At 38.2% G+C, this 72,089-nt stretch overlaps 1 protein-coding gene across 2 annotated transcripts; it reads left to right on the forward strand.

Moving 5' to 3' along the window:
- The first annotated feature begins 24,400 nt into the window (after nucleotides 1-24,400).
- Nucleotides 24,401-54,923, forward strand: LOC105049713 (DEK domain-containing chromatin-associated protein 1). Of its 2 annotated transcripts, none has more exons than XM_019852449.3 (11): nucleotides 24,401-24,892; nucleotides 25,026-25,059; nucleotides 30,293-30,372; nucleotides 30,471-30,530; nucleotides 44,468-44,578; nucleotides 44,655-44,732; nucleotides 44,835-44,915; nucleotides 52,936-53,557; nucleotides 54,165-54,262; nucleotides 54,342-54,372; nucleotides 54,514-54,638. In XM_019852449.3, the coding sequence occupies exons 1-11, from the start codon at nucleotides 24,539-24,541 to the stop codon at nucleotides 54,573-54,575; spliced, it is 1,611 nt and encodes a 536-aa protein (XP_019708008.1). In that variant the 5' UTR covers nucleotides 24,401-24,538; the 3' UTR covers nucleotides 54,576-54,638. The 2 variants fall into 2 exon arrangements, with proteins under 2 accessions (XP_019708008.1, XP_019708007.1); XM_019852448.3 differs by having other exon boundaries at nucleotides 24,403-24,892; nucleotides 54,576-54,923.
- The last annotated feature ends 17,166 nt before the right edge of the window (nucleotides 54,924-72,089 follow it).

Raw genomic sequence — 72,089 nt, forward strand, 5'->3', positions numbered from 1 at the left:
AAGCAACTCACTGTACTTAGGCACTGGACTACCTGAATTTCTAATTCAGTGACGAAAGGTTGCTGGGTGTAGTCAAGTACTTGACTTGTCGTGCGTATGTCAAGATGGGATTGACCACTCCAGTTCAGGAGCTGTGTACAGTCATGTTTCAATTTAGCAAACCTTGGCCAGGGTAGTCCTAATGAGGAGTCACAGGACTGTTTGAGTTGAGCACGATTCGGATGATCTAATCAGAGTTGACAGTTTAACCCTGAGTCGTCCTATACACAGGGGTCAAAAGGGATGAATTATACAGTAACCATATTCACGTAGGTTCTGAATATTGCGATTGCGACTATTTGACCTATCCGGATGTCAGATATTGCTCCTAGATTGATTTTGATGATTACAAAGCAGATTGAAGGGATACAAATAATTTTAAATTGAAAAAGTCCTTATGCTCTTCAAGGGCAAAATCGTAATTTCACTAAAATCCTGATTTGATAGTATCACTTGGTAGAACAAAAGATTTGTAAACTATTGGTGAAAATTTCATTGTATTTGGACTTATATTTTTGAAGTTATGAAGGTTTGAAGTGCATGAGTCGACTCATGAGTCCACTCATGGCACTATGAGCTGACTGGCACGCAAAAAATTCCCATGGCACGCTGAATTTTTGACTTGGCACACCTGTGAGTCGACTCATGAGTCGACCTCTGCTGATTTGAGCCAAAAAATCCAAAAATCAAGACTGTCTGGTTGTGCAACAGAAGTCGACTCATGAGTCGACTCCTGTAGCATGAGTCGACTCATGAGTCGACCCCTGCGACGGAAAATATCAGCAATGGCTATTTTTTTGCCCGTTTTAATTGCCTTTTATGCTTCCTAAAATTGCTCTAACGGCTCTTTATCTGCCTAAATATTTTCTCTTGCTTCTAATGCCATAAAATACTTCAAATGATGAAAGAAATTGCAGATTAAATAGAGATCAAAGGTGAGATCAAAAACATGAGAGAGGATCCGAAATCTGCACGAAAAAGTCTGAGATCAACGAAATATCCAAAAAGAAAAAGAGAGAGATCCACAATATACAAGAGAGATTGTGAAAGAGAAAAGCAAGAGCATTCAAGAGGATCTTTCAAGCCTATTGTTCAACCTTGATCTAGAGATCTTTCAAAGCTTTCAAGAGATCTTCAATCAACAATCAACCTCTTCTCAAGCATTCGTTCAAGCGTTCATCCATCTTGAGAAAATTCGAAAAGGGGTTCTTCATTTGAGTAAAATTTTTATTGTTATATTCGCTCATTTAAGGAGCTGTTATTGTATTAATCTGTGTTCTAAATTTCTTTACTCTTTGTGAGTTTTAGTTCTTGTTTTTGGAGGATGTCCAAAACAAGGAAAGGTTGATCCGAACCTGAAATCGGAGTATTTGGGTTTACTTGTACCCGAGAAACAAGTGATCTAGCTTGGGATAGCTAGTGTCGGAGTTTTCGACGTTTTGTATTCAGGTTGAATACAAGCATAGTGGATTGAAATTCCCAAGTAGCAGCTTGGGGAGTGGATGTAGGTGCAAGGTTAGCACCGAACCACTATAAATCCTTGTGTTTGTGGTGTGCTTTATCGCTTCACTTTATTTCTTTATTATATTCTTGCATTCCTGCTTTAGGTAATTAATATTGAATTAAAGTCTTTGTTTTGTTCTTCATAAGTAATCTGTTGGGCTTAAAATTTTTAGAAACCCAATTCACCCCCCCTCTTGGGTTGCATAGCTGGGCAACAAGTGGTATCAGAGCCCGGTGCTCTAGCCCTTCTTTGATCTAACAATCAAAGAGTCAAAGATCTATGGCAACCCATGTTGGTACTTCTCTAGCCGAGGGCAATCAACAAACCGACCTCCACTTTTCAATGGGTCTAATTACACCTATTGAAAGCTCGGATGAAGATTTTCATACAAGCACTCGACTATGATATGTGGAGTATCATAGTGAATGGTCCTCACACACCCACCAAGACTATAGATGGTGAGGAGTCAACCAAACCCGAGAAAGAATGGGATGAGGTTGACAAGAAATTGGCACAATTAAATGCCAAAGCCATGAATGTTCTTTATTGTGCACTAGATGCTAGTGAATTCAATCGCATTTCTACTTGTGCATCTGCTAAAGAAATATGGGATAGGTTAGAAGTAACCCATGAGGAAACAAATCAAGTAAAAGAGTCTAAAATAAACATGCTTGTACATAAATATGAATTGTTCAAAATAGAGCATGATGAGTCCATAACTGCCATGTTTACTCGTTTTACTGATATAATTAATGGTTTGAAGAGTCTTGGCAAATCTTATACTAACAGTGAACTTGTAAGGAAGATTCTCAGGTCACTGCCAAGAACTTGGGAAGCCAAGGTGACTGCCATCCAAGAAGCAAAGGACTTGAACACTCTACCTCTAGAAGAGCTTCTTGGATCCTTGATGACTCATGAACTTAGCATGAAGCAACATCAAGAGGATGAAGTCAAAAAGAAAAGAACCATTGCCCTCAAATCCACAACTTCGCCTGATTATGAAATGGATGAATCTGAAGATGAAGAATAGGATGAAGAGATGGCACTCATCACCCGAAAATTTAAGAAGTTTCTAAGAAAAAGGAAACAGGGGATGAGAAAGAAATTCACAAAAGGGGAACAAATTAAGCAAAGAAAAGAGAAAGATCAACCCCTTACATGCTACGAGTGCAAGAAGCCGGGACATTTCAGATCCGAATGTCCACAACTGAAGAAAGGTCCCAAAAAGTTCAAAAAGAAGGCAATGATGGCAACTTGGAGTGCGAGTGATGACTCAAGCTCCGACGAGGAAATCTCAACAGAACAAGCCAATCTGTGCCTGATGGCACATGAAAATGAGGTAACTTTTGAATCCACTAGTGAATTCACATTTGAAGAATTGCATGAAGCATTCTATGATTCAATTGATGAATTAAAGAAACTAGGAAAGAAAAACAAAGAACTGAAATTGGAAAATCAGTCCTTAGTGAAACAAGCTGAAATTCTTTCAATTGAAAAATTCACCTTGAGTCAAGAAAATCAAAACTTAAAGGATGAAATTAACAAGCTGAAATCTATAGTAGATAAGTTCACCTTAAGTTCAAACAAACTAAATATGATCCTTGAAAATCAGAAAGCTATATATGATAAGGCTGGACTTGGCTATAAACCTCTGAAGAAACAAAAGTTTCTGAAGGATATTTATGTAAATTATTCAAGTAACAAGTCTACAAATATTACTTGTTTCAAATGTGGTAGAATAGGACATAAATCATACACATGCCTTAAATCTACAAATACAACTATAAAGAAAATATGGGTTCCAAAAGGAACCATTCTGACTAACCCAAAAGGACCCAAGAAAGCTTAGGTACCTAAGACAGAGACTTGACCTTTGCTTGCAGGTGTGTCTAGCATCCCAAGAAGGAAACAGAAAATGGTATCTTGACAGCGGATGCTCGAGACACATGACTGGTGATGAATCACAATTCATCACGCTTGATGCTAAGGATGGAGGGATGATCACCTTTGGAGATAATGGCAAAGGAAAGATCATCGGGATAGGTAACATTGGTATCACTCCCTCCAAATACATTGAGAATGTTTTACTAGTTAAAGGTTTAAAGCATAACTTACTTAGCATTAGTCAATTCTGTGATAAAGGGTATAAAGTAGTTTTTGAATCATCTGTTTGCATTGTGACTAGTCCTATTAACGATGGCATTAAATTTATAGGACATAGGCATGGCAATGTTTATATGATAGATTTGAATGACTTAGCCAAATTAGACATGCAATGCCTAGTATCCTTGAATGCTAAAATCAATGAGACTAGTTGGCTGTGGCATCGTAGACTTGCACATATTAGCATGCATTCTCTTTCAAAATTAATTAAAAAGGATTTAGTTCTCGGTTTGCCAAAACTGAATTTTGAAAAGGATAGAATTTGTGATGCATGCCAATTAGGTAAACAAACTAGAGTATCATTTAAATCCAAAAATACTGTTTCAACTTCTAGACCATTAGAGCTCTTACATATGGACTTATTTGGACCAACAAGAACCACCAGTCTAGGAGGAAAACGATATGGCTTTGTAATTATAGATGATTATTCTCGTTTTACTTGGGTTTTCTTTTTGGCTCACAAAAATGAAACTTTTCATATTTTCACTAAATTTCATCGAAAAGTCTCTAATGAAAAAGGTTTTTCAATTCAAAATATTAGAAGTGATCATGGAACTGAATTTGAAAATCAAGATTTTGAAAATTTTTGTGATGAAAATGAAATTGGCCATAACTTCTCTGCTCCTAGGACACCCCAACAGAACGGGGTAGTTGAAAGGAAAAACAGAACCTTAGAAGAAATGGCCCGTACCATGCTTTGTGAAAGCAACCTTCCAAAATATTTTTGGGCAGAAGCAATTAACACAGCATGTTACATTTTAAATCGTACTTTAATTAGACAATTTTTAAAGAAAACCCCCTATGAACTTTAGAAAGGAAGAAAATCAAATATTGCATATTTTCATATTTTTGGTTGCCGATGTTTTGTATTAAATAATGGCAAAGAAAAACTTGGTAAATTTGATGCAAAATCAGATGAAGCAATCTTTCTAGGTTACTCCTCCACTAGTAAAGCATTTAGAGTTTTCAACAAAAGAACTTTAGTAGTTGAGGAGTCCATACATGTTATTTTTGATGAATCTAACGATCTTCCTTCAAGGAAGAATGAGGGTGTTGATGATGCAGAGCCACTAATAGAAGGTATGAAGGAGATCACTCTGAAAGACTCAGCAACTCCAGAAGACAAGGATCAAGAAGACGAACAAAATGAAAGAGGTGAAGAAATTCAAGAACAACCTCAAGGTACAAATGACCTACCCAAGGAATGGAGGTATGTTCACAACCACCCTAAGGAGTTAATTATTGGTGACCCTATGCATGGGGTAAAAACCCGTTCTTCACTTAGAGATATAGTTAATCATTGTGCTTTTGTATCTCATCTTGAACCTAAAACTTTTGAAGAAGCTGAAAATGATCATAATTTGATTAATGCTATGCAAGAGGAACTTAATCAATTTGAAAGAAATAATGTTTGGACCTTAGTATCAAGACCTAAAGATTATTCAATAATTGGCACAAAATGGGTCTTTAGAAACAAATTAGATGAGCATGGAAATGTAATTAGAAATAAAGCAAGACTGGTTGCTAAGGGATATAATCAAGAAGAAGGAATTGATTTTGATGAAACCTTTGCACCTGTTGCTAGATTAGAAGCTATTAGACTTCTACTTGCATATGCTTGCTTTATGAAATTCAAATTATTTCAAATAGATGTTAAAAGTGTATTTTTAAATGGATATATTTCTGAAGAAGTATATGTAGAACAACCCCCTGGATTTGAAAATCATGCTTTTTCTAATCATGTCTTTAGATTAAATAAAGCCTTATATGGATTAAAACAAGCACCTAGAGCATGGTATGAAAGGCTAAGCAAATTTCTACTAAATAATAGTTTTATAAGAGGTAATGTAGATACAACTTTGTTTATTAAAAGAAATCAAAATGATATGCTAGTTATACAAATTTATGTTGATGACATAATTTTTGGGTCTACTAATGAATCCCTTTGTCAAGACTTTGCTAAGCTTATGCAGGGGGAGTTCGAGATGAGCATGATGGGAGAACTCACCTTCTTCCTCAGACTCCAAATCAAACAATCAAAAGAGAGAATCTCCATCACCCAAAGCAAGTACACCAAGGAACTACTCAAAAGATTTGGAATGGAGAACTGCAAACCAATTGGCACACCAATGAGTCCCTCATGTAAGCTTGACAAGGATGATAAAGGTAAAAGCGTAGACTTAAAATACTATAGAGGTATGATTGGCTCATTATTATATTTAACTGCAAGTAGGCCTGATATCATGTTTAGTGTTTGCTTATGTGCTAGATATCAATCTAATCCTAAAGAATCTCATTTGAATGCTGTTAAAAGAATCCTTAGATACTTAAATGGTACTCAAACTCTAGGGTTATGGTACTCTAAAGACTCACAAATTAATTTATTAGGATATTCAGATGCTGATTTTGCTGGATGCAAATTAGATAGAAAAAGCACAAGTGGAACTTGCCAATTTTTTGGAGTTAACCTAATCTCATGGTTTAGCAAGAAACAAAATTCGGTGGCACTGTCTACGGCTGAGGCCGAATACATTGCAGCCGGAAGTTGTTGTGCTCAAATCTTGTGGATTAAGCAACAACTCGAAGATTTTGGAATTAAACTTAATGAAACACCAATAAGATGTGACAACACAAGTGCCATAAATCTATCTAAAAATCCAATTCAACACTCAAGATCTAAACATATTGAAATAAGACATCATTTTATAAGAGAACATGTTCAAAATAAAAATGTAATTCTTGAATATGTTTGCACTGAAAATCAATTAGCTGATATCTTTACAAAGGCCCTTAGTGAGGATAGACTTTGTGAAATTAGGAGAAATCTAGGAATTCTAGATCCATTTGCCTAAAATTTCTCAATTTCCAAAGAATTGATTAGAGCTCAATTTTGAACATCTATCCTGGTCCCAAAAGCTCAAATTTATCATTCTAAAAACTTATCATTGAGCAAAATTCCTTCACTCAAAATTTCAAATTTTTCTGAAATTTATTCATATTTTTCCTGATTTTCTGAACTTCATGAGTCGACCCCCATGAGTCGACTCAATGGCAAACTTGTAAATCCCACCAACTTTCAACGGGTTCATTGTTTTTATACTGAAACCCTGTTCGTGAGACGACTCATCTTCTCATCGTCCTCCTTCCAAAAGCCGTCTTCTCCAAACTTTTTTTTCCAAGGATCCAACTTGAAGCAATTCTCCCTCCTCCTCTCCACCAAAAATCGCCTCCTTGAAAAGGAATTTTTTGTGCTTTCTCGCATTGCTTGGCGCGGTTGGAACGTGCCCTAGCACTTCACCGATCTTCCAAAATCCGCTTCTTTTCTTCACCAAAATCCTTCTTTACTCTCTTGTGATCCCTCCTCCACTCAATTCAAGTCTCCTTGCCTGCTACTATAGTGGATATGGCTCCAAAGATGAAGCTTCCCCAAAGAAGGAAATCAATCCGTGAGTCTGAAGAAATTGTCCGAAAGAAAAGGCATACTCAGTCTTCAACTGCTCCCACTCCAGTTTCAGTATCTGCTCAAGGTCCCTCTCAATCCTCCATAAGCCCCAGTGTAAATCCTCTTTCTGATAGAAAAGTAGAAACCGGAAAAAATATAGATTTTCGGTTCTTTGAGAAAGAAGGTTTTACTTTTGCAAGTAAAATTAAAAATCAAGGATGGGAACTCTACTGCTCCCTTAAGGAAGTCACCAATGTTGACCTAGTTAGAGAATTCTACCAGAATCTACATTATGGAAACGGGTCAGTGACTTCAACTGTAAAGGGAATTGATATCTGCCTGGATTCTAGGATATTGGAAGAAATACTTCAGTTGCCTAGTGAAGGATATTCATATATGGAACTCCCAATTAAAGAAGAGGGGATCAGAATTATTTTAGGAGAAACTTATTCAGGAAATTTAAATAAATTGGAAGCAAAGTTTTTGTCCATTGAGATGAGGGTCCTGCATCAGATAGTTTCAAAGCTCTTCTTTCCTAGGAGTAGTAGACATGACTTACTTTCCAGCAGAGATGTATGTGTCATATTTCATGTCATCACTCAGACCCCCCTGAACCTTCCTGCACTTATGATAGAGGCCATGAGAGAAACTTTGAACAGATCCAAGGCACACTTGCCTTATGGTATGGCCCTTACTAGAGTATTTAGGAGGTTTGGAGTTAGCTGTGAGGGGGAGGCACCTACCAAGCTCTCACATGTGGACACTTTCAACCAACACAGCCTGCACCGAATGGGAATTACAAAGACTGATGGTGGTTAGATCAAGGGCTCTGAAGAAAGAGCTGAGAATAGAGCTGAAATAAGAGCTGAGGACAGAACTGAAGGCAGAGTAGAAGAAGAAGGTCCATCTTCTCCTGTACATGACTTCAGGGCAGCTTCACCAGATACCCAGTTCATTCCTGATACTGAGACTGGCCCTTCAGAGTTTACTAGGATGCCCACACCAGTGTATCAGCCAGAGAGCAGAGCACCTCATTCAGAGTTCAGACTGGCTGACGATCAGATCGAGCATATATCACAGCGTGTGGCTTCTTTACTGTCTAGTCAGTGGGGTAGTACTTCTTTTGCACCTGAAACCACCTCTTCTGATCAGACCATTACTCCCCACATCTCCACTGTGTTTCAAATGATATCAGATCAGTCCATCAGGATCCAGCAGCTTGAGGACACAGTCTGGAGACTTACTGGCAGAGTTCTTGACTTGCAGGGGCAAGTCCTTGCTTTGGCCCATCCCAAACCACAGGAGTCAATCATTGAGGTCACAGACCTCACTGCAGAGGCTGGTAGGCTCAGAGGAGCACTAGAAGGTGGATATGAATTGCTGAGGAAAGAAATCTGAGGATCGAGTGAGCATGCTACCACTCAGTTCACTGCTCTACTTCAATCTGTTTCAAGAGCACTGAACGTACTTGATTCTATCAGACTCACCCTTTCTGTTCAGTCCTTAGCATCTCAGCGTTCTCAGCCACCCAGTTCATCTCGCTCTCCTGCTCGTGGCAGAGGCAGACGGGGTAGAGGACGCACTTCTGATCCATCATCTCCTCACCCTATATCTGATGACTCCGATCATTGACTTATCTTGATCTTTACTAGATCCTAGGTGCTAGTGTCTTGTTCTAGGATCTGTACCTTGGGGCCATGTATTGACAATTAGCTGGTTGACTTTTATAATATGAACTATGTATTGAAACAATTATGGTTTTAATGGAATCAACTTTTACTTATATTTCTACCTTTTGTAATGATGTTGATCATATTATGGTTATATATATTCTTCTTGTTGAAAAATTATCTTCTCTTTGTTGTTGTTTGCTGTTGATAATTGCTATATTAAGGGGGAGCAAACTTCTATGATAAACTCTAAAAGGGGAGAAATTAAAGAATGTTTCAGAAAAAGGAAGAGTTAACCATATTTGATGATGTCAAAAAGGAGGAGAAATTAAACAAAACAAAATTGGAGATATTAAACAAAAATTGGAGAAATTAAATATTTGGAGAAATTAAACAAAAATTGAGAAATTAAATAAAATTTGAGAAATTAAACAAAAATGGTATTTTGAGAAATTAAACAAAAAATTTGAGAAAATTGATATCAGACAAAATTTAAACAAAAAGCAAAATCATAAGTACAATCCAAATAAGTAATTTTTTATATGCTCTGATATATTTCAAAATTCAAACTTGCTCTGATATATCTTTTGAAATTTTATTTACCTTGATACATCTTAAGAAATTTAACTTGCTCTGATACATCCTAAAATTTCTTTTAACTTGCTCTGATACATGATAAAATTTAATCTGATACAGTGTGAAAGTTTCTCTGATATTTGCTCTGATACAGTGTGAAATTTTCTCTGATATATTATAACATTTACTCTGATACATTGTAAAATCTTTTCGGATAACATTGTAAAAATTATTGTTCTTGCTATGATACATTGCAAAATTTATTTCTTTTCTCTTGCTCTGATATATCTTAAGCTCAAAATGAGTTAATACACTTAAGCTCAAAATCAACTTTTAAACATACTTTGGCACACATAATTTTTTAAGCACATAAGTATTTTTTTTCTCTGATGCTAAATCTAAAATCAAATGAAAATGGAATTTTCAAAATACAGCTCAATCTGATAACAAAAATAAGTTTTCTGCTCTAACATCAAAATCACATACAAATTATTTTTGTATATGACCATTTATATTACATGCCAAAAGAATCATACTCTTTTCAAGCATATACACCTATAATGGATTTTTTTGAAATTAATGCATTAACATAAATATTTTTATTCAAGTATTTTGTCATCATCAAAAAGGAGGAGATTGTTGCTCCTAGATTGATTTTGATGATTACAAAGCAGATTGAAGGGATACAAATAATTTTAAATTGAAAAAGTCCTTATGCTCTTCAAGGGCAAAATTGTAATTTCACTAAAATCCTGATTTGATAGTATCACTTGGTAGAACAAAAGATTTGTAAACTATTGGTGAAAATTTCATTGTATTTGGACTTATATTTTTGAAGTTATGAAGGTTTGAAGTGCATGAGTCGACTCATGAGTCAACTCATGGCACTATGAGCTGACTGGCACGCAAAAAATTCCCATGGCACGCTGGATTTTTGATTTGGCACGACCTGTGAGTCGACTCATGAGTCGACCCACAAGGCATGAGTCGACTCATGAGTCGACCTCTGCTGATTTGAGCCGAAAAATTCAGAAATCAAGACTGTCTGGTCTGTGCAACAGAAGTCGACTCATGAGTCGACTCCTGTAGCATGAGTCGACTCATGAGTCGACCCCTGCGACGGAAAATATCAGCAACGGCTATTTTTTTGCCCATTTTAATTGCCTTTTATGCTTCCTAAAATTGCTCTAACGGCTCTTTATCTGCCTAAAATGTTTTCTCTTGCTTCTAATGCCATAAAATGCTTCAAATGATGAAAGAAATTGCAGATTAAATAGAGATCAAAGGTGAGATCAAAAACACGAGAGAGGATCCGAAATCTGCACGAAAAAGCCTGAGATCAATGAAATATCCAAAAAAAAAAGAGAGAGGATCCACAATATACAAGAGAGATTGTGAAAGAGAAAAGCAAGAGCATTCAAGAGGATCTTTCAAGCCTATTGTTCAACCTTGATCTAGAGATCTTTCAAAGCTTTTAAGAGATCTTCAATCAACAATCAACCTCTTCTCAAGCATTCGTTCAAGTGTTCATCCATCTTGAGAAAATCCGAAAAGGGGTTCTTCATTTGAGTAAAGCTTTTATTGTTATATTCGCTCATTTAAGGAGCTGTTATTGTATTAATCTGTGCTCTAAATTTCCTTACTCTTTGTGAGTTTTAGTTCTTGTTTTTGGAGGATGTCCAAAACAAGGAAAGGTTGATCCGAACCTGAAATCGGAGTGTTTTGGGTTTACTTGTACCCGGAAAACAAGTGATCTAGCTTGGGATAGCTAGTGTCGGAGTTTCCGACGTTTTGTATTCAGGTTGAATACAAGCATAGTGGATTGAAATTCCCAAATAGGAGCTTGGGGAGTGGATGTAGGTGCAAGGTTAGCACCGAACCACTATAAATCTTTGTGTTTGTGGTGTGCTTTATCGCTTCACTTTATTTCTTTATTATATTCTTGCATTCCTGCTTTAGGTAATTAATATTGAATTAAAGTCTTTGTTTTGTTCTTCATAAGTAATCTGTTGGGCTTAAAATTTTTAGAAACCCAATTCACCCCCCCCCTCTTGGGTTGCATAGCTGGGCAACATCAGATATCATTGCTAGATGGTCACTTCGATTAGTATAGAAATTGATTCCTATACTACCGGCTTAGGTTCGAACCTGCGAGGTCACACACATTAGAGGTTCCTATCTGATCTGATAGCTGGTGAAGAGTCCCACTGGACTGGGACTCTTCGACCAAGAGTCTTAATGCTCGAAGACTCTGAGTCCTATGTGTCTGGGACTCTATGATTGAGAATCAAAATTTTTTGATCATGAGTTCCACACATTTTGGGTACCAGAGTCAAGAGTCCCATTGGTTTGGGACTCTTCGATCAAGGTTTCATAAGGAAGGACTTTGATGCCTGATTGCTCATCGAATTTGGACTCAGTATTTATGAGAGATTTAATCAGTAATTTAATCACTAATTAACTCAATTTGATTGAGTAATTATTTTTGGATCAAGTCAAATTAAATTGGATTCAGTTGGGTTTGACCCGATTAGGTTAAGAGTTGACCTAATTGCCGAGGTGGTTTGGTCCCTGATCTGATCAGGGGTTGGGCTTAGTCAATTTTTAATTTGATTAGGATTTTATTGAGCTTAATTAAGCCTAATTGTGTTGGGTTTAACTTAGTCTAATTGTGCCTAACCTATTTTGATAAGGTTGGTTCAATTAGGTTTGAAACCACCTTGACTTATCTTCCTGCGCCACCTCACCTCACCTACGCCTATTTGAATTCACGAGAAATGAGTTCTCGTAAATTTTTTCCCATGCAGAAGCCTTCTCACGCCCCTCCTATGTGTGCCATCTGAGTAGATGAAGATGGTTGGTTGGCTATTCAAATTCAAATGAAGTTTAAATTTGAATGGACAACTAATCACATGCGCCACCTTATCCACTTGTGCGCCACATCCTCCACACGAGAAAAAGTTTTTCGTGTAAACTCTCCACGCACAAAGAAGTCCATGCCCCTCCCTTCTCACGCCTTGAGTGGATAAGGATAAGTTGGTTGGCATTTGAATTCAAATTCGATTTGAATTCAAGTGAGCAACCACCTAGCTTTATTCTCTCACGCGGTGAAAATGCTGAAAAGACGCGTCTTGCACTATTTTTAAAAAAATGAGAAGGTGGGGCATGCACAATAATTGATCTGAGAGAGAAGGTTGCGTGAGAAGGCCTTGTGCATGAGATTGAAAGTTCAAAAAATTCTGAGAGAAAAGAAAAGAAAGAAAGTGGGCGCAGGATTTTCTGAGAGTACCCTAGGATTTCTGCCTAGGGTTCGGGAAGTGAGAAGGTGAGCTACGAGTGTCGTGAGCCCATCAAACTTTAGAGAAAGCTTCATCAACCTCTCAAGTACTTTTACTGATGATCCAAAATATCTGAAGAGTCGACAGACACCGATCGAAGGAGTTCGATCAGCATCAGTCGTCGAAAAGGTTCTACAACGAACTAGCATTCGTGAGGAACCGATCAGATCGGGAGCTTCGTGTGGACGATTCGTGGAGGCCAGACATACTGTGTGGCTGCATTACAATGATCAGACTATCTCGACGATGATCAAACTACGACGATCGACTACCTGCACGAAGGTAATGTGTTCTGAACACATAACACTAAAATATTTACTGTAGAAGTTTAAATTTCAAATTTAAATACATGCTATATATATCATATTTAAATTCTTGTATAGGGTTAATATATGTTAATTAATTATATTAATTAATAATTTTTACTGTAAAATTATAATTTTGAAAAAATTTTAAAATTACCATTTTACCCCTGTACTAAAATTCACTTCAAATGGTATCAGAGCAGGTTCTAAAATATGATATACATTTGCATGCATAGATTAAGTAGTAATCTAAAAGTTTAAATTTGAAATTTGAATTTAAAATTTGAAATTCAAAATTTAAAATTTGAAATTTGAAATTTGAAATTCAAATTTCAAAATTTGAAATTCAAAATTTGAAATTTGAAATTTAAAATTTGTTTGAAATTTCAAATTTAAAATTCAAAATTTAAAATTCAAAATTTAAAATTCAAAAATTTGAAATTTGTTTGAAATTTAAAATTCAAAATTTAAAATTTAAAATTTAAAATTTGAAATTGGTATATTTAGATATACTTGATCCAAGTAGCAAGTAGTCTAATTGGGTTGGTTGCCATGGTCGTCCGATCATAGGAGAAAAATAGGGTTTAAAGGCCCTCTCCTCCCATTCGATGGGGTTCTCCTATGGCGGTAGGGGTGTCGATGTGATTATATCCTATGCAGACGAAGCAGTGAAAGAACTTAATTGTAAAGGTTCAATTGTAAAATTTATCATGAATGTGTTAGATTAGATCTAAAGAAATATTCATGATTTATTTTGACTGAGTTATTTTCTGTTATGTAATAAACAATAGGATTGCTGTTTATGAAATGTGCTGATCCATTTATGAAATAAGTCAACACATTTAGTGAAAAAAAATAAAACCTTTCAAATTTGAAAATTATTTTCGAAATGTCAAACCCTGACCCATCGACACAAATACTTAATTAAAAGAATTAAGTGTTGTCTAGTTGGTCTAAAATTGTGAATTAAGACCTAAGACAATTGCATAAACTTGTGGGTCAATGGGTTAGATGGATTAGGTCCATAATTGGGTTAGACCTAAGGTTAGCTTAAAGAAATGGACTAAATTAGAGTAATTGGTCAAATCTAATCAAAAGTTGAATTAGATTAGGTCAAGGACACTCTAGATTCAACTCTAATAGTTGTAGTTGAATGGGTCCATGTCTTTAACTAGACCAAGATGGACTTAATTCATGGCTATGCGATGGAACCTTATTTACTAAGTTAATCAAATTAAAACTAATGAACCGGTTGGTGTCTAAGGTAAGTTCGACAGTCTGACCAGTGGTTTTTAAGTGGGAGCTACTCGCATTGATTCAATCTCTGACGAGTTAATGGCATATCCTCACCACTGATCTCACTTATCTGGCCAACCTGATGAGTTATATTTTGATTAGATCACTTGGTGATTAGAACTCACCCATGTCATTAGGTAAATCAGTGTGACTGATTTAGGTGCTCCTAATGCAGGCTTTAATTAAATTCTTTTTAATCTGACTTGGTGAAGTCAGTGGGAGGATTGAAATTGGCTGGTTAATTTCTTCTCTTCTATCTTTTAATAAAATCCTCAAAAATTATTAGGTTCCTAAAAATGATTAAATTATAGTGATAACTAAGTCATAGCCTCCCATTAAGTGAGTGATAATGAGTCCATTAGTTTAATAATCACTGGGGGCCCAAAGGCCTGGTGCTTATTGACTAATGGAATTATCATTCATAACATGATAATTTGGTTGAGTCTTTTTGATGATGGTCAGGTTGGCCGGCCAAAGTCGGGCCTGATCATTTATTGATCCGATTCACCAAATCAAGTCATGTTAATGGTTGGACCTAACCAGATCTTTTCAGTGGAGGCCAAAGCCTACTGATTAGGTTCTGAGGCAAAATTAATCACTAGAAGTTGTTTAGAGAAATAACTGGTTATGAACCTATCCATAGATGCACATGGGTTGACCAACCAAAGTTGGGCTCGTGTGTAGTCTGTGTGGATTCTAGTACCCACTAAGGAATTAAAGTAATTCCTTGAATTGGAGGTTGAGGCTACCAGTTCGTAAAAATACTGGGAGAAACTTTAGACTAAAGTCCAAGTCTTTAGTATTAATAATTTATATACTAATAAAGGTCTGGTTTTCTTTTATGCAGCTATGGCCACTATCCTGTCGCTCCGGTCATTATTAGATAATGACAAGCTCATGGGATCTAATTTCGATAGCTGGTATCGAAAATTAAAAATTATCTTTGAGCATGAGCGGATCCTTTATGTAGTAACAGATCCGACACCTGAGGAGCCAGCCTCGAACACTAGAGGGGCGGTCTGAGACACTTACCAGAAGTGGCTCAACGACCGCACCACCATTCGGTGCATAATACTGGCAGCAATGAATGATGAGTTCAACCGCATGTTCGAGAATGCCCAGTCGCAGAAGATGCTTCAAATGTTGAACGATTCCTTTGGCACGCCTGACGACATTGAAAGGCACAAAACTAGTTGTGCCATTTTCAATGCTCGGATGAGGGATGGGGCCTCAGTCACCGATCATGTATTGTACATGATCGAAATGATTGAGCGCCTAAGTAAATTGGATTTTTCCTTGCACGAGCAGCTCGATAAGGATGCGATCCTTAATTCTTTGTCCAAATCCTTCCTCCCCTTCCTTACTCATTTTGGATGACAAAGCCTGCAGTGAACTACCATGGCTTGTTGGGGTTGCTGCAGAACTTTGAGAAGGACCACCAGTTTCATAAGGAGTCGGTGAATGCTGTGGGAGGATCTTCTTCTGGTCGTCGATCCTTTGAGAAAGGGAAGAAGAGCAAGAAGAAGAAGAATAAGAATGTGCAACCGCATGCTGGGACATCTGTACAGGGTCAGCCCAAGAAGTGCAAGCTTGATCAAAGCCAAGCGGAGTGCTTCTTTTGCAAGAAGCAGGGGCACTGGAAGAGGAACTGTCCTCTATAAATTGCCTCCCTGGATCCGAACAGGCCGAAGAAGAAGCAAGGTAATTATATGATAACACCTTGCAACTTTTTTATTTGTGATACTACTGTCTGGGTATTAGATACCGGAAGCCCTTATCATATCTGTAATTCGATGCAGGATCTGCAGGTCAGTAGGAGATTTGATGAAGGCGAGAGGTTCTTGAACGTTGGAGATGGAAGCAAAGTTCCAGTTCTAGCTTTAAGAATCATGAACCTTGTAATCAACTCTCGTAATGTAATTCTGAGTGAATGTCACTATTGTCCAAGTATTTTATTAAATATTATTTCTGTAGGCCTTTTGGCCATGTATAGTTATGAATTTTTAATAAAAAAAAATATTTGCAATATCATTTTGAATGGTGTTACAATGTTTGTTGGACAACTAAATAATGGAATTTACTTACTATCACAGTCTGTTAATGTGGTTCAAACCTTCGATAAATATCTTAGAATGGATAATATGTCAGAGTCTACCTTTGGCACTGTAGGCTAGGTCATATCAATAAGAACAGGATAAATAGGTTGGCTCAAGAAGAAATTCTTGAAGTTGGTGATTGTGAATCACTTCTAACCTGTGAGTACTGTCTTCTTGGAAAGATGACCAAATCACCTTTTACTGAAAAAGGTGAGCGAGCCAGTGAACTCTTGGGTCTGATACATTCTGATGTATGTCGACCCATGAGCTCAAGTGTAAGAGGTGGATATTTCTACTTCATAACCTTCACAGACGATCTATCGAGGTATAGGTATGTCTACTTAATGAAGCATAAGTCGGAGTCATTTGAAATGTTCAAACTATTCCGAAATGAGGTAGAAAAATAAACTGGAAAGTGTATTAAAACTCTTCGATCTGATCGAGAAGGTGAATATCTTTTCAATGAGTTTCTGATATATCTTGGAGAGAATAAGATTCTCTCTCAGTGGACTCCTCTTAGAACACCACAGCATAATGGTGTGTCTGAAAGGAGGAATCGGACCTTGTTGGACATGATTCGATCCATGATGGGATTTGCTGGTCTGTCTATCTCTCTCTAGGGATATACACTCGAATCGGCTTGTTACCTTCTAAATAGGGTTCCGAGTAAGTCTGTAACCAAAATGCCTTATGAGATATGGATAGGACGTAAGCCAGTACTCTCGCACCTTAGGGTTTGGGGGTGTCCGACTTATGTTAAATGTTTAATTACGGATAAGCTTGGACCTAGGTCTGACAAGTGTTATTTCATAGGGTACCCAAAAGAGACCAAAGGGTATTATTTCTACTTAGCTGATGAGCAAAAGGTGTTTGTCAGCCTTAAGGTAATCTTTTTGGAAAAGGAATTCCTTGGTAAAGGGACTGTTGCCTCTAAGGTCGAACTTGAGGAAGTTCGGCAGGTGGAAAAACCAACACAAGTTACTGAACCTGAACCAGATTTGGTTAGATCAGATCCGAAGCCCATTGTTCCTGCACCCTTAAGGCGGTCTGGTAGAGTACCACGTCAACCGGACAGATACTATGGTTTCTTGATCCGGGACGGCGATCCTGTCGAACTTGATAAAAATGATGAGGATCCGATCACCTACATGGATGCAATGCAAAGATCTGACTCTGAGAAATAGCTAGAGGCCATGAAATCCGAAATGAAGTCCATGAAGGTCAACGATGTGTGGACATTGGTTGACCCATCCGAAGGAGTAAAACCCATAGGGTGTAAGTGGATCTTCAAGAGGAAGAGGGGCGCAGATGGAAAGGTGGAGACCTATAAAGCCCGTCTGATTGCCAAGGGATATCATCAACGTTATGGTATAGACTATGACGAGACATTTTCTTCTGTGGCAATGCTCAAATCCATTCAGATTATGCTTGCAATAGCTGTCCATCTGGATTATGAAATCTGACAGATGGATGTGAAGACAGCTTTCCTAAACGGAGAGCTGGACGAAGAGGTGTATATGATACAACCTGAAGAGTTCACATCTACAGATGAGTCTAAGGTGTGTAGACTACAGAGGTCCATTTATGGACTTAAGCAGGCATCCCAGAGTTGGAACATACGTTTTGATAGGACGATCAAGACGTATGGCTTCGTTAAGAACGAAGAAGAGCCCTGCATTTATAAGTGGGCTAATGGTCCAGTAGTGATATTTCTTGTATTGTATGTGGATGATATTCTCTTAATCGAAAATGATGTCCCTGCATTATAAGGAATAAAGATTTGGCTGTCGTCACAGTTCTCCATGAAGGATCTGGGAGAAGCTTCCTACATCCTAAGGATGAAGATCTATAGGGATAGATCTAAAAGGTTGCTTGGCTTATCCCAGTCTACGTACATTGATACTATACTGAAGAGGTTCAGCATGGAGAATTCCAAGAAAGACTATCTACCGATAGACCATGGAATTTCTCTCTCGAAGAGGGATTGTCCGACAACACCTCAAGAGAGAGAGCATATGGGTAGAATTCCATATGTTTCAGCAATGGGATCTATCATGTACGCCACGATATGTACACGACCAGATGTGGCATACTCACTAGGGGTAGTGAGTAGATACCAATCTGATCCAGGGGAGAATCACTGGAAGGTTGTTAAAACCATCCTGAAGTATTTGAGAAATACTAAGGACCAGTGACTTGTTTATGGTGAATCGGACTTGAGACTTATAGGATTTACAGACTTCAGTTTCCAATCTGATCATGATGACAGCAAGAGTGTGTCAGAATTTATTTTTACCCTTAATGGTGGGGCTGTCTGCTGGAAGAGTTCCAAGCAGCACACTGTGGTAGATTCAGTTTGCGAGGCAGAGTATGTCGCTGCATCAGATGCTGCCAAAGAAGCGGTGTGGCTGAGAAAATTCATCACCAAGCTTAGAGTAGCACCCTCCCTTACTGGTCCAGTTCTGCTCTATTGTGACAGCTCTGGAGCCATTGCTCAGACGAAGGAACTGAAAGCACACCAGCGGACGAAGCATATTCTGCGCCGCTACCATCTCATCCGAGAAATCATGGATAGAGGTGACGTCGACCTTCAGAAGATCGACGGGAATGAGAACCTGACCGATCCATTCACTAAAGCCATTCAGTGAAGGAGTTCGATGACTTTAAGTCGAAGATGGGTATTAATACTGCACCGATTGGTTTAGGCCAAGTGGAAGATTGTTGGGAATAGTGTTCCAAAGTCAATCGTCAGTCTGTTGACAGTTGTGCTCTTTCTTGTATTAGTATATGAATTATAAATAAATAAAAATTATTTTAATATTTTTCATCAAAAATTATTTATTTTTAATGAACTCCTGTATTGTGGTGAAGTCCTTAGAACTATTTAGAATCGACAAAGAAGGATTTGTCGTTTAGTTCTTAAACCAGTTCACGACCAAATGATACGTTGTTATCAAGGACAACAATATTTATCAAGCATAGGTCGTTGTGTGCCATATGGGTTGGTTGTCCTCTTAACCAAAGAGTGTGGAACACTGGTATGGCATATAGGTGAGATGTAAGGGTACATCTGCACTGAACGTGACCGACTCCGGAGCTTTTTCTGCTGTCAAGATTTGCTCCAATGGAATATGGGTATAACTGTCCCTCCGATCCGAGACTGCCATAGTGACTTGCAAGCAACTCACTGCACTTAGACACTGGACTATCTAAATTTTTAATTCAGTGACGGAAGGCTGTTGGGTGTAGTCAAGTACTTGACTTGTCGTTGCATGTGTCAAGATGGATTGACCACTCCAGTTCAGGAGCTGTGTACAGTAGTGTTTCAATTTAGCAAAATCTTAGCTAGGATAGTCCTAGTGAGGAGTCACAGGACTGTTTAAGTTGAGTACAATTCGGATGATCTAATCAGGGTTGACAGTTTAACCCTGAGTCGTCCTATACACAGGGGTCAAAAGGGATGAATTATACAGTAACCATATTCACGTAGGTTCTGAATGTTGCGATTGCGACTATTCGACCTATCCGGACGTCGGATACCATTGCTAGATGGTCACTTCGATCAGTACAAAATTGGTTCCTGTGCTACCGACTTAGGTTCGAACTTGCGGAGTCACACACATTAGAGGTTCCTATCTGATCTGATGGCTGGTGAAGAGTCCCACTGGACTGGGACTCTTCGATCAAGAGTCCTAATGCTCTGGGACTCTGAGTCCTACATGTCTGAGACTCTATGATTGAGAATCAGAATTTCTGATCATGAGTTCCACACATTTTGGATACCGGGGTCAAGAGTCCCACTGGTTTGGGACTCTTCGATCAAGGTTTCATATCGATGGATTTTGATGCCCAATTGCCCATCGAATTTGGACTCAATATTTATGAGAGGTTTAATTATGATTTGATTGCTAATTAACTCAATTTGATTAAGTAATTATTTTTGGATCAAGTCAAATTAATTGAATTCAGTTGGGTTTGACCCGATTAGGTTAAGAGTTGACCTAATCGCCGAGGTGGTTTGGTCCCTGATCTGATCAAGGGTTGGGCTTAATCAATTCTTGATTTGATTAGAATTTTATTGAGTCTAATTAAGCCTAATTGTATTGGGTTTAACTTAGTCTAATTATGCCTAACCTATTTTGATAAGGTTGGTTCAATTAGGTTTGAAACCATCTTGACTTATCTCCCTGCGCCACCTCACCTCACCTGTGCCTATTTGAATTCACGAGAAACGAGTTCTCGTGAATTTTCTCTCATGCAGAAGCCTTCCCACCCCCTCCTGTGTGTGCCATCTGAGTGGATAAAGATGGTTGGTTGGCCATTCAAATTCAAATGAAGTTTGAATTTGAATGGACAACTAATCCCATGCACCATCTTATCCACTTGTGCGCCACTTCCTCCACACGAGAAAAAGTTTCTCGTGTAAACTCTCCATGCACAAAGAAGCCCACGCCCTCCCTTCTCACGCTTTGAGTGGATAAGGATAAGTTGGTTGGCATTTGAATTCAAATTCGATTTGAATTCAAGTGAGCAACCACTTAGCTTTATCCTCTCACGCGGTGAAAATGCTGAAAAGACGCGTCTTGCACTGTTTTTAAAAAGATGAGAAGGTGGGGCATGCGCAATAATTGATCTGAGAGAGAAGGTTGCGTGAGAAGGCCTTGTGCGTGAGATTGAAAGTTCAAAAAATTCTGAGAGAAAAGAAAAGAAAGAAAGTGGGCGCAGGATTTTTTGAGAGTACCCTAGGGTTTCTACCTAGGGTTCGGAAAGTGAGAAGGTGAGCTACGAGTGTCGTGAGCCCACCAAACTTCAGAGAGAGCTTCATCAACCTCTCAAGCACCTTTGCTGATGATCCGAAGTATCCGAGAGTCGACAAACATCGATCGAAGGAGTTCGATCAGCATCAGTCGTCGAAAAGGTTCTGCAATGAACTAGCATTCGTGAGGAGCCGATCAGATCGGGAGCTTTGTATGGATGATCTACGAAGGCAGATATACTGTGTGGCTGCATTGCAACGATCAAACCATTCGATGATGATCAGACTGCGACGATCGACTATCTGCACGAAGGTAATATATTCTGAACACATAACAGTAAAATATTTACTGTAGAAGTTTTAAATTTCAAATTTAAATGCATGCTATATATATCATATTTAGATCCTTGTGTAGGGTTAATACATGTTAATTAATTAGATTAATTAATAATTTTTGCTGTAAAATTATAATTTTTAAAAAGTTTTAAAATTTTCATTTTATCCCTGTACTGAAATTCACTTCACATAAGATGTGGCCTCATCGTCGTCGGATGCATCAACTAGCCCAAATTGAGGAACAAAGGATGTCTCATGTGGTGGGACATCCTCTTCTACACTAGATTCTCCACTATCACTGCCATCAGACTCTGCATCATTATCCTCATCTTCATCATCAGTAGGATTAGGATCATAACTAATAGCAGCTTCATTTTCAAATAAAGTTGTCTCAGCCATTACAATTCCTAATCTTCCTAATCCGACATGTGTTGTATGTGGCTGATTAAGTGATACAGGATTAGATTCGTGCTCCATATGCTCTACGGTAGCTGCCACATAATTAGGACCGACATCCGTATCATCAAATATAGTGTTATATGAATATTGATCTGTAGGCTCTGCACCTACCATGTATTGAGGACTACTAGTCACGGATGCTGCTGGTCCATCAATGATACATATAGGCATACCTTCGTACTGATATTCAATTTCATCGATCATTGGAGCTGTATCAGATAAAGAATCATCCATCCTCGATTGTACAAGTGGGGTAGATACAGTCTGAGACACACTAACATACTGTTCATCACTACCCTATTCATCACCATCCGAAACTCCTATCGCTGCCGGCTCAATAAAAATTTCAACAACTCAAAAAATCTCCTCTGATAGGATACTCAAGATGATGTTAATGTTTTGATCATCTTCAATAGGTACAGTCAAATACTATCCAACGATATGCATCGAAAATCTGCATAATAGAAAAACTCCACAGTGATTGAGGTTCCATCCAATGACAGCATAGCAGACTCGTACAAGTTCTGGATATGTTATATTTCGGTCCACCATTGTCATCCAGATCTTTCCACCATCATAATATGCACCGTTAGCATTATGACTGATCCTCCCATTCCAATGGAAGATAACAGTGACAAGACTTAGATCCATTTTGTTAGAAATTATTGTGAGAAATAACTGCATGAACATATAAATAGATGTTCACTAGAAATAAAGTACTTAATATTTCAAATGAGTTTAATAAATGTATTCTATTGCTGTCTACTAGATAAAATTAGGTCCTATCCCATTCAGAAATTGTATTAATTCTATAGATAATTATGGTAATCAACTGATACGTAATAGGGGTCCAAAAAAATTTCAACAGTATTTCTCCTCAGTTCTCTCTATACGACTGAAAATGTGTGAGGAGAACTAAAAAAAAATACTGTCCGAAATTTTTTCGGCCCCTATTGTATATCGATTGATTATCATAATTACCTATAGAATTAATTGCAATTCCTAAACTGTCTAAACTGGACAATCAATTGACCAATATATATAATTCTTCCATCCGTATAAAAAAATATAATTGTACGGATATTTTAGAATATGTATATTAATCAAAAGATGGGTCTATGGTTCCATGTAATGTAAAATTTTTAAAAAATATAAACTTAATAGTTGGGCCATGGATTTTGGGCCCAACCATCCAAACAATTTCAAGTAAAAAATTATTTTGATAATTTATTTATAAATAAATATTATATTTATGTTAAATATTTAAAAATAAATTTATAATTCAAATAAAAAATAGATTATAAAAATAAAAAAAATAAAAAAAATTATCCTTGAGGAATACCGACGGCAGTACGGAGAGGTACGTCGGGAGGAGGAGGGGACTGGGGTTCTCACATTGAGAGGAGGGGGACGGCCACAGGGGACTGAGGCAGGGCGTTTGCGCTAGGGATCGAGAGGAGCGGCGAGGTTCGTGCGGGGAGGAGGGGGGATTGAGAGAGAGAGAGATTGCGCGGGGAGGAGGAGGGCATCGAGCGACTGGGATCGTGCGAGGAGGAGAGGGGACCGAGAGGGAGAGATCGTGCGGAGAGGAGGGGACCGAGAGGAGAGATCATGCGGGGAGGAGGGGGGACCAAGTGTCACAGGAAGGAGGGGGGATCGAATATCGTTGGAGGGGTAACCGAGTGACGCTGGGAGAGGGGGGACCGACTGGTTTGTCGCAAGGAAGAGGGAGGCCGACTGTGGTTTTTATTTTTTTTTGGATAAGTCTCTTAAGAGTCGACGTTTGGAAGGGTGACTTTTATAGTCGCCGTTTGGAAGGGCGATTTTGTTGCGGGAAAAAGAGGGGCCGACTGTGATTTTTATTTTTTTTGGATAAGTCTTTTAAGAGTCAATGTTTGGAAGAGCGATTTTTATAATCACCGTTTGGAAGGACGATTGATATAGTCGCCTTTTCGTAAGGCGACTATGAAGGTCGTCCTTCCAAATGCTGATATTGTTAGTTGACTTACCATCTCACATCCTCCTACATGGTGTGGAGGGAGATCCAGATGGCATCTAAAGTCATCTTATGAGGATAATTTTTTTATGGATAATATTTGATAAATATTTTTTAAAAAATATTATTTTGATAAATAATTTTAAAAATTATAGTAAATGGGTAAAAAAATCTCTTATATTCAGTCTTATCCTCTCAGTTATATTTATCTAAAGATCCAACGGCAAAGATGATGTAATCTACGGACGAAATTCAGATGGCACCAAAAATGAACCACACTGCTTTTCCGCAAAACACCTGCGAAAACTGAAAAAGGTGGCCTGAGATTACGCAGGGTACATCGCGACAGCCGGCTCCCAAAATCGGCAAAGAATTTCAAACCTGCCACTTATAACCCGCCCTCATTAAATTTTCCAATTGGAATCCGCGCCTCCGGACGAAAAGAACCCATCCATCGCCCCGTTCCTATTCCCCATCCCCCGCCACCGCACTACAAGTCTAAAACCCTCGGCTCTGTCACAGTCCCCGCTTTCCCTAGGGTTTACGTGTTCTCTTTGGTCCGATGGCTTCCGACACCCTCGACGAGGACGGATCTCCTCCGGCGGAAGCGGCGAGGGATCCGGTGGAGGAGGAGGCAGCGGCCGGAGGAGAGGCGAGCAGGGAGGGGAAAAAAGGGGAGGAGGAGGAGGAGAAGGAGGGAAAGAAGGTTGAGGAGAAGCAGAAGCGGAAGAGAAGGGAGGCGGTGGAGAAGGGTGAGGAGCAAGGGACGGAGAAGAAAGAGAGGAAGAGGCGGTCGATGGCGAGGGAACCCACCACGCCGGTGGAGCGGCCGTCGAGGGAGAGGAAGGCCGTGGAGAGGTACACGGCGGTGTCTCCTCGAAGGACCTCGGCAACGAAAGTTCTTTCCATCGAGCAGGTAATGGGAAGCGATATAGTGGCCGTTTTTCGGTTTGCTGGCCTGCTTGTTAGCAGTCTCTTCCTTTGAATCTTTAAATCTAAGGTTTTTTTTTTTATTGAAGTAGGGCTTTCTTTTCATTATGTGGTTTCAGGGTTCTGGAACAAAGCTCAAAGACATACCCAATGGTACTCTACGCTCTTGATTTGTCTTGTGTTTCTTTATTCGCATGTATTTATCGTAATTGCACTCCTTCATTGGCAACAAGAATATGTGCTTTGAATAGTAACCATCTACAACTAAGTAGGCTGCATAGTGTTCTGATATAGGGATAAATCACTTGCTGTGTGTGAGACCACAAGGAGGGAAAAACATTCATTTTGTGGAAGGACAGGATGAGTGGAATACACGGAAAGGACGGTTGCTACATTGAGATGAAGGGAGCATGTTGCTCGTTTTCATTGTTGCACATGAGAGGACAAAGATAAGATATGCGAGAAATCTGGACTAAACTTAGCCAAGAAAGAGTAACAGAAGGGAAGATGATTGATAGAATGGAAGATTGTACTGACATGGAGATATACAAGATTGGATGAGGAGTTTGGTATTTTACCTCTTCTTTTCACTGGAGTGTATGCAGGTAACTGAGTCATCTATCTTTCAATGTCATATTTTTGGTCAACATTAGTTTAAGTGGGGAATAAGTACTTTCTGACTTTGTTCCCTGATATTGGTTTTGGTTGACTTAATTTGACTAAATCTGGATTTATAGTTGGGTAGGTAGTTGGAATGATTACCTGAAATTTGGGTTTCATGATTGTCAATTAAGTGGCCTTGAAGGTGTGAAGGAGATGTAAAATGCTGGTATTTGTCATCTTGGAAATCAGGCTATGAACAAGAGTCACTGTAGTGAGGGTCAGGAATTAGGACTGTCCCTACTTAAGGTCCTTTTTGGTTTTTAGAATGGATGCAGAGCGGGTCTGATGAAGCAAAGACTGGAGGACTGTGGGGTTGCAAGGTAGTTTTGTCATTAGATCTGTTGGTATTGGTCAATCTGAGAATCACGGGGTTTAGAATAAATATTAGGTCAAGGAGATAAGATGTTGTGGGAGCAAGTGTGGGCTTCAGGAGGGATATTTCAAACTTTTGGATGGTCTCATTTTGTTTACAGATATGAAGAGAATTTGGTCCTGGGATATTAGGCCATGATTTCTAGTGGCAAGGTATCATATTTTTTTGTATATTTTGGAAAAGATTTCATTAAAGAGACGGTATGGAGGAAAAATAGAAGAGGAGAGGAGGATAAAAATAAAAAGGAGGGGGTTTGAGATGATTTAACCTTATTTCATGCTCCAATTATGTTTCCATCATAAAAGTTAATCGCACCTACTTATTGAATCAAAAAAAGGTGAGCTGTTATTGGAAAAAAAAGGATGTGTAAAACACTTACATATCAAAACCTCTTTCAAATTGTCCTAGCACCTCAAATGAAGCAAATAAAGAATAAAATGGATATCCTGATGACTAGTTGGAGATCCTTAGTAAAATTTCTTATTCACAGAAATACCCTCCCAGTCTCGGAATCTAATCTTGCCATCTTCTGTATCTTAGTCTTTATAAACTGTTTGGTAAGTGCATATGAATTGTTGAATTTATGTGTATTCTTAAAGACTATTGATTGCTAATTTTTGAAAATTGGTATAGAAGTGCTTCTTACCACAAGTGTTTGTTCAATTTCATGCAAATTTTTTTTTTTGGCTTTCAATGCAATGTTAGTGTTAAAAAAGAAAAAGAAATTAAAAGGAAGCCAACACCTTTGTTTATTTGATTATTTTACAACTCTAATCAAGATGCATTGGGTGCAAGAGGTGGAGGTTCATTAGGTAAAAAGAACAGCTGAGCAATTTTAAAACCTGAAGCAGTGCAACCCTTCTCCCTCCATATTTAACCAAATTGGCCAGAATGGACCTTTTCTCTTTCCTGTTATTATTTTATATCTTTTATTTTCTAGTTTATTTTTTTTACTGTTCTCTCTCTCTCTCTCTCTCTCTCTCTCTCTCTCTCTCTCTCTAGATCATGTTGTTAACTGCATATCTTCGTTAGTGTATGATTATGTTGGATGTTGTTCATGATTTGTGGTATCCAAGTTCTAACACAATTATCATATTGGACATTGAGTGATTAATATGTTGATATGTGTTTATGTTTTTCCTTTCCCAAATGCAAATACTAATGATTTCTAACATATTTATTGAATGTTTCATAACTTAGCATTTTTGTCCTTTGAGCTAGGTCCTAGAGCTTGTAGGCCCTTTTGGCTTTGACATGCTTGCCTTCATGCAAAATCAAGCAATGCTTGTACTTTGTAGTTCCTTATAGCCACCGTTTGCCAAACCATCGTAAACCAGACGGTTCAGGTTGTGTCGAATCATGTTGGCAACCACTTCTAGCGTAGAAAATGGCACAACGGCTGTCTTGAAGGGAGGGAGAAGAAAGAGAGGAAGAGAGAGAGGAGGAGAGGGCCTCCGACGGTTGCTAGAGGCCGTCCGAGGCCGTGTCGACAGGCCTAAGGGTGGCCAAGGCTAGAGGAGCGCCTCCGCCCTCCTCCTATGCGAAATAGGGATTCGCCCTTGTTTTAGGTTTTTTTGGGTTTTATCGTGCGAAGTCGATGACTGGTGCCGATTTCACCTATTTTATTTATTTATAATAATTTCGGTTGAAGTCAGCAAATGGTTTGCCGACTTTGTGCGATAAAACCTAAAAAAAAATTGAAATAGGGGTGAACCCCTGTTTCACACCAGAGGGCTTTGGCTGCACTTAGGCACCTCGGCACAGCCTCGGATGGCCACCGGAGGCCCTCTCCTCCTCTCCCCCTCCTCTCTCTCTCTCTCTCTCTCTCTCTCTCTTTTCCTCTCTTTCTTCTCCCTCTCCCCTTCTCTGCCCTGTCGGTTCGGCCTCGCATGAAACGGTATAGAACCGGAACCGAACCATACCGTCGGCCAATTGGCATGGGCTCCGGTTCGGATTCCAGTTCCAGTTCGGCGGTCATTGCTTAGAGCAAATATATGCATGGTAATGTCACTGGGCAAACATGAATAACAGGTGCTTCTGTTCTGATATTTATTCAGCGGTAGTTTGCAAGTTTATAGTTTGATTTGATGTGAGGATAACTGATAATTAAGCTGATTTTGTCCAATTGTGATGTGAGTTACCTTTTGCCCTATCATTCCTTTTCAGCCTCCTTTAAGTCATGAGTGTTGTTATTTTATAAGCTTTGGCTTATTCTATCAAACAGTGCATGCTCTGCTGTTGGATTGGAAGAGGGGTTGCCCTAGGAAAACACATGCATTCATTTGATTTGTGAGTAGTAATTTGTTTTTTTAGCTTTGTAATTTGCCTTTTTAGTGGAGGAAAATAGGAAGGCAATCTTCACAATGTGCTTTATGCAATTTTTTTCTTGGTGGACAAGGAATTTTGTTGATCAAACATTCTGCCTTGTGTTAATGAAAATTAATATGGCAGTTTATAAGTAAGACACTTCATCTGGAAACTAAGGCTTTTTTGGTGATAAAGATTGTTGTCATTCTTACGGAGCAAATTTGCCATTCAGTCATTTCAAAATTTTTGTGGTAGAAGATCTGACCAAAGATAAATCATAAACCATTTGAGAGAAGTCTGCATAGCAGAATGAACATGGTAGGAACATGTTTGGGCTGGTAATCATCTTATTGGTAGCCTATAGTCTTGCAGGGGTTATAGCAAGATGAGTAGTGGAGGTTAAGCATTAGGTGCATCATTAGTTGCTCATTTTTGTTTAAGGGCTGTGGAATTTTTCCTCTTTTTGTGAATCAAGGATTTCATCTTGCCTTTTCATTGTGTTCTTTGTGTTATTTTAGTATCATAAATTTTTTGTTGCCAATTGAGGTGTATGGGCAACCCTTTATTAACATTTTTGGAAATACATTGTCACCTTTTATGGTATATTATCTTTTACTTTTGGTTTTTAACATTTCATGTGGCCTATACCACCCTTCCTCTGAAGGAGGGAACAGTGAAATGGAAGGAAAAGAAGCAATGCCCATGTATGTGCACACACTATACAGAGTGATGGGAGGAAGGGATGCAATTAAAAGGTACAAAGTCTATAGGAATCATTCTATGTCTTCATGGGATGAGAAAATGGATGTGTAAGAATAACCATAATGCACTGATAAAGAGTAATCATAATATCACATAGCTTAATGAAAGAAAATTATATTTGCCTTTTTAAAATCAAATTCTTGATTCTTCAGTAACCAGTCTCTGACCCTTTTGTCATTAGCATACTTTCACTAAAATTAGATTTCTTTTTTAATGACATTCATTAATGTATCTTTTCTTCTTCCTCTTATTATTATTTTTAAATTCCTCTGCTGCAATACAGCAAACACCATGACAATCTAATTGGTCAAGCTTTTTTCTTTTTTAAATATATGGTTGCTCCATGGTTTCAGACTTTAGTTGAACTGTTTATGATAATCTAAACATTGGTGTTGGAGTATGTATCCATTACTTTCTTGAGATGGCATGTTAAAAGATCTTTTGGCCTTGACTGATGAATGGCTTTTACCCTGCATGTTGAAACATTTTGAGATAATAATTTCATAGCCTTGAATCATTTTGGTTAGACCCATATAAGCATTACCTGTCTTTTGGTGAAGAAATAAAAAAGTGGGCTTGATTGGTCTGATCCCTGTTTTGAGGAACTATTAATAATGTAGAATGAGGATACAAAAAGCCACCTAAGTTGGAGAGAACAAAAGATACAGTAACTGAGTAATGAAAGGTTCATTATTCTAGGGAATTGTCCATTTACGATTTACCACCTATCAGATCTAAAGCTCAGGAGGTTTCATAGGAAAATTTTGCCACGTCATTTCTTCAATATTTGTTGGCAGAGAATATTATAAATTTTCTAGGACAGAATGGGTTGCTGAGTGTTTTGGGTGCAATCTTGTGTTCTTATCTCTCCAATTTTTCTTTTTTTCACTTGATGGTCATCCACCATCTGGTCATGCCTTAGTTCTTAGTTTTATTTGTGCAATAGCTTTTTTCTTATTAAACTTCCTCTTCTTTTATGTAAATCTTTGTCTATTTGGATGAAATGAATGATTAGTTTTATGTTTGAGTTCTGGCTCTGTTTTATGCTAGTGCCATCCATCCTGTTTTGAAAAATGTGATACTTGACCTTTTTCCTCTTGTTTTGTAAAAATGAAATGAGTCTGCTTTATCATACTGGTGCTGTCACCACAGTGCTCGTGATCTCTCTTTTTTTTTTTGTAGGGCAATAATGTCATTTCTAGTATTGCATTTGATCTTATTTGAGTATTTTTGAACTATCAAATGTTCTTTAGTTCCAACCAATCCTGCTAAGTGTTTCAGTGTTATTCAAGCTGTCGAAAAGAAAGATAGATGAGAACCTTCAGATTCTTCACTCAATACTTTTTGGAAGGAAATCAAATGTAAACCTCCCATCTGAAGCTTTTCTTTGAGTGCTTGCACAAGCATTGTTTATGTTGTTTTATGCCTTTTTCCATTAACGATCAATATTTTCTTTCAGGTACATTTTCTCAAGAGAAATGTTTTGCAGTTCTCTGGTTTTGTTTGGGCTGACAACAAGGTAGCTTAATATTATCTATTTCAATGATCTTCTTTTCATTAAGGGACTTTGTTGTGTGGTATATCATCATTCTGACCAACATCAGACATTTTTATGGATTGTTATGTTGGCCAAAGTACAATAAAGGGAGGATGCTGCCATAGATAAGTGTGTGCTTGTGTGCATCTTTAGGCTGGCATTGTGATTGTTCTCATATATGGTTCCAGTGTACGAGGCTCTTGCCATTGTGGGCTTTGGGGAGGGTCAAATGCATGCCGCCGTATCCACACACACGGATTGGCTGTTATTATGTTTCAAACCATAATACTTAGGTCACAATGGAGCAATCTTACCATTGCACCAAGGCCTGCCTTCTATATGCGCATATTGTAGTGCGTTGGATAAATAGTAGTCATCAAGATGAATCACATATACACTATGGAATATATAATATGTCCACCCCAAGTGTCATGTTGTAATGTCAAATAAAGGATATATATCTTGCATGAGTTCTCACTATCAGAAGAGTCACTTAAAATGAGAAAATATTACATGGATGATACTGATACTTCACATAATAATTTCATACATCGAAGATGTCTTTTAATGGATAATAAATAAATCCATAAAAATGTTGATCCTTTGCATTGACACTATATATCTTGCTTGCATGATGAGGAGAATGTCCAAAGATTGTTAATAAGATGGTGAAGATCTGATAATGTGTATCGAAACACAATGTAAGAGATCAGCAAGATCCGGGGAGGAATCATCTAGTGTTGCTTCTTTTGGCTGTTTGTAAGCATGTCAGTGCACCATTCATCATCGAGTCCTCTACCCTTGTAGATGTCAACTATTGTGCTTATTAAAGTGAGTATGTTGGTACAAACTTGAATTCCTTTGGAAACGAGAATCATGGACGCCCTTGAACCAATATGCTGATGATTACAATTGTCTGATGATATTACCTTTTTTAAATTGCAATGACCTATTACCATTCTACTTGCTAAAGGTCTTACCATAACCTTGCCATTTATCTTTTTCTGTTTGGGGATAAATGCTTTCAAAAGATTCAATCCCTCCTAGATGCTTCTGTCAGCATGACAAGGTGCTTGCTTTCTTCTGGCTTTTGCCATTGAACAACTTGATACTGTAGTATTGAGAACTGACTTGTGGAGATTGCCATGCAATTAAGTGAGCTATTGCTTTTTTTTTTTACGAAACATGGAAGTAAAGGAAATGTCAATGAGCATGTCTTTTTTTATCACGTTCAAATATGATTGAGCTATTAACAATAGAGTGCCACATCTTTCAAAGTCTTGAAACGTATGCCTGTTGGTGTCTTCCTTTTAAGGCGTTGGTATAATTGGCTACATGAATGGAATTAGATAATCAATATTCTCTCATAATATTTCCTGTTTATGCACTCTTTTATATTTGTTGCCTTCTGATCTGATACATCTGGATGTAACATATATTATTTTTGAGCCACCACGCAACCAGTATGTTTTGACTGATTTATTTCAACCATGTCTTCACCATACATAGCAGAAAACCAAAATCATAAGCATTGGTGAAAGATAGATAAAACATCCGATGATCTGTACAAAACTTCTGACTTCTGAGGGTCATACATGCTTCTCAGGCTCAGTTGTCCATTGGCCCTCTGCATCTCTTGAGCTTCTTGAATACTAGCAGGCGAACATAAGTTTCTTTGAAGCCAGCTTCAAGATTATACAGCACACTTCTAGTTAAAAATATCAGAATTGATGCATTCCACAATCTAATGTCTTGGTGGAGTCAAATTTCTCTGGATTGATTTTTTGTGCCACTTCGGATAAATATTTTGCTAATAAGAGTCACATGTTGAGGAAAAAGCACTTCTCTTTTCCCCTTAACTTAAATAGGACATCAAAGAAATTATTAGTTTTTTTGCTCCCGCCTCTTCAGCTGCACTCGTCAAGCCAATATAGCTTTTTGGGAGGTGAAACAATGGTCGAAGTGCACATTTTGAAATGACAACATCGAAGATATTATATACATTGTCATGGTTAGTCCAAACTCTTCCCGAAAAAGTAGCCTCCTTGACAGAAAGAGGGGTAGCTCTCAGCTTTGAGATAGGCACCATCATTCTAGGAAAAATTGGATATATTAATGTGTAGTGATGGAATTTGTCAGTGGCTCAACATTTAAAAAATTATGCTCACTCTCTTGGAGTCTGTTGGTGCAAAAATCCGCTTGCGCCGGAGAAGCTGGAGTCGAGGGAGTCGCGGTCGCCGTCGGGACCTGCAAAGGAAGTCTAAATCGGAGGTGGGCGGTTACAGATGTCGCTATCAGGTTACTGCCCCCTCCGCCTATAAAAGGGGGCCCCAGATACGTTATTCAATAAGCTCTAATTTTTTACCTCAAAACTCTGCTAAATTCTCCGTTCGAGCACTCCATTCTTGTTGAGGCAGAGAACTGACTTGAGCGTCGGAGGGTCTTGCCGGAGCAACCCCACCTCCGATTTAGACTTCTTTTGCAGGTCCCGACGGCGACCGCGACTCCCTCGACTCCAGCTTCTCCAGCGCAAGCGGATTTTTGCACCAACAGGATTGGCGCTAGAGGAAGGGGCCGCCCTTGTTCTTAAAGGAGCGCTCAACGAAGCCGCCTTCGATCGTCTCCTCCGACACCCATTCCTTGTTTCCCCCACGGGATCTTTACTCGATGCCTCCCCGCAAGGCGTCCACGCGACGGTCCACGGCCTCCGCGGCCAGATCTCAGGCTCCGGCCTCTCCTCCTGTTTCTCAACCTCCTCCTCCTCCGACGGCGGTGGTCGGCGCGGAGCAGTTTGACCTGCTGGCGCAGCAGGTCAGAGGCCTCACAGAAGCTGTGCAGGCTATGCAGCAGCAGCAGCCGCAGGCATCGGTACGCCCGGAAAGGGCGTCCCCGGAACACCAGAATCCGCGGCGGGGCGGGCCACCTGGGCCAGCCGCCCCGTCCTTCCTGGGAAAACGAACCCGAGGGTGGAGAGCCCTCAATCGGACCACGACTCCACCCCTGGAAGATCCCTGCCCCCATTCTGCCAGAGGACCCTCGAGACTCGAAGTCGGGAGGATTTCCTGGACCGAAGGCTCCAGGAGATGAACCGACGGATCGAAGAGCTCCGCCATGCTCCCCCGCTTATGGTGATGATATTTGTACGGACCCTCCCTTCTCTCAAATGATCATGCAGGAACCGATCCCGCCAAACTTCAAGCTCCCCCAGTTCGAAAGCTACGACGGGACTTCGGACCCGGTTGATCATCTGAAAGCCTTCCGGACGATGATGCTGTTTCACGGCGCTCCTGACGCCATTCTATGCCGGGCCTTCCCGTCCACCTTGAAGGGAGCGGCGAGGAACTGGTACTCGGCTTTGAAATCGGGTATCATCTTTTCCTTCGATCAAATGAGCCATCAATTTGTGGCCATTTTGTCAGCAGCCGGCCCCCCGGAAGGGTTCGGAGTCCCTCATCAATATCAAACAGAGGGAGGGGAGTCCATCCGGGCCTACATCAACCGTTTCAACATCGCGGCGCTGGAGGTCCGGAATTGGACCAATCAGTCGCAAAGGCCGCCCTGAAGGGTGGCCTTCAGAAGAATGACCTTTTGTTCTCCTGGAGAAGAAGTACCCCAGGATTTTGCTGATTTGCTAGCCGGACCGAAGGATACGCCCGAGGGAAGAAGCCTTCAAAATGAAGGATGAAGAAACAGCGAGGGAGCGGCAAGCGGGAGACTCGAGTAAGCCCGCAATTGAAAAAAGGCCCAGAGAAGCCCGGTCGCGTTCTCGATCCCCTCCTGGGCACAAGCGTGCCCATACTCCATCCCGGGTACGCAGACAGAGAAGTCCGGATCGCGGGGTTCGGCGGGGTTCCCCACCGGGGAGATTCCGCAACTACGCCCCCCTCAACGCCTCGAAGGCCCAGGTACTGATGGAGGTCAGGGAGCAGCTCCCTAGGCAGAGAGGATGCGCACACACCCCGGGAAGCGCAACCCCAACAAGTTCTGTCTCTACCACCGCGACCACGGCACGACACAGAGGAATGCATCCAGCTCCGGGACGAGATCGAGGAGCTCATTCGGCGAGGTCGACTCGACAGGTTCATCCGACGCAGGCCTGAGGGTAGAGGAGATCGGCCAAGGGCCCTTCCGCAGCCTGAACCACCAAGAAGGGAGGAGCAACCGGGACCGGCCTCCCATCGGGACCATCGACTCCATCACCGGAGGGCCTCAAGGAGGAGCAGACCTCCCACAACCGTGGAACTCGGAGAATATGTAAATGTACCATTCACTATTTCACCTTGAATCTAAATTTTTTCTACTTAACGTACTCTTCCCATTTGGCATGGATTTATCACGACTGGACATGACCCTCCAAACGCCTGAAATAAAGGTATGTTGGGAACGGGGGAGAACCCCGTCCTAACATACTTGAAATGAAAGTCCGACTATCTCGAGATCGGATGGGGGGAGAGGCCTTACAGCGCCCTAACGTGCCCCCACAGCATGTCAGGAATAGGAGGAGGACCTCGTCCCGACATGAACAATGTCAAAGGCCCGGTTCTTTTAGATCGGATGGGGGAGAGGCCTTACAGTGCCCTAACGTGCCCCCACAGCCATGTCAGGAACAGGAGGAGGATCTCGTCCTGACATGAGCAAAGTCAAAGGTCCGGTTCTTTTAGACCGGATGGGGGAGAGGCCTTACACGTCCTAACGTGCCCCCACAGCCATGTCAGGAACAGGAGGAGGACCTCGTCCTGACATGAGCAAAGTCAAAGGCTCGGTTCTTTTAGACCGGATGGGGGGAGAGGCCTTACAGCGCCCTAACGTGCCCCCACAGCCATGTCAGGAACAGGAGGAGGACCTCGTCCTGACATGAGCAAAGTCAAAGGCCCGGTTCTTTTAGATTGGATGGGGGGAGAGGCCTTACAGCGCCCTAACGTGCCCCCACTGCCATGTCGGGAACAGGAGGAGGACCTCGTCCTGACATGAGCAAAGTCAAAGGCCCGGTTCTTTTAAACCGGATGGGGGGAGAGTCCTTACAGCGCCCTAACGTGCCCCCACGGCCATGTCGGGAGCAGGAGGAAAACCCCGCCCTGACTTGAGCAAGGTCGAAGGCCGGACTCCTACGGAGTCGGGCTCCGTCCGTGACTTCTGCAGCAAGGGAGACCCGCCCGGACTCCTACGGGAGTCGGGCTCCGTCCGTGACTTCTGCAACAAGGGAGACCCCGCCCGGACTCCTACGGGAGCTGGGCTCCGTCTGCGACTTCTGCAGCAAGGGAGACTCCGCCCGGACTCCTACGGGAGCCGGGCTCTGCCCTGACTTCCGCAACAAGGGAGACTCCTCCCGGACTCCTACGGGAGCCGGGTTCCATCCATGACTTATGCAGCAAGGAAGGCTCCGCCCACCCTGGCAATGGCCCTTACGTGCCCCCGCGAGAACGGGGGGAGAACCTCGTCTTGATGATGACGAAACCCGGTTGCCCGACGAGATCGGATGAAGGGAAAAACCCCTCAGCGGCACCTCCGCGCTCCTATGCAACCCCGCAAGAAGCGAGGGTAGGGCCCTCACTCTGAGAAGAGGAAAATTAAAAAGGAAGGGTGACGAGCTACGACGGAAACAGATGAAGGACGGACACCCCAGAGACCTAAAGAACTTCGTCCCAACAAAGACAGGGAGTTCCTACCAAACACTCCCGGCCTCTAAGAAGACTCCCTACACAGGTCGAGAAGACAGCGACGTCTCCGAAGTAATGCGGAGTCCGAACCGCCAAGCTCGGGCTTGCAGCCATGTACGACGAGGAAGGCAGGCTAACGCATCGACGACCGAGCGCCTACCAACGACGTTGGCATCAGACAAGTCAACGACAAGAAAAGTTCGGCGGACGACAATTTGAGACAACGCACGGACGAGGTAACACAAAACACCCTTTTCATTCCATTTCCAAAATACACACTACAAAGCCCGGAAGGCCAAGGAAAGAAAAGCAAAACGACAAAAGCGGGATAAAACAACAAAAAGGGAAGTATACACATGAAAAGACGGAAGGACGAAAAGAACTCTAAGGAGGCTCTGCTCCCTCCGACCTAGAGTTATCTGCTCCACCCCTCATCCAGGACTGCCTTAGATTCTCAATTTCTTCTTCTAGCTCTTCCTTTTCTGCAGCGCGTCCTGGAGCGCCCGACGAAGTCGCTGGCTCTCGGCCTCCGCCTCTCGACGCCTCTTCCTCAAGACCTCGGATTCCGCCTCCGCGTCCGCGACGCCCGCTGCTCAGGATCGGTGCGGTCGATCCTCTCGACGACGTCGGGCAGAATGCAGCCGTCGATCAACCGCCTGATCAAGTCCTGTCATTGAAGGGATTCTCAGGCCCCTCTTCAGAGCAGAGGGACTCGTCAGCGGCGGTTCGGCGGCTACTCACCTTGCGGGCCACTGATTTCCTTCTCTTCCCCCTCTCGGCCACGGGCGCCTCCGTGGAGCGGACCCCCGAAACAGGGGCCCCGTCGGCGGACTCCTCGAGGAGGTCCGGGGAGCCGTTGCCTCGGCATCCGAGGGAATGTCAATCGCTGGAGCCGCCTGGCGGGTGCGGCCAAGCTCGACTCCTCGCCCTGGCCTCTTCGCCGATCCGGAGGTCGCGACACCCTTTCTTTTGTGGGCCCTGAGGCCCCTGGCAAGCATCCGCGCTGCTTCGGCGTCCATTCCTTAAAAAAAAAAAAAGATAGAGAAGAAGAAAAAGAAGCAAACCAATCAATCGGGAGTCGAAAAAAAAAAAAAGAAAAAGGGAGAGAAGAAGAAAAGGAGATAAGGAGAGAGAAGGAAGAAGAGTAAAAAAAAAAAAAGAAAGAAAAAGAAGGGACAGAAGAAAAGGAGATAAGGGGAGAGATGAAGTACTCGCAGGATCCTGGGGGCTCAGGCCAATGTTGAACAAAAATTGCTCCCTCAGAAGATTGGGAAGGGAAGGAGCGGAGTAGGCAAGAAGCTTCCGGGCAGCCTGAAGGTCATCCTCCCCCAGGCTGGGGGTCCGGCGGACAGAATCCCTCAGAGAGCCCCAAGGGGGCAGGCCCAGCCTCAAGGTCGGGCAGTGGACGAAGAGGTATTTCCCTTCCAATTATGGATTGAAGAAGGGGCACCTTTCAGCAACCCCTTCTTGCCGAACTGGGGGGAGAAGTACCACCAGTCCTTCGCCGAAGGATGGCGCTTGAAAGTATAGAAGTGCCTGAATAGGGAGAGGGACGGCTGGACCTCGACTACATGGCAGAGGGAGAGAAATCCTATCAAAAACCTAAAAGAATTCGGGGCCACAGAAGCCAAGGAGATGTCTAAGAAGCGGAAGAGGGCAACTACAAAGGAAGAAGTGGAAGCGGAGCCCGGCACGGAACGCCTCCTGATATAGACAAAAACGACCGGACGGAGGAGTGCTAGCCCGGTCAGAAGGGCTAGGCAGCTCCAGTCGTACTCCGGAGGAACTCCATACTGAACCCTTATCAGAAGGAGTTCCTCCGGAGTCAGGGAACATGGAATGGCGCCCGGTGCAAAAATCGGGCGGAGCCCAGCCCCAGACGCGGGTTCGTCTACAGAGCAGGGGACCTGGGGGTTTGAGGCGGAAGAACTCCCGGAACTGCAGGGAGCGGAAGAGCGGACGACATTTTGAGTAGCTTCGAATGTGGGCTCCAAGGATCCCGAAGAAGATGGACAGGATGAAGGCGAGGGGTCGCAGGAAACTAACTCGGAGGAATACAAAAACAATGACAAAGAAGAAGTCCTAAGCGGTGGGAAGAAGGTTGAAGGTGCTGGAACTAACCTAGATCGCTCTGAGGGATCGGAGGGGGCGAAGACAGGGACGATTTGGAGGGCGCCTACGGTTCGAGAAGATACCAACTGAAACAGGCTCTCGAAGGGAAGGCAGACACTGATAAAACTCTGGAATGGAATAGGGCCCCTAAAGGTGGAAGGACGGGTTTAAATAGACCCTGGGATCCGGCGCCATGATGATCGCGAATCCCCCAGGCCAGCCCGCGCCCGACACGTGTCCCACTCCCCCCGGCGGGCGGCTAAAAGCGGCTGACGAATCGGCAGAGCCATTATGGCGCCGTACCTGGGCCAGTGTACCGCGGGAATTTCGAAGGGTCCCTTCGTATCGCTCCGATTCGAAAAGACTCCAGCACGCGCACATTTAATGCCAAAATATATGGGGGCGGCCGTGCGCAGGATTCGAGGGGACAACCTCGGCTATGCCAATCTCTCTATACTTCCTTCATTCGAAATTCAAACTCGAAGTGGGGGGACTGGTGTTGGGTATAAAATACCCACAGCCGAAGTTCTCAGCAGAATCAACTCCTAGAGGACTCCGTCCGGACTCCTACGGGAGTCGGGCTCCGCCGCGACTTCAGCTCCAAGAGGACTCCGCCCGGACTCCCACGGGAGTCGGACTCCGCCCACGACTCCAACCTCAAGGGGGACTCCGCCCGGACTCCCACGGGAGCCGGGCTCCGTCGCCAACTTCGACTGCCGGTAAGATCAGTTCGGACTCCTACGGGAGCCGGACTTCGCACCTGACTTTGATTGCAGGGAACTCCGCCCGGACTCCTACGGGAGTCGGGCTCCGCCGCGACTTCAGCTCCAAGAGGACTCCGCCCGGACTCCTACGGGAGCCGGGCTCCGCCCGCGACTTCAGTCCAAGAGGACTCCGCCCGGACTCCCACGAGAGCCGGACTCCGCCCACGACTCCAACCTCAAGGGGGACTCCGCCGGACTCCCACGGGAGTCGGGCTCCGTCGCCAACTTCGACTGCCGGTAAGATCAGTTCGGACTCCTACGGGAGCCGGACTTCGCACCTGACTTTGATTGCAGGGGACTCCGCCCGGACTCCTACGGGAGCCGGGCTCCGCCCGCGACTTCAGCTCCAAGAGGACTCCGCCCGGACTCCTACGGGAGCCGGGCTTCGCCCGCGACTTCAGCTCCAAGAGGACTCCGTCCGGACTCCCACGAGAGCCGGACTCCGCCCACGACTCCAACCTCAAGGGGGACTCTGCTCGGACTCCCACAGGAGCCGGGCTCCGTCGCCAACTTCGACTGCCGGTAAGATCAGTCCGGACTCCTACGGGAGCCGGACTTCGCACCTGACTTTGATTGCAGGGGACTCCGCCCGGACTCCTACGGGAGCCGGGCTCCGCCCGCGACTTCAGCTCCGAGAGGACTCCGCCCGAACTCCTACGGGAGCCGGGCTCCGCCCGCGACTTCAGCTCCAAGAGGACTCTGCCCGGACTCCTACGGGAGCCGGACTCCGCCCACGACTCCAACCTCAAGGGGGACTCCGCCCGGACTCCCACGGGAGCCGGGCTCCGTCACCAACTTCGACTGCCGGTAAGATCAGTCTGGACTCCTACGGGAGCCGGACTTCGCACCTGACTTTGATTGCAGGGGACTCCGCCCGGACTCCTACAAAGCCGGGCTCCGCCCGCGACTTCAGCTCCAAGAGGACTCCGTCCGGACTCCCACGGGAGCCGGACTCCGCCCACGACTCCAACCTCAAGGGGAACTCTGCCTGGACTCCCACGGGAATCGGGCTTCGTCATCAGCTCCGACCGCTGTCGAACTTCAACCGATGGATCTGCACTCCCAAGCAGGCCACGATAACGGCCACGATCCTGCTCCACTTCTTAGGATGGATCCCGCGCAGCTCCATCACTCCCTGACAGGCCGCAGTAACGGTCACAGCACTGCTCCACTTTCTATGACAGATCCCGCGCAGCTCCACCACTCCCTGGCAGGCCACAATAACGGCCACGATCCTGCTCCACTTCCTGCGACGGATGCCGCGATTTTCCCATCCGCTGGCAAGTCGCGACAACAGACGCCGCTCCACTCCCCGCGGCAGACTCCATGTGGCACGCCCGGCGATAGCCACGGGTCCACTCCACTACTCTTCGCAGCAAACTCCGCCTGACCTGGGCAGCCCACTGTCAGACGGTTACAGATGTCGCTATCAGGCTACTGCCCCCTCCGCCTATAAAAGGGGGCTCCAGATACGTTATTCAATAAGCTCTAATTTTTTACCTCAAAATTCTGCTAAATTCTCCGTTCAGCACTCCATTCTTGTTGAGGCAGAGAACTAATTGAGCGTCGGAGGGTCTTGCCGGAGCAACCCCACCTCCGGTTTAGACTTCTTTTGCAGGTCCGGCGGCGACCGCGACTCCCTCGACTCCAGCTTCTCCGGCGCAACGGATTTTTGCACCAACAGAGTCCAACATCACATTGTGCTTATTCATCAACCTTTAGTTGTTTGTGCTTCTTCTTCTTCTTCTGGTTTAGGGCTGGGAACTTAGAGGTGTTATTGATCATTTGTCATGGACGGTTACTGATATTTCTTTAACGAATGATTATTATCACAAGGGAAATAGATCGTCTGTATAAATATCAGAAAATAAGGATCTTACCATTTTACACGATTCGTGCACTTTATTGGCCCATTTCCTCCTTTTATCATATTCAAGGATTTCTCAAGTGCATGTCCATTATTTGGTATTTAATCTCTTTCCTAATGAATTGCTGGTAGAGGTGCTGGCTATTGAATGGACCCGTTCTGAGGTTTTGACTTCGGTTCTTTTTGAGGGTCTTGCATCTTGTTAACTGAAAATGTCTCAACAAGATTATGACAAGTTTTGACTTCACAGGTTAATGTCTTCATAATACATGATTTTCATCAAAACTGTGATACCTCTAGCACTTTGTAACAATATCAATGTTTGATCTGCCAATTTCCCACCTAAATGCATGTAGGTCTAGTTTCTCAACATGGGCCCATAATATTGTTTCTTCTCTAGTTTGAAACTGTGCCAAAAAGCTTTAAAACTGAAAATGATACCTTTTGGTGTTGGGCAGAACTGATCATAAATCAGAGCTGGTCTGAGAGTTTTATCTGAATCGAACTTGTGTGACTAATTAAGTGTACATATGAGCTACTTATGCTGATAGTTTTGTCACTTGTTTAGTTCTATAAATGCCAAGAAATATTTCCCATAGATTAACTTAGATTTAGAAGGCTTTAGAAGATTAGGAAGCATTGAGTCTTAAAGAGGTCGAAGAAAAACCTTTTTGGCCATCCTAGACTTTTCACACTAGCATTTAGATTTTCATTTGGTATAATTCTATGAAATAGTAAATTGATATATGACAATCTAAAGATGTTTTTTAACATTTTGTTTAGTGGTTTTCAGTGATTCCAGTGCGAAACCATGCAATGCATTCAAGACTATACTTCTAAATGATCTCTAACGTGTTTTCTTGATTTATTAAATTTTTTTCTTGTACTATGATTTTCGTCATAATTTTTATTTGCAGCTTGGATTATTAGTAGGGTTTCTAACTGAAAATGTCAGTACTACTGATGCTGTGGAAACTAAGGTTATTGTCTGAACAAAATTGAGTACTTGGCTTTCAGTATTAACACCTTCAAGCTTTTTTTGTTTTATTGTCAATGCTGATTTGTTTTTGATCTACCTTATGTTGATTGTTATCATTACTTTGTATATGTTGATAATTTAACCATACTATGTAATATTTCAGTTTGAGCACAAAATGTGAATGTGGTTCTTTGGTAGACTTTATCTCTTCTCTGTGGATGACCAAGGGAAAGCCCAATCCATTTTGGTAGTCCTTTTAGATCATAACATGATGGAGCAGTAAACCAAATTTATAAACATTGTAGACTAAGTATAGTAGAATACATTAGCAAGCTAAACACATAACTGCACTGGCATTGTGGGAAGTTAGCCACCCGACTTGGTAACTTGATATGTGTGTGTACTGCATTGTGGGAAGTTAGCGGCCCGACTTGGTAACTTGATATGTGTGTGTGCTTGGGCATATGAGTGGTGAAGTTGTCAGAAGCTTTTTAGGGTAGTTTCTTAAACTTGGTGTTTGTATAACTTAACAAGAAATGTAATACATAACACCAGTTTATCCATTTTTTAAGTAGGAAAGTCAAGAGGTTATCTTTTTACCTGGCTTTTCAGTATTTGCAGTAATGGTTAAGTATTCTTATATGCTCAACTTCTTAAGTGAAGACCTAGCTGTAATATATCAAAGTGAAGACCGGTTTATTTCTGTTTTTTATTAAATCAAATATTGCTTTCCATGAAAGTCTTTTTGTAACTGAAACCATATGGCATAATATCTGTTTCCTTTTCTTCCAAGCATTGTCATCTTTTTTGATGTCATCCTTTTTTTTTAATTTAAGATTTTAATTAACATATAGAGTTGGCAATGAGTGGTTCGTCATAACTAAAGAATACATTGTGGTGAGACAAGTACAGTATCTTATTTTTCAAATTTGCTGTTATCTGTACTTTTTCTGACGATGCAAATGTCTATTCATCTATTTAGATGCTACAGACCAAAGACCATCTAGTGATTTATTAATTACTTTGATGAAAGTCAAAGCTAGAAAATGATGCTTGATTCATGGAGGAAATAGCGGTATTCAATTTTGGTTGTGGGAGAAAGATTCCCCAGTAGATATGATATCCAAGGAAGGGGATTTTGACTATTAAGGGAAACTCAGAAAATGCTCACACAAGCTTGCAAATGGAAGCTCAGTCCTGTGGTTATGACATGGAAGGTTAGCAACTTTGTTACCTTTGTAGAATGTACCTTCCATCTCTGTATATATGTGCACTCAAAGAGAATGAAAGACACACGGGATGTATCTTTATAATATAGATTAGTGCAGTCTTTGACTTTCACTTCCTATAAAAACTTGTGATCTAATGATTCTAGAAAACTTCTTTGAGGATGGGCTTATGTATTTATTGATCACAAGAGAGATATGGTGATGGATGGATTGGAAAAGCTTGCTTTACTGGAGGAAAGCTCCCTTGCCACTTGATTGAAGGCTAGGAACTACAGCTTGATACTTTCTCCTCTTGGATGGGGGAATGTTCAATTAGGTTAGTTTGTTCACTTTTTCTCTCCTCTTGGAATGATTGGAGAGGTTCGAGGGGAGAGTGCTAATATGCTTCTTGGCCAAAAGAAGGAAATGGTCATGGATGGAAACAGAAGCCTTCTCTACTGGAGATGCTCTCCTTGCCACTGAATTGAAGACCAAGGACTGCAGCTTTAGACTTTTTTCTTATTCTTCTATATTTGTTGCAAATGAGTGCTTAGTGAGGTATGCTATGGGTATGTTCATCTTCTTTCACCCCCTCACCCCCTCCCCTCTTCCTGGTTCAATTGGAGGGTGATAGTGCTAGTCTGCTTCATGACCAAATGAAATAGATGTAGGGAAAGGAGCAGCAGGGGAAGCCCTCCAGTGCCACTGCATTGAAGGCTAAGAACTACCGTTAACTTTATCTTCTTTTTATTCTCATTTTTTGAAAGACTATGTTTCGTCATGCAAGTGTGTTCTTTCTCACCTCTTGGAATGATAGAATTGGAGAGTGATGGGACCACCATTTCCCCCGCTTCTAGGTCTATTAAATTTAAGGGTAAAAGGGGATTGACATTTATGTATAAGAGATTTGGCTTTATTCTACCCTTAAAGCACCAAATTTTGCATTTGCTGAATCTTTGAAATCTTGTGATGATTTCAGAAGAAGTTATATAGCTATGAATTTGAAAACCCAGTTTAACAAGATATGTAAGTATTGCTTCTTTAGGTTTATTAGTAAAAGAACTTTGAAGAATCTTATAAAAAATAATCCTAGTATTACAATTGGAATGTGTGACACTTTCAAATATGCACCTCTACAATACTGAAAAATAGCAGATTATGACTATCATGTCATAGATAGCTCGAAAATATTGCATCTTTGATTTTTTAAATGCATGTAGTTGATCAAACTATGTCAAGAAAAATGTTAAAACTGAAAAGCTCAAGCAACTTGATTTGAATTTATAATTGAAGAGACTTGTTAGTTAAGACACAGATTTTCCTCCATTACAGGAAAAACAAAGAGCAAAAATTAAGGAAAAGCTAGATAAATGTAACAAGGAGAAGTTGCTTGATTTCTGTGAGCTACTTGACCTTCATGTTCTGAAAGCCACTACCAAGAAGGTTTGTCAGTGATAGTTATTGTCTTTAGAACCTCTCTTGTATTTGAGAACTTAATGCAAGCTAATTCACCATTCAGGAAGAAATCTCCGCAAAGTTATTGGAATTCTTGGAATGTCCTTATGTTACCAGAGACGTTGTACTTACTGAGAAAGAGGTTTTGTGCTTCAACTGTTACTGAAATGCCTTACTTGGGATCAATTTGAGTTTGATGATTAAGTTGACATTTTCATGTGGTTTACTGTTCACTTGATTGCAGAAAGGTAAGAAACGCAAGAGGAGGACAAAGGGAATTCAGCAGACATCATCTGGAGAAGCATCGTTGGACAGAGAGACCAAGGTATTATCCAACTTAAAGATAATAATTTTCTAGCTTCATAATTCGTTTTACTTCAATGCCATTTTGGGAATATTATGTGAATGCATTCTATTTTTGGTTCAGTTTACAAGTTTATATATATCAGGCATGACATGTATGTTTGGATTGACAAAGGCATGAGCCTTGGACAATTTGGCGAAGAGAAAACTTACGAGAATAAAAGACAGAGTTAAGATGGATGCAGCTTAAACTGAAGACATTAAGCGTAACAAAGTTTCATTCTTGTGGATTAGATAAATTTTTTGATTTTTTTTAATTGGGGAAAAATTAAAAAAAGGCAAGTTAAAAAACCTTTTGTTTTTTAAAACTCCCCCAAATAAAAATCTTTCTGCTCTCAAATCAGAATCCAAGTAATTCTACTTTCATACAAATTTTTAATGAATTCCATGTGATGATCAGTGAATATTTTTGATGATCTACATGTGTTGAATCCCGGCAAAACTATATACCATGTATTTATCTGATTGGGATTGACACATAACCAATACTTTGGGTAGCAGATTATTTCAATAACTTAATCTAGAATATGCTAAAGTTAAAGAGGAGGATGGTAATGATGGTAGTTGAAGAAACCAATCTTTGTTTTTCACAATTGTTTTTCCTTAAATCTTCTCTTCTAGACGTTAAAAATACATCAAAATTCTAATCTTTTCTAGGCATTTTTTAAGGAAGGATTACCTTTCTCTGCATTTTGTACCAGCTGTATCATTATCTTTTTCCATTGTGAATTGGTGCCATTTTGATGATGTTTGGGTCCTGGGCATTGCTTTAATATTTTGATTAAATTATAGCTATTTGTTGAACTTGTTATCACCAAGTGAGCAACAGAAGGAAAATAAATTGGTTCATCTTTTATTTGTAATAACTATGAAAATAATGATTTATGATCAATATGAGTTCTCCATGCAAATGCAAGTTGTAATCAGATTTGGAGATCAACAAACAACATAGAAAGCATTAGGAGATGCAATAAATCATGGCATGCAAAATTCTATGTTGTTTCTATGGGACATACTGTTTGTTAGAAAAGCATTGACCACATCATCTTCATCAGAACAAGTGAAATTTTGTTTTGGTCAAAACTTTATGAATAATTACTTCTGTATTTGTACATGCATGTTTCCCAGAAAAGTTAGATCTAATATGAAATGGAATTAGCCAATCTAGCATTTGTAAGTTGTAAATACTACGATGTTACTCGAACATTTTTCACCTTTTAATGGCACTTATTTCTTTATTATCCATTTGGTTTCAGAAGAGGCTTATCTTGCATCATTTGATCTCTATTTTAAATTCTCCACTTTAACATTTTACAGTGCTAATGAAACTATTTAGATGGTAGTCTATCATCAGACAGAGCCCTTTCTTATTTTCATGGGCTGGTTTTGGGTTTGTCATCTATTGGTGTTCTGTCATATGAACTTTTACACCAATACCTTCACCTATTTGTGGATAAAGAAAAAAAAAAACCTTGATGTGATTGGATGTTTGCAAAATTCATCAATATGTGAAAAGGAAGTTTTAATTAGTAAAAACATATAACTGGATAAAACATTGACCATGATCATTTGTATTGTTTATATTTATCGAAGTTGAAATTTGTTCTTATTTGTAGCATTTTCTGCTTTGATAATTATTTGTTGTCTCAGTTTTTAGATATATCCATGCTATTAGAATTCCAATTGGCAAGAATATTTTTGGGTCCATTGAATATATGCAAAGAAAGTCAAAGACTATGCCTTGCTGATTTTTTTTGGGGTAAATACGTAATCCTCTCAATTTTTTATCTTGGAGATTCTTGCAGATTAAAAGATCATTTTTTTTTGCACCCTTAATATGTGCAGGAGAGAGCAATTCTCAGATTCTGTAGAGCACATGTTTACATGGTGGCATTGTGGATATAATTCTTCTATTAGTGTATGTATTGGTTTGTGCATGCTTGCGGATGAATAGGAGTGTAGTTGAATCCTGGTGGTGTGGGAGTTGTTGAACCTTTTTAATGATCATGAGATGGATTCTATAAATTTTTGTGGCATATATCAAGGAAGAAGGAACAAAATTGATTCTTGAAAGAGAAAATGATTTTTGAAAGAGCTCCCTCTTGCGCCCTCATGAGGGGTTCCAATATTTTTACCTCTCCTTCCCTACCTTCCACTGTCACCAACTCTTTTCTCCAAAGCCAATTGCATCACTGAGTAATGTCTTCCTCTCTTCGTGCCTCATCATTGCTTGCAATACCAATAAACTTCTACTTCTTGATTGCTACCATAAGTCGTTGACATATCTTGTCCCCTTTTTGTTCTGTCCTCACAAGCAAGTGATATCTATACCTTTTGTTTTTGAAGCTTGTATTTTCTTGTGTTGCTTCAGGTTTGCATAATTCCATTAACCATACATCTATTGGGCTAAGCCATAGTGTTTGTTAGGAATTTTATTACCTAATATCTATTTGTTCATTCATTTTTTGCATCCATTTAGCTAAGTACTCAATTCTTCTAGATAAATGCTACTTTTGCATGAAGGATATAGGTCTCAGTGGAATGGGATTGTACCAATTGGAATGGGATTGTACCATTGGTACTGTATCATTTTGATAGGACATTGACACTTGGGACACCTCTGAGAGATCAGTCTATTGATAGGCTAGGATGTCGTGTCTCTCGAAGTTGTAACCAGTCGGGACTGCCTGGTACAAAGGCTATTTGGGTTGGTTCTATGTGGTACCCAAATCGGGCCGCTTGATTTTGGACTAGAAAAAGAGAGCAATGGGGCCATGCTCTCTTTCTTTGAAGCTACATGGGGTGTTGGTGCCAATATTGGTACCACACACTCATCACTGATTTACAAATATGCCAACGTTGTTTCATACGTTCATTAGAACCGAAAAGTTAAAAACTTGAGAGAATAGAAAAATGGTGTCCTTATATGGAAATAGGGTGTTGGATCATCCCAAGAGTGAAGATAGTAGTGTCATGGTACTGTCTTGACCCTGAATAGAACTAGAGAACTGGTATGAAGCTTAACATTGGTATTGTACACCATCATGATTGGTTTAACTAGCTCTTACTTTTTCATATTATAGGAGATCTGATACTATCTTGTTGCGGTAGAAAGAAAGAAGAAATAAAATAAAAACACAATCAAGTACATGGATTAGATTAAGGTCTACTTTCACAGGGCACACAAGCTTCACTATGAAAGAGAAAATAAGTATAAGAGGAGATCACACTCTCGCACTCTCATACACAAACCTCTCTTAACACGAAGTATTTATCCTCACAAAAGCTCTCATAAAATCTTCCAAAGAGACCCTCTCACAGGCCTGCCATGCTAGGGTCCTCGATGCCTCTGGCCATTTTTTGTGATGCTCTCAGTCGCTACATCATGTCTCATGGCCACTCCCACAGTCGTTTGGGGATATTCTCGGTTGGTCTGTCTGCTACTCACGCTAAATCGCTCGTCCGTTTGAGACGTGCTTGATATCCCTGAGATGCCCTCGATCTTTTTGAGACCCTCTGTTGCATGTTCTGATCTTCATGAGCCGTCAGGCCTTCTTTATAGAGCTGAAACCCACTCCAAATCGAAATCACAGTCCCGATCGAACTCCACAAACGTTCTGGACTGTCCAATCGGCTTTCGCACACTTCTTTGGCTGTTTGATCGTGCTCCTGCCCACCTGATCATGCTCGATGAAGCCTTTTACCCATCGGATCGCGATCGCGTGCCATCATCGCCGCTGGATCGCACAAAACCCATCTGTACGCCGTGATAAATCGTCCCTGCACCGCTTTGGTCCATGCACAAGGCGTGAACCACGAATTCCTCTCGCGGTCCACCATGGACCGCATTAAATCTTCGCATAGACCCCTCGTGCGCATCCTGTGCACCCGCATGGGCCTGGGCCGTGCGCTAGCATTGGGCCAGCGTATGCCTGGGCCTAGGCCGTGCGCCTGTGCTGGCCCACACACGCTTGCGCGGCCGTGTTGGGCCCACATATATACATATATGTATGTATACACATATACATATATGTATGTGTACACATACACATATGTATGTATATATGTGTATATATACACATATATATACATACATATATATATATATATATATGTATGTATGTATATGTGTGTGTGTGTCTATATATATATATATATATATATATCTATATATATATATATATCTATATATCTATATATATATATGTATATGTGTGTGTGTGTCTATCTACATATATATATATATATATATATATATCTATACACATATACATATATATATATCTATACACATATACATATATGTACATATACATATATGTATGTGTACACATACACATATGTATGTATATATGTGTATATATACACATATATATACATATACATAGATATATATGTATATGTATATATTCTTTAAAGATATACATATATCTATATATATACATATACATATATCTATATATATATATGTATATATATCTATATATATATATGTATATATGTATACATACATATACATATATATATATATATATATATGTATACATACATATACATATATATATGTATATGTATATCTATATCTATATATACATGTATACATATATATATGTATATGTGTGTATATATGTATGTGTGTGTATATATATATATATGCATGCATACATATATACAGATACATATACAGATGTATATACACATATATGTACAGATACATATACACATATATGTATATACACATATATGTACAGATACATATACACATATATGTACATATACATAGATATACAGATACATATACATACATATATATATATATATATATATATATATATATATATATATATATATATATATGTACATGTATATACATATACATGTACATGTAGATGTAGATGTATATATGGATACACACACACACACACAGAGATATGTATATACATGTACATGTAGATGTATATACATGTACATGTAGATGTATATATGGATACACACACACACACAGAGATATGTATATATACATACATACATATATTATACATATATACATATACAAATTGATATATATACATATACATATACATATACATATACATATAGATATATATAGATACATATACATATAGATATATGTAGATATATTTACATATACATATACGTATACATATACGTATACATATATGTATACATATATTTACATATACATTTACATATATATATATATATATATATATATATACATACATATACATATATATACATATACATACATATACATATACATACATATACATACATATACATATACATACATATACATACATATACATATACATACATATACATACATATACATATACATACATATACATATATATATATATATATATATATATATATATATATATATATATATATACATATACATATATATATATATATACATATACATATATATACATAAATAGATACATATGTATATACATAAATAGATACATATCTATATACATATACATATACATATATGTATATATAAGTAGATACATATTTATATATAAATAGATAGATATGTATGTACATATACATATACATATATATAAATAGATACATATATATATATAAATAGATATATATGTATATACATATACATTTATATATATATATAAATAGATATATACATATATACATAGATATACATATATACATAGATATACATATATATATATGTACATATATATATACATATATATATATATATGTATTTATGTATATATATATATATATATATGTACATATGTACATATACATATATATGTACATATGTACATATACATATGTACATAGGTACATATGTACATAGGTACATAGGTACATAGGTACATATGTACATAGGTACATAGGTACATATGTCCATATACATACATAGGTACATATACATACATATGTACATATGTACATATACATGTACATGTACATATACATATGTATACATGTATATCTATGTATATATAAATATATACAAATATATTTATATATGTATATCTATGCGTATATGTATATCTATGTATATGTATATGTATGTGTATACGTATATGTATCTATACGTATATGTATCTATACGTATATGTATCTATATGTATACATATATGTATGTATATGTATATATATATATATATATGTATATGTATGTTTATGTGTGTGTGTGTGTGTGTGTGTGTGTATCTATATGTATATGTATGTATATGTACATATCTATGTATCTATATGTATATATCTATATGTATATGTATGTATATGTATATATGTATATGTATATGTATCTATATGTTTATATGTATATATATGTGTGTGTGTGTATATATATATATCTATGGATATACATATACATATACGTATGTATATATATATATATGTATATGTATGTATGTATGTATGTACATACATACATACATACATATATATATATACATACATATATACGTGTACATATATACATATATACGTATACGTATATCCATGCATATATACGTATACATGTGCATGTACATATACATATACATAGATATATTGCATATACATATAGATAGATATATGCATATACATATAGATAGATATACATATACACATGTACATATATACATTTACACATGTACATATATACATATACACGTACATACATATATATATATGTATATACATACATGTATATATATGTATATACATACATGTATATATATGTGTATACATACATGTATATATATGTATATATATATATATACATAGAGAGAGAGAGAGAGAGAGACACACACACACACACACACACACACACAGATATATGTATATATATGTATATATCTATGTATATATTTACATATATATATGTGTATATATATATATGTGTGTGTGTGTGTGTGTGTGTGTGTGTGTGTATATCTATATATATATATAGAGATGCATATTTATATATCTATATATATGTTTGTATATCTATATATATACATATATATGTGTGTGTGTGTGTACACACACGCAGTATATATATATATATAGTCACACACATACACACATATATGTTTGTGTATATATATGTATGTATATGTATATACTTGTACATACATACATATATATGTATGTATGCATGCATTCATGCATGCATGTATGTATATGTACATACATACATATATATATATATGCATACATACATGCACACATACTTATATATGTATGTATGTATGTCTGTGTGTGTGTGTGTGTGTGTGGTCACACACATACACACATATGTTTGTGTATATATATGTATGTACATGTACATACATACATATATATGTATGTATGCATGCATGATACACACACACACACACACACACAGATATATATATACATACATACATACAGACAGACAGGCAGACACACACACATACGTACGTACGTTCATACATACGTACGTTCATACATATGTATGTATGTATGTATGTATGTTTAGTCACACACATACACACATATATGTTTGTGCATATATATGTATGTATATGTATATACATGTACATACATATATATGTATGTATGTATGCATGCATGATATACACACACACACACACACACACACACACACACACACACACATATATATATATATACATACATACATACGTACAGACAGGCAGACACACATACGTACGTACGTTCATACATACGTACATATCTACATATGTAAATATCTACATAGCATATCTACATGCATATGTATGTCTAAAATTACTGCTATCTGAATATATGATATGAATTGTAATTTTGAAAAGGCCTCTGTATAGATCTGCCTGGCATGCTTGCTGGCATATCATGTGATTTGAATATCGATGCACCTGTTCATTTGTCCATTATTTTGTCTATCAGCTTTAAAGCTAGTTTTGTTGTCCTTGTTAGCCTCGCAATACATTTGTTTTTTGTATTTTATTCTTTTCTTCCATGATACTGAGCTCCAGAGACAAAAAAAGAGTCGCAAAGAATCAGCTAAACCTGAGAAAGAAGAGGATGATGATGATGAAGATGAGGGTGGTTCTACTGATGTGAAAGATATACATGATGATGATCAGGGGGCTTCGGAGGAAGAGTGTGAACATGCTAAGAGTGAGCAAGATGATGAGGAAGATGAACCAGGCGAGCCTGTGCCAACCAAGAAAGGATCTGGGGAGAAGCAGACAAAGAAGAATAAAGGGCCCAAGATGGCAGAAAAGCTTTCACCTTTCAAAATAGGCTCTTATGTAAATTCTAATAAAACCACCTCGAAATCAGTTGCTGAGAAGGAAGGTGAAGCACCTGAGGAAAGCAAAAGAGGTTCCAAGGAGTCAACAAAGAGCGGTTCAAAGGCCTCGACAAAGGAGAAAGCTGCAACAGTAAAAAAGAATTCATTCACTAAAAGCACCTCAGAATCTTCTCTAGGGAAAAATACCATAGATGATAATGAATCTGGCCCACCATCGGCCTCCAAATCCAGAAAGGAAAATAAAAGGATGGGCCAGGGAAAGGAGATTCCTGCAACTGTGGATAAGGCAAGCAAAAAACAAGCTGCTAAGTCTCAGCCAAAAGTTTCTACCAAAAAAGAAGGTATTACATACTGATTTTTGCATATTATAATAAAATTCTCCTTGATTGAAGGTTAGCATGTTTTTTGCTGTTTGATTTAAAGCTGCATTGACTGATTCTAATTACATTGGATGTTTTTTTTTCGGGAATAAAATGCTTTTTGAACATGATATTTTGTTAGCGCAACAACTGATTGCTAACTGAGATTGTAGCACCTTCATCCTCTTGGTATAATCCAAGTTTTAGTGCGCCTTCGTCCTCTTGGTATAATCCAAGTTTTAGTGCAAAGAATTAAATGTTGACAACCTAACCCTTTTTCTTTCTAAAGTCTGCTAAATAAATGGTTCTTTCAATTTTGGCTGCATTAGAGTTTTTAGGAAAGGCTGCATGATGACTCAGGTGGCATGAAGCTTGTTGGTGATGGTTTATTGTGGGACATGAGAAGCTTTAAGTAATAGAGTTTAACTTTGATCAAGTCAAATTACTCTTTTTTTTTTTCAAAATCTATTTATGTTGTTTTATCTGAATTATGGTTCATCCCGGAGTCGTACTTTTGAGTGTTGTCATCTAATTTAGCCATTATATGGAACCATGTTCCTCTTATTGAGATGTTTTATCACGAACCCAGGAAAGACCAAGGCTAGTAAGGAATCTAGTAGGGGGCCCAGTACAGAAGAATTGCATGCTGTGGTCAGCAATATATTGAAAGAAGTTGACTTCAATACTGTGAGTGGCCTTTAAGTCAAAAGTCTTGCACTTATTCTGAATTTTATCCAGAGATACCTAACAAGTGTTCTGAATGCAGGCAACTTTGGCTGATATTCTGGGGCAATTAGGTAAGTTATAAATAACCTTTTTAGGGGTAGCATTCAATATATCAATATTAGCAAAATCTTGATGGTAGCAATAACCACTATGACTGGAGATAGGTTCATACTGTTTGAAATTTTTTATGTATTTGCTACATTCTAAAACAGGTAGCGACAAAAAAGCAGTGCAATATGCAGAAATTTTTACCCTGCAATTTAATTATTTGTAGGGTCTCATTTTAATAAGGACCTAATGGATAGGAAGGCTGAGGTAAAGCGCATAATTGAAGATGTGATAAATAGCATGTCTGATGATGATGGTGAGGAAGATGAAGGTGGTGCAGGGGATGCTGAGGGAGAAGGTGCAAAGGAAGAATGAGATGGAGATGGTGACAAGTAGCTTGCCCAGAGTGTTCAGTAACTTATCAGGACCCATTACCTAGACTGTTCAGTAACTTATCAGGCGCCATTGCAGTGTGTTCGTTGGTTATGCCATATAGTCTAATGCTTCCGTTGGGGAAGAGGTTGCATTGACCTGATGGAGGTGTACGAAGATCATATGGGATGGCTTCAACCATTTCGTATGGATGGATACCTCTTTAACTGCTGTGTCAGATATGTTTAGTGTTCTTAGTCTTTTAGTTCAATGTACATTAGTCTTCTTGTTTTTTGCTTTTTTATATGTAGATTATATTCGTTTAGGTGGCTGGTCTCCTTATTCTTCTCTGTTGTTTTTTTCTTTATTGCCCTTTACTAGCACATTTCCTCCTTACATTTGCCTGCTTTTCAATGTCGTGTCATGATTGATGTTTTCTGTTATTCAACTCCACAAGACCTGCCAAGTGCGGAGGTTGTGCTTTGTTGTCACTTTCAATGGGCTCGGTACAGGTACGTTCTCTCATAGCTGTCTCCAAAACAGGGTTCAATTTCTCATGGAAATAAAGAAAGGAGCGGAATTTCCTGTGCATATGATTTATTGCTCAACTTATATGTGGGATTCTCAAATAATTTAGATCTTTTTATCTTCCGTAAAGAAGAAAAAGAAGAGAATGGAAAGTCTGTGTAGTTCCCTACCCTTGAGGGCTTATCAGTATATGGGGGATGTATCGAGATAAAACAAATCTGCTGCTTGACTTTCTGTGGGCAAGTTTTGTTATTGATTAAGGCGTGAACACTTGTATTGCTGCATTCCTTCTAGATTTGTTGCAATGCACGGGTTGACTTTAAAAACTCTAGATTTTGAATAATATAATAGTGATTTTAATTTAAAAATTAATATATTAATATGTGCCAGTAATGCCCAAAATTTGGGATATAAAATGATCATACTAAAAGAACAATTATAATTGTAAATAAAAATAAAGGATCTAAATTCATTATTTATTAAATAGTTATATAAATGTTGGTTCAGAGTGATGAAAATAAAATTTAAATATTAAAATCTATAATTTTGAATTTAGAAAGTTATCGATTACAAATTTTTAGTCAATTAAAAAAATTAAAATTTTGTTATGAAATTGTCAAGTTTGGGCTGAATCATTTTTTATTTATAGTGGCTTTATTTTTTTGAAAAAAGAAAATAAAAAGAAATCTGAGCTACATAACTCAGTAAATAAATCATATATTACTTTATTGGATGAAGAATAATTTTTTATATGAATTAATTCATTATTTAAGAAAAATAACTATCATTGCAAAATAGCATATTCACATATAAAAGTATCATAAAATAAGTTAGAAATCAATGATGCTTTTTCGTATGCATAAATAATATATATTTTATAAATAAGGTCTTAAATTTTTCGATAAAAAGTAAAAAATCTTTTATATTTTATGATGTTTTTACAAATATATTTTTACATCTTCAATTCTAGTAATGTCAATTTTATATTTATCAAATTATTGTAATGTATTTCACCAATCTTTCAAATTGGGTTTGAGTTTGTTGTTGGTATTTATGTGGTAAGTTAAGGAGTGTCTTGATTTGGCATGGTAAGTTAAGAGCTAAGAGCTACGATGATATTGATGGCATTGACATAGATAGATATTAGGTGAGAAAATACCCTCGGCATGCACATGATTGCACATCCTTTTTATTTTATTCTCTTTTTTATTTTTCTTTTCTTTCTTCTCTTTTCCTGGAGAGCGATTGAGGAAGCTATCCTTTCTCTCTTAGATTGTCAATTCTTTCATCCTCGATCTATGATCTCGATCAGGTCCACAGCGACTGGTCTCTTGAATCTCCTATAAGTTCTCTTCTCTTTCTTCTTCTTCTTCTTTTTTTTTTTTTTTTGTCATCTTCTAAAGGCCCGATGAGGGTATATCTAGCGACCTTAAGGGTAAGTTAGAGACATTCTCTTCTATTTAGCTCTCTTTGCCTTAATTTTGTGGGGTGGGGTGTGTTGGTAGTCGGGCTCCGATCTCAGTGATTTTCAAGGCCGCCTTCTTCAAATCTAATAAAAATTTAGTCTTTTTTTAAATTTTTCTACGACTAGGAATATATATTGGCCCTGGCCTACATAGATGCTGCAGTCCCCTTCTTGGCTATAGCCTCATTTGGGATCGCTCTCTTGGTGTGGGGACTAGTTCTTAGTGGTGCTTCGATGGCTATGACAACAGACCTCAAACACCTCTCCTCTTGGTCCTTTGATATATTGCCATCCTCTATAAGATCGATGATTGGGGTGTCTCCTACTTTTTCGTGAATGTTGTCGACAACATCACCATTTGACTGTACAGCTCTGCCACCCTCCATCAAGAGATCGATCTGATAAAGGTTGTCTGGAAGGCCTCCAACTTGAAATCTGTCAGCAGCCTCGACCTCCAACTCTCCCTCAACTTCCTGACATCCTCCGCCATCGCCACGAGTCCTTGCACTTCACCTTCGACTTTGTTATTCGGTTTCCTACACGTCATGGTTTGGGCGGTCCATTATGCATGCGATCGAAAGGGCATGCACCAGCCCATACTTTATAGTGAGAGTGGTCATGCCTAGGTGTCTTGCCACTCGGTCCTCATTTTTGAGGATATGTCATCCACCACTGTGGTCGCGGGTGACTTAGCCACCACGCTCGGGGTCGGGGAAGGAAACAAAGGAAAGGTTTTGACATGGATGAGCATGTGTAGCTCATGTGCTTGTAGGGGTATTTTTTTGTCTAATGTCCATCCATGTCAGTGCCATTGTGTCTCTTAACTTGCTGTACCTGATCAAGATACTCCTTAACTTGCCACATAGGTGCAGACGGCAAGCTCGGATCCAATTTGGGAGGCGGTGGAATTCATTGCAATAATTTAACAAATATAAAGTTGACATTGCTGAAATTGAAGATGTAGGGGAGTATTTGTAAAATAGGATAAAATTCGGGGGATTTCTTACTTTTTACTCTAATTTTTTTACCATTTTGCTACATCATAATTCATAATAATTCTTTTAAATTAAAAGCTATGATTATTTTATACATGTGACATGACTATAATTAATATTATCTAACTATTATAACCTATTGATGGAGTTGTATGTCAAACTACTATAATCCGCTAGTTAGGATCATATGTCAAGCTACTATAGGGATGGCAATGGATAGGGTTTGGGTCGGATATTGTACTATCCATTCCTAAATCTAAACTTAATATCCTATATTCAAACCCTACTTGATATCCGATCGGATAAGAAAAGAGATATCCATCATCATACTCAACGGGTTTGGAGATACCCGTGGGTAACCCATTTCCTTATACCCAACCCATACTCGCCTCATACCTATTCCATATCCAAAAAAAATAAATAATCAAAATAATTTTATGCATATTATCAATCAAAATAAAATTGTCAATTCAACATCGAGCATAATTTATAACTCTAGATTTATAGAAATTAAACATAGAAATAGAATTACGATTCAACATAGAACATATAAATAATCAAAATAATTTTATGCATATTATCAACCAAAACAGAATTATCAAAATAAAATTATAAACATATACATTTGGGTATGGGTTCGGGTATTATCCATACCCGTAGGTTTGGATCGGGTTCAAGTTTGGGTAGAAAACAGCACTACCCATACTCTACTCATATCCGTACTACAGTTTTCGGATTTTATCCAAATTCGAACCCAAATCCGATCAAACCCTATTTTTTGGGTTTGACTGGGTTTGGATAGGGTGCATACCCATCGGATCGGGTCGATTTTGCCATCCCTAAGCTACTATAACCCAATGGTGAGGGCTGTATAATAACTACTGTAACTATATTGAGTTAGGGTAGTATGCTAATTATTGTAACTAATTAGCAAAGGCTGTACATAGTTATTTGAGAGTCTTATAGTCATATTTCTTAATCATATATTTTTTAAAAACATATATTATATCATAAACAAATAAATAAGTTGAAAGATATGAAATGGATTTTATAGGGTTCATAGCTTAAAAATAAAACACTAATGGTGCAACAATCATGCAATCAGCCCTTAATGACAAAAATATAGGTTTCATAATTATGGGGTTCATAGTTTATGGAAGAGCCAATAATATTAAAATATTCATAAAATCATATTTTTATGATAATACATGGTTTGCATAATATCATATGCTTGATCCTTAATTTAAGAAAATATAAATTTATTAATGTCAAATATTTTTTATATTTTATTAAGTTTAAAAATTAATTATTTGAAAACTAGTAAGGAGCATCAGTGTTACCTCTTCTACTTTAAACCTTCAAAGTTTAACTATGCGAATCATCCGAACCTATTTGAAGCTATTAAAAGCCATCATCAAGAACTTCGAAACCTAAGAGAATTGAGAATGGTTAAAATTGGGCAAAATGATCCAACCTGGGGTACTATAAGGAGTATGATTTTATGCCCGAACCAAGATGGAGCAAGATAGGGTCAACTAGGCGGCAGTGCTCGATTGCCCAAGTTGGTCCGAGCAAGATAAACTCAATTAGTCAAGATTAGCTAGGATTTAGATGGCTTAATAGGGGTTTGTAGCGGTCAGATTTTAAGGGTACCTAACAAGGGTTGGGGTGGGATTTGACATGCTATGTGGCAACTAGGTTGATTTAGGACCCTTTTTCCAAGGATCGACCAAGGTTCCATAGAGAAGCCTGGAACTTTTCATTGAGGTCCATGAATCAAATAAAGAGAGAAAGAGAGAGAGGAGAGAGAGAAAACAAGAAGGAGATGCGCCTCTCACTCTATCTTCTGCTTTTTTGCTTGTTTTTTTCTTTTTTGCTTGTTTTCTTCTTTGGCAAAATAAGGGAAGAACAAGGGGCTTGGATCATGGTGGCTTGATGAGGTAGTTGTAGGTGGCTGTGGCGGGCACCAAAGGGTAGACAGTAGTGATCGACTCACGAGAGGCATAGAAATATGCTTAAAATAGCCTCGGATATATTGGCTTTTTGCTTGACCATTCTCAAGTTTTAGCCTGTTTGTTGGCAGTTGGTGTCACATCCCGAATCTAGGACATAATATGATCATGCTATCAAGAGATATCATCTTCGATAACATGAAGCCTATCAATTATAATCAGCTAAAATCTATTATAAACAATATATAATAAAAGATCCAATTCTATTATTCATCAAGAAATAAATCAAAATTGGTTTAGAGCAACTAAATCCAAAATCAAATATCAATCCATGTTTCAAAATTCATAACTATTAGTCCATAATCATCCCATAGATTGTGATTCAGCTACAAAATCTCCAAGCTCGCTAGCATAGACACTCAAGTCTTGATTATCCTTCATTCCTAATTTTATTCATCTGGGCAGAAAAAAAAGATATGAGCTACACTAGCTCAATAAGTCAACCTTACATATTTTTACCAGGATCAAGTATAAGTTTATATATACATCAATAAATCACTTAATGAAGATGATTATCATTGGAACATAAAATTTTCATAATAGTGCATCATAAATAAATCATGTTCTTACATATGCATAAATCATGCAATTTTCATAAATATGATTTCTAATGCCATTTTGCCATAAATCATAAATTCATAAATCATGTTAACTTTATCGATAAAGTCATAAATCATTTATCCTTTTATCATCTCATGCTTTTTAATAATTCTCTTAGACTAAATGCTAAGGTCACTATTATACTCGTGATAGGGCTATAATTATGTATCAACTACTATTATTCGTTGTTAGGGTCATATACCAATTACTATTATCTATTGATAGGATTATATACTAATTACTATCACTCACCGGCAGGACCATATGCCAATTATTATTATTTATTGGCAAGATTGTACATAGCTATTTGAGAGCCTTTTCTTTGTTCCTTAAAATAAGCATTCTTGAATTATATTTCATCAAGTTACATTTTCATAAATCATGCATAAATAAAATACTAAATAATTTCATAGATCTCATGGTCAATAAATAATTTTTAATAATAAAATATTCATGAAATCATTCTTTTCATAACAAAACATACATTTTATAAATATGAAGTTCATATTTTATAAAAAATCATTCATATTAAAATATTTATAAATCATTATTTTATGATAAATCATAAATTTCATAATACATATGCTCGATCTTTATTTTATAAAAATATAAAATAATTTTTTTCATAATAAAATAGTCGATAATTTCAAAAGCAAGTAAGAAGTATCGAGACTACTTATCTTTTTTGTCTTAGCCCTTCAAACTTCGTTAGACGTATTTATTGAACCTATTCAGCATATCAAAAAGATTATTAATTCCTATTTGATAACTTCAATCATAAGAAAATAATTGTAGGTTGGGTTGTCGATTCAATAGGCAGCCTAGATACTGGATAATTTAGAGTCTCCTAGTTGAGGATCAAATTTAGGTGACTCGATTAAAGAATCATAAAGTATGAATTGGAATCAAAATCAAAATCAATTAACAGGGTTCATCACTAATGGATCTTAAAGGTATTCGACATTATTAGGGCGGGGTTTGACATCTTGCATGGATATCAAAGCGATTCCGGACTTCTTTGGATACATCATCTCAAGTTCATACTAGGGTCCATGGATCAGATAGAGAGAGAGAGTAAAAAAAAATTCTAGAGAAAGAAGGAGAGAGAGACAAGAGAGAATTCTCTCTCTTTTTTTTTCTTTTTCTTCTCCTCTTTTCTTCTTCTTTCTTTCTTTTTTGTCTCTTTACCGAATAGAGGAGGGACATGGGGGTTGGTGGCTCGTGTTTCAACGAGGTGCGGCAGCACGATCGGAGGTCCGATGACAGGCGGTGGGGTGTGGCTGACGGTGGCCAGCGTGGCCAAAGTGAAGGCCGAACGACAAGTAAAATCAAGAAAAAAAATCAAAATAGGGGATTGCTTCATGACGGATTTTCGTCGAAGTCGACGGTCGATGGTGATGTATGGGGCCATGGGGAAAAAGGAAAGAGGGAGAGGAAGAAGAGTCGAAGCTTACCTTGAGCTCCAATGGCATCTATATCTCTGATTTCTGATGGGCATGAGCATGAGAGATTGTGAATCTAAAGGGAGAAAAAAGAGAGAAGGAGGTGATGATCGTTGATGGATCATCTTAGGGGAGGGAGGGGTTTATTTATAGAGAATCCCCTAGGATTGTGGCAGCCTTAGGATTCCTAATTCGTGATGGATTCAGTGGAGAAGAAGTCTCCCTTCGTGAGTCTTCAGCTTTTTTTTTTTGGGGGCCGTTTCTAACAGGCTGGTCCAATCAGATCAGGCCATCACATTCTATCTCTCTTAAGAAAAAGTTTCATCTTCGAAACTTGACATATCTTTATTTTCAAATAAGTGAGGATATTTTATCTTTATATCATCTTTATTATACTTTAGACTAGTTTCTGTCAACCCTAGTCTCCTTACGACGTAATTCTTAAATAAGGCATCAGTGAGAATAATTTTGCTTAAGTGAAGAGACAACATATAGTGACTTATTTAGTTCTCTAAATATGTAGTTAAACTTGAAAGATACCAATGAATGAGAAAAATTCATAATCAAATAGAATATGAGTATCTATGGGTTGATTAGAATGATACCTGTAACTACTTAATCACTTATGGCATCTGGCTCAGTCAAAGCAAATACTCGTGCATTTTCTTTTTGGTTATGATTAGTGAGTTTGGCAGACTTAGAGCCATTCTTTTTATTAAGACAATCCCATACCAAATATCCCTTCTTGCCGCACTCAAAGCACATTTCGAGTTTCTTATAGTAAGGTCCACTATAATTTCTACCACAATACTTACAAGCCTCTGCTCCTTTTTTTTATTAAAGTTGTTCTCTAAGTTGTCATGTTGGTCACTTCGAGTTTTTATTGATCTAGACATCTTCCTATTCTATTTTTCTTGTTCTGATCTTTTAATATCTGATTCAACTTTTAAAGCTCATTCCAATACATCTTTATAGTTGTTAAACAGATAAGAGGATAAGCAGGACTGAATTTTATATCCTAGACTATGCTCAAATCTATTTACTTTACTTCTTTCAAACTCTATAGCTAGGGACAAAATTGGCCTAACATATTGAATTTGTTTGTATATTTAGTACTGTCATATTATCTTTTTACCTCAAAGCTAAAAACTCATTCTTCTTTATTAATCTAACTAACTTAGAAAAATATTGATCATAAAACATCTCCTTGTACTCCTCCCATGTCAATTGGTTATTAGTGTAATACCTAGCCCCAAAAATTCTCCTTTGCGTGAATCTTAGGGCATGAATAAGAAAAAAAGGAAACAATGAAAAAAATCAGAGAAAACATTGAAGGCTCCCACTGGGAGTCTTCTTCCACAAGAATAGATTGAAGAGGAAGCCTAATCCAGGTAGGATTCAGCCTCCCCTCTATCTTATAAAACTCTTTCTCCCTCTCTCTCTCCTATGAATCTCCACTAGAAATCATCAAGTTTTTCTCTTTATTTTTCTCGATTTTCATCAGATTTTTAGACTTGTGTTTGCCGGAAATAGGAGCTGAAGGCATCTCCGGAGCATGAGGTAAGCCCCGATCCCACCTCCTCTCTCTATTCCTCTTCTTCCCATGCCCTTGCACCCGATCTCCTGTCATTGAGTTTGTCGAAAAACCATGAAAACAAAATCTCCTATTTTTGAGATTTCTTCTATGATTTTGCTGCCATTCTCCTCCTCACCGCCTGCCATCCATTGCTGGCCACCATCAGCTGCACCCCACCGCCCATCGTCGAATCTTCGATCGTGCCACTGCACCTCACCGGAGCACCAGCCCCCCTCCCAACCCGTGTCCCTCCTCTGTTCGGCCAAGAAGAAAAGAAAAGAGATTGGCTAACTCTGTTCACCACTGTTCATAGCTAACTCTCTTCTTAAAATGCTGGAGACAACCCTCTCAACATCCAGAGATTGGTTAACATAGGCAAATTTTAATGGCAATCCTCATTTCATCAGTCTGCAGCAAAATCTGAAATGAGGAATATCTGTGCTCTGTTCTTAGCTCTTACACCTTCAAACTTGTAAAGCTTGACAATTCACTTCTTAGGTCTAGCTAAACCTCGCTTTTGAAAGCCTCAAATTAGATAAAACCACAGGTTCTTGCCCAGACAAGCTGTTCAATATACCATGAATCTCTGTTTCCTATAAAACTGACCTGCTGAAATTTTGCACACCTGTAAACCTGTTACCAGCAATCTCTGGACAGGTTTCTGAAAGCTTGCCAATGGAGATCTCTACCTCTTAGATTTTTGTTTTTTCGGATGCAAGCCTTCTTAGCTTAATCCATCCTCCCTGAAAATATTCCATTGTCAATAAAATCAAGGGTGGTATCACCTCCCGTTTCATCAAAAAAAAAAATGAAGAAAAAAGAAGAAGAAGAAAAGGAAAGGAAAAGAAGAAAGAAAAAAGAAAAAGAGAGAAAAAAAATTTTCTCTCTTATCTCTCTCTACCTTCTCTCTTTCTCTCTCTATCTAATCTCTGAAATCCAATATGAACCTAGTATGATCTTCCCAAAAAACTCGAAATCGCTTTGATATCCATGTAGTAGGTGGTATCCTAGCCCGGTTCTTGCCAGAAACTCATAGAGTTTGATCATCATTGACCTCTATTGAGCACCCTAATATGATCTCTGATGATGTTGATCATGAATTCTTCATTTGAGGGATACGAAGATTTTTTCTCCACTCTCTCTCTAAAAAGATTATGGATCCTATATCGAGTCATGTCTTCCTCTTCTATGGACCTGTGTTGACCCCGGTAAGATAACTCCGAATCGATTTAGTGCTCGGATGGTCTATCAGATTGATCATCGAGTCAACTACTTTTTTTTATTATTTAATTTTATTGAATATATGAAATAAAAATTAATCATGCTTTAATATTTTAAATAAGATTATCTGAATTATTTAAGGAAGACTAAAGATCTAGGATGATCAAAGTAAGTGGATCTTACGCTCCTTATTTATTTTTAAAATTTTCATATTTTCCATACGTATGATCTCCTATTGATGAAATCATATTTTTTATAAAATAAAGATCAGTATATGTGATATGAAAAAGTATATTTTATTATGAGTATTGATTTCATAAATATGTTCTATGAAAATAGCATGCTTATAAAGCATGAATTTTATTATTATTTTTATTTATATATATATTTAAAAAAAATGATATAAATATTTTAAAGACTTTTAGTAGCTATGACAGTCTTACGAAAGTGAGGTCAATCGACAAATGACCCTCTGTCAATGAATATAAAATTAATAATGAATACGAATTATGAAACTTGTCGATTATGATGACGACCCTGTCATTGGGTATAAGTGACCATAGCATGAATATCTATGAGTAACGTTTTAAATATGACATGAATATCTGACAAGAATAATTTACGATCATGTTTATGAAGTTTCATGATTTATGCATGCATCATTAGTTTATGACTTATTTTATTATATATTCTATGAAATACTTTATTTTATAATATCTGTTATTTTTTAAATATTATATTATCATAAAAAAACTTATACTTGATCTGATAAGGAAGCATGGTTCTCCTTACTGAGCTAGTGTAGCTCATATCTTTTTATTTTTTTATATAAAAGAATAAGATTAGGATCGATGAAAGGATCTAGGCTTGGAGATCTACGTAGCAAGCTTAAAAATTTGGTAGCAAAAATTTAGTTTATTTTATGATCATAGATTTATAGTTATCTATTTATGAATGTTGATATTTAGATTGGTACTTACTTTTGGATTTAGATGCTCTGAACCAATATTGATTTAATTATTTGATGAATAATAAAATTAAACCTTTTATTATATTTTATTCATGAAGGAATGTAGTTGATTATGATTGATTGGCTTCGTATTATCGTGGGCTGTATCCCTTAGTAGCATGGCTGCGTTATGTCCATATGTAGTTTTTATTGTAGTCTACCAAAACTTGATATTTTTTTTAGCATAAGAATGGTTAGCCTCACTTTTATATTTTCAAGATACTGTAATGCATCAAACATCTTTTCTATTTTTTAAATTCAGGTCTCCACGACTAGAGGATCAAGTCCACCCTCAGATCACTATAAGAATCCAGACTACTAGTGATGGCTAGTTGCCATCGCTAATAGTCCACATGCCATTGCTAATAACCTTACTATCACTAATTCTATTGTAACAGTCAATCTAAAAAATTTGATCACTAAATATCCTTATTAGCGATGGAAATCCTAGCCATCGCTAATAAGGTTATTAGTGACGGTTTTAGCGATGAAAAATTTCATTGTTAATTATTTTTTAATTTTAAAATTAAATTTTTAATTTTTTTTAAAAATATTAGTGACGGTATTTATCGTTGCTAATATATTTTTAATTTTTTAATTTTTAAATTAAATATTTTTTTTAAAAAATATATTAGTGAGGGTATTATCGTCGCTAATGCTATCGCTAATAAGTATTAGCGATGGTATTTTCCATCGCTAATACCATTGCTAATAATTAATTTTATTTTTTTAAAAAATTAATAATAATATTTTTTAAAATCTATTTTAGTTAACCATAATGAATTATGATTCCTAATACTTGTTATAATTAAAATCTAAAGATAATATGACAATCAATAATTAATAACTAATTATATTATATTAAAAATATAAATTATATATTTTTTTTATAAGTAGTATCAAAAAAATGTAATACATAAAAAAAAAAGGTTCGGTTCTCATCATCATCCACTTCCTCTTCCTGCTCCTCTCCAGTAGCTGGTGGATGAGAGCTTGATGTCCTAGCATCCTGTAATGAAAAAAATAAAATAATATTTATAAGTTTTGATATGGAGGCGTATCTTTCGATATACTCCTTCAATTCATGAACAAATTATTCCTACATGTTTCACTCGATGATACGGAGCTATAAACACCCTCGACCCATTAATTGGATGGTTAGATTAAATTTTTAGTCCCTAAATATCTTTCGCGGACTCAAACCTAAATATATGAAGCTTTTAAATATGAAAATTTAAAATAAATAAAAGGGTTTAGTAATATAATTACCTGATGTGATAGTTGGGATGATGAGCCAGTCGATCGTGCAACTGTGGGTCTCAGAGAAGCTCCACGACTGTATCGCGGATGGCATCCAGGAGGCTTTGAGGTCGCTGGCTTAGAGGAACTAAAGTATTAGAGTTTATCACATGGTATGTGTGCCACAGAATTATGTGAGCTGACTGCATGAGAGCTCTCTCTTTCAGTCCTCCTTTCTCGACTGTGATGACTCTGGTATTGAGAAGATATGATTTATAATCTTTGAAAATAAAAATAACTATATATCATATTATATTAACTATATACCAGAATAGAATAACTATGTATCATATTTATTTAACTATATATCATGATACCTTAACTTTGTATCACATTCATAAAAGTAACTTGCATAATTTATTACTAAAAAAAAAATTAGCAATATTAGTCTGAAACATAAATCAGAAAAAAGATACCTGACTGCATCAATAGGATACTTTTGTTTAGATCTTGATGATGTACGATTTCAGTTTCCTTTCGAGCATTCTAGTTTTTGTAAAAAGTAGTTCTTCTTCGATGAAAGATAACTTATCATAAGTATTTGTCACCCAATGAAGTTTGACTTCTATCTTTGTAGCTATGCAGACCAATACATTATCGTATACTGCTGGATGAGAATCATTTTTCTGCTGATACATTGCAGATGCTAACTAATAATCTTACATAACATCTGATCTCTCTATTAAAGGATCGACATCGATTGATGGGTTTAGGGATAGGTCTGCTATGGTGCGTCATCTGTCGTAGATCAAGGGCAACGTTACTAGAGGCATCAAGTTGATCTAGTAAAAATAAATAGATATTTAGGCAAGTAGAGCCCCAATCTATGACTTCCTAGACTTATAGGATTCCAAAAAAATTACTACTTGTGGGGGGCATTTAAGGGAAGATAAGTTCCAATCCATAGTGTACCAGCAAGTTGTTGCTCCAGGGCTAATGACCTCCTAAAGGGAGAAAAAATATGTAGGACTCCAAATATGTAGAAGAAGAGATCAGTTCTCATTATGTAAAATCTTCTGTTGTCTTTGAAAATGGCAAACAAAATCCTTCGGCACCCATCAAGTTTTAGACATCATATGGGAACAAGAAAAAGATCCCATAGCAATCTGTGGAGCCATTTTCTTCAAAATTTATTAATTAAGTTTGAATCATTACCAAAAAAAAATAAGAAGGCAACCATAAAAATATAGCAAGCAAAATTCATTAGCACCCATCAGCTTTAAGACATCATATGGGTAGGAGAAAAAGAGGTCAGTCCCTTCAATATCCATTTAGTTTGGATTATCATCAGGAAAAATAAGAAGACAACCATAAGAGTATAGCAACTAAAGCCCATTGGCACCCATCAGTTTTAAAGACATCATATAGGAAGAAAAAAAATAGGCCAGTCCCTTTAATATCCATTTAGTTTGGATCATCATTAGAAAAAATAAAAAGACAGCCATAAGAATATAGCTACCAAAATCCATCAGCACCTATCTGCTTTAAGACATCATATGGAAAGAAGAAAAATAGGCCAGTCTATTCAGTATCTATTTAGTTTGGATCATTATCAGGGAAAACAAGAAGACAACCATAAGAATATAGCAACCAAAATCTATTAGCATCCATCAGCTTTAAGACATCATATGGGAAGAAGAAAAAGAGGCCATAATATAACCCTAAGTCTCGTGCGTCTAATTGATGCGGCCCCTGCCATCGCTAATACTTACAATAGTAGGTGCATTGGTGTGGGGATGGGGTCGTAGGATTTGGGCCATGGGCTCGGGGCGGCGGGGCAGGGGCCACACATTCAGGTTGACGAGGATGGGGCCACGAGAAGGTCAACGAGGTAGGGGCTGCAGGGTCTGGCCGATGGGGTCGAGGCATCCACAGGCGAGGTGGGGTCGGGGCGGCTAGCTCGGGGTCATGATGTAGGAGGCACCGGTGGGGTTGGGGTGGCTGTAGGCAAGGTGGGGTTGGGATGACAGGCTTGCGGTTGCGACATAGGAGGCGTTGGTGGGGTCGGGGTGGCCGTGGGTGAGGTGGGGCTGGGGTAGCTGGCTCAGGGCCATGGCATAGGAGGTGCTGGCGGGGTCGGGGCGGCCACGGGCCAAGCGGGGCCAGGGTGGCAGGCTCGGGGCTGTAGCGTAGGAGGTGCCGGTGAGGTTGGGGTGGCCACGGATGAGGTGGGCCGGGGGTGGCGGGCTCGGGCCGCAGAGTAGGAGGCGCCGGTGGGGTCGAAACATTGGAAAGGAGGACGCACGGGGGCAGAGAATGCTGGGAAGGATGTGTCGAGGAGGGGGTTCACCATCGGTCAGGAGGATGTGTCGGTAAGGTGGAGAAAAGTTGGAAAGGAGGAGAATGAGAGGGGATTCACGGGAAGGAAGAAAATGAGTATGAAATTTTTTTTCTCTCTGATGGACTGGGGGTGTTTTTTAGTCGGATATTACCGATGACAATGGCCATCGGTAATACGATCGATAAAACTTTATTTTATGTGTTGGAATATTACTGACGGCAGTTTTCATCGCTAATACCAATCCACCATCGCTAATACTATTAATTTTTTTAAAATATTAAATTTTAATATTAATTTTTTTAAAATTTTTAAAATAATATTTTTTTCAATAATATTAGTGATGGTAAATTATTTTATCGCTAATACCGTCGCTAATACTATTAAAATTTTTAATATTAAATTTGAATATTAAAATTTTTTTCTCTATGGTCATTTTTTTGGTCGTTAAAAATTATTATTAGATTTTATTAAATTTTTAGACTTAATTAATTTATGGATCAAGTCTTAATTGATTTAAATTAAATTAAATTTAATTAGATTTAACTTAATTTGAGACTAATTGGGTTTTAATATTCTAAGTAGCACTTGGATTCAAAATCTAATTGAATTAAGTTTGAGAGGATTTTGAATTGGATTCGAATCGGATTTGAATTGGATTCGAATTAAATAATGGATCAAGTTCTAATTAATTTAAATTAGATTTAACTTAATTAGGTTTAACTTAATTTGAGGCTAATTGAACTTTATAATCTGAGTAGGACTTGGATTCAAAGCCTAATTGAATTAGATTTGATAAGATTTCGAATTAGATTTGAATTGAATCTGAATTAGATTCAAATTGAATCATGAATCGAGTCCTAACTAATTTAAATCAGATTAAATTAAATTAAATTAAATTTAATTTGAGGTTAGTTAGATTTTATAATTCAAGTAGGATTTAGATTCAAAATCTAATTGAATAAGGTTTGACAAGATTTTGAATTAGATTCGAATCAGATTCGAATTGAATTTGAATTTAATCATGGATCAAGTCTTAATTGATTTAAATCAGATTTAATTTAATTATGTTTGACTTAATTTGAGACTAATTGAGTTTTATAATCCAAGTAGGACTTGGATTCAAAGCTTATTTGAATTAGGTTTAATAAGATTTTGAATTGGATTCGAATCGGGTTCGAGTTGGATTCGAAATGAATCATGGATCAAGTCCTAATTGACTTAAATCAGATTTAATTTAATTAGATTTGACTTAATTTGAGACTAACTGAGTTTTGTAATCCAAGTAGAACTTAGATTCAAAGCCTAATTAAATTAGATTTGATAGAATTTCGAATTGGATTCGAATCAGATTTGAATTGGATTTGAATTGAATCATAGATCAAGTCTTAATTGATTTAAATTATATTTAATTTAAGTAGATTTTACTTAATTTAAGATTAATAAAATTTTATAATCCAAATAAGATTTGGATTCAAAGACTAATTGAATTAAGTTTGATAGGATTTCAAATTAGATTCAAATCGGATTCGAATTGGATTCAAATTGAACCCAAATTGAAAAATATTTTTTTAATTAATTTAAATCAGATTAAATTTATTTAAATTTAACTTAATTTTAGGATAATTATATTTTACAATCTAATTAGAAATTAGATTCAAAGTCTAATTGAATTGGGTTTGACAGGATTTTGAATTGGATTCGAATCGGGTTCGAATTGAATTCGAATTAAAAATTATTTTTTATTAATTGGTTTAAATCAGACTAAATTTAATTAGGCTCAACTTAATTTGATAGTAATTATATTTTACAATCTAAATAGTACTTGGATTCAAAGTCTAATTGAATTAGGATTGATAGGATTTCGAATTGAATTCGAATCGAGTTTGAATTGGATTTGAATTGAATCCAAATTGAAAACTATTTTCTCCTAGTTGATTTAAATCAGATTTATTTTAATTAATCTTAACTTAATTTGAGATTAATTAAATTTTATAATCTAAGTAGGACTTAGATTCAAAGTCTAATTAAATTAGATTTGATGAAATTTTGAATTGGGTTCGAATCGGATACGAATTGGATTCAAATTGAATGTAAATAATTTTTTAGATTATTAGTGATAAAAAAATATCTCCATCACTAATTCCATACTAATAAAATTTTTTTAAAAAATTATTTTTCTAAATTATTATTCATATTCTTTTAAATAAATTATTAGCGACGGTAAGATTTCTGTCGCTAATAACCTCAATTCGCCGTCGCTAATAATTTTATATTTAAATATTATAAAATTTTTTAAAAAATTTAAACACTTTTAGTGATAGCTTTTGCTGCCACTAATAGGTAAACTACTGTCGCTAATAGTATTAGCGACAGCAATATTTTTGGTCAATTTTGTGGTGGCTAAAAGATGTTATTAGGGATAATTTTTTTCTGTCATTAATACCATCACTAATATTTAATATTTTTATAGTAAATAGTGGTAGGTTGAACTTTCTAAACCTCTCATAGAATGACTCTAAAGATATTATAGGTTGAGGAGTAGCTTGTGTCTACTGTTATTGCTGAATAAACTAAGCCACTACTTCACAAACTCCAGTAATATCTTCCCGTGTGGTTGGCATATTAGGAGCCTGCTCGACCGATTAGTTGGTATCTCTTCTCATAGTTCTTCTTGCTCCTCTCCTCCGAATAGCATAGTTTATTAAGACTTCATCTCTTCTATTGCTCATTGTCACCTATCAAAAATACTAGCATTAATTAGCTACCTTAAATGAGCGACAGAAATTTTTGGAAAATTTATCTACTCTTATTTAATTAAACATGATCTATCTAAATAGGATCTAATTATCTATTGCTAGACTTTAAGTTCTACCCGTGATCAATCCTATTGCTTTGATACAATTAAAATGTCATACCCTAAATTTAGAACATAACATAGCT

The sequence above is a fragment of the Elaeis guineensis genome, chromosome 8, assembly GCF_000442705.2.
Source record: "Elaeis guineensis isolate ETL-2024a chromosome 8, EG11, whole genome shotgun sequence".
Classification (NCBI taxonomy): Eukaryota; Viridiplantae; Streptophyta; class Magnoliopsida; order Arecales; family Arecaceae; genus Elaeis; species Elaeis guineensis.

Bases quoted from the DNA above. Each gene is read 5' to 3' on its own strand.
- LOC105049713 (XM_019852448.3), top strand. From the start codon at position 24,539: ATGGCTTCCGACACCCTCGACGAGGACGGATCTCCTCCGGCGGAAGCG. The intron at 30,373-30,470 runs GTAAACCTCCCA...ATTTTCTTTCAG, and splicing joins TTTTTGGAAGGAAATCAAAT to GTACATTTTCTCAAGAGAAA. The intron at 30,531-44,467 runs GTAGCTTAATAT...CCTCCATTACAG, and splicing joins TTGTTTGGGCTGACAACAAG to GAAAAACAAAGAGCAAAAAT.